The sequence below is a fragment of the Triturus cristatus genome, chromosome 3_2, assembly GCF_964204655.1.
Source record: "Triturus cristatus chromosome 3_2, aTriCri1.1, whole genome shotgun sequence".
Lineage (NCBI taxonomy): Eukaryota > Metazoa > Chordata > Amphibia > Caudata > Salamandridae > Triturus > Triturus cristatus.
In genome coordinates this window covers 64,809,242-64,881,330 of record NC_140584.1, presented here as the reverse complement: position 1 = coordinate 64,881,330, position 72,089 = coordinate 64,809,242, and positions in this window count along the sequence as shown.

Genomic DNA, 72,089 nt, shown 5'->3' with positions numbered 1-72,089 from the left:
CCCATGGCTAGCGCTCTGATAGCTTCACTGATTTTGAAGAGCATGATAGGCTCATACAGTTCTGAGCGCTGCTCAATTGTGATGTTGGGTAGGTGGATCGTGGTTTAGAAGGCTTCAAGATGATCTGGGCTGGTGTTAGCAACCGGCTCATATAGTATGGTGCAGTGTTTCGTCAGTTCCTCATGTATTTCATGTTGAGTGTGTAGAAGGCACCCTGCTGAGGAGTGGGAAAAAAGATAGGATGCTGAGGTTGATCCCGACATATTAGCAATGCTAGTAGGCGGCCGGCCCAGTCCGCCGCCACGTGAGTGCGGTTAGAGTTTGCAGTGTAGTTCAGGTATCCTAGTCTTTCCAACAGTGAAGTGTGTTTGCTGCATCCCTCTGCCAGATGTCGGGAGTATGTCAAGTTAGTCACTGAACCTGTCTCCAGTTCAGGAGCATGTGTACAGTGCGTGTGAAGTCACCATCCAGTTATTTACGAATGTTCCAGCTCAGCCCCAACCAATGTCCCCTAATAGTCACATTAAAGGCATCCCATTCAAGCCGCTTGTCAGTGGCAGTGTTTTTTAAAACCTTTATTTTTGGTTTGAACAACTATCACAGCAATCATAGGAGTACAGATGTTGGAGGCATGTGACCATTCACACTGGGTAGTTCTGTCTCTTACAATTACATTACCAATAGCGATGAAACAGTTATCAATAATGCATTTGTAAGCAAGGGTATACATCTGCCTCTCACCCATACCATGTCTCTGTTCACTCTTCCCTCCCCTTCAGGCGTCCCCCCGCTAGTATCTGATTTGTGGTGGTCATTCCCACTGGATCTAAGGTCAGGACAGCATTACACAGTCCAAGCCATTCACTAAGGTCTTCCTGCAGTTTGTCAGCCCTACGGTTTAGCTTCATGTGTTCTTCTTCTGCCAAGGTTCATTCATGGATGTCTCTATGCCATGCTTTTTCGATATCCGTTCTGATATCCAGGCCACTCAGTCCCATCCAAGTTACAGCCACCCTGCGCTTATCTAGCACCAACAACAATTGTAGCAGCTTGTATGCCATTTTGCGCTTCCTGGGTTTTTTGATGTGGCCCAACAAGCCTTGTAATGGCACTTCCTCAAAATGAAAGCTTCATCACATCTAGGACACATGCCGGCACTGGTCAGGGTAATGAAGCATAGCCTCACCAGTGTTATGTTGGTGCCTTGCAAACATCTGTAGTGTATCACTTTAAATTGCGCATTACAGTACACTGTGTGAGTAAGCACACGCCTGGCTGCTCATGTCTTGTGATCCAGGGTCCCGGCTCAGTCTGCATCCCAGGCCACTCTTGCATGAGGAGGAGGGCCAGTTGAGTCCATTCTCATAGCTTTGTATAGGAGGGAAATCAGCCTGCGCCCAGAGCCACAGGTGAGCAAAATATCTAGGGTGTGAGTTGCCTGTGGTGTATCAGGGTACGTGGGCCAGGTTGCCTTTGCAATTTCCGTCAGGCTGGTGTAGTATAGATAATGCCCCTTAACCAGTGCAAAGTCCCCAGATGCCTGCTCATATGTGACAAACGTTAAACTCGGGTAGAGATCAGCTAAGACTTCGCATCCCCCTTCCCTCCACGCCTGAAATGACTTATGTGAGCTCATTTACCGCACTGGAGCAAGTATCTATATAGGAAGCTCTGCCGTATCCACATATTGTTGCCAGACACTAGCAGTGTGAGGAACTATGTAGGGCATATCGTTGGATACCCCCCTACCCTGCATCAATGCCACCAGGAGTTTCCCGGGCGAACTCGCCTGCCAGCAGTCTTTTCTCTCAATTGCCTCTATCATCTAAGCATGCTGTAGTGCACCGTGCAATAGTATAGGTCCATTCTAGGCACCTCCAAGCCCCCTTCCTCCTAACGACATGTCAATGTACCCAACACCACCCTGCTGCAACATTCTACCTACAGTAATGTTACAAGCACAGAGTTCAGTAGCTTGAAGATCCGATTGGGCACTGGGCACAGTGAGTTTTGAAGCACATACAGGCAGCGCCACAATTTTTAACACCGCCAGTCTGCCCATCAATGAGAGTGGCAAGGAATTCCAAAAGGTCACCAAACCTCGCAGCTTATCTATGACCCTATCCACATTAAGGTGCATCAGCTGGGTATCTTCAAGTGCCATCTGCATGCCCAAGAATCTACAATGTGCCCGTTCACATCATATCCCAAGATCAGGAAGACTCTCCAGAGGAAGGGTGGCCATGCGTGCCAGAGTGAAGAACAAGGATTTGTGCCGATTGAGACGCAGCCCAAAGTATTCCCCAAAGTCCTCCAGGTACTGCAGCAGCATGGGCAATGCCACGTGAGAAGAGGCTATGTAAAAAAGGGCGTCATCCGCATACAAAGTGATTACATTCAATGTTTTGCCTATCCAGATGCCCCAATGTTCTAGGTCTCTCTGCACTCACACCGCCAGCGACTCGATGGCAAGGGCAAAGAGCAGCAGTGAGAGCGGGCACTCCTGATGCATTCCCCGCTCCAATGACCACTCCTCCAAACGAGTTTGACTCACTCAGAGCTGCGCATGCGGCTCTGTATACAGTTGTCTAACCCATTGGCAAAACTGTGGCCCAAAGCCCACTGTCCTCAGAACTTCCATCAGGTACCCCCAATCAACCGTGTCAAAGGTCTTTGCAAGGTCTATAGACACCAAGGCTAGCTTCTCATCTCTACGTTTCACCTCATGCATTATATCTGTTAACCATTGTAGATTCATGCCAGTATGACTACCGGGTATAAAACCACAAGGACGTGGTGCCAACAGTTTACATAGTATTTTAGCATCTGTGTTGATCATAGTGAATGGGCAGTAAGAGGCCAGATCCAGTCTATCCCCTCCCCGCTTTAAGATCATACATATCTCTCCCTCTCTCATTGCGGGGGGTTAAGATTCCACAGTCAAAGGACTCCCTATAAGCCTGCAATAGGGCCTTTGCCACCGTGGCCGAGTACGCTTGGTAAAACTCTAACTGGAACCAATCTCCTCCAGGGGCCCAAGCCCCTAGAAGCTTCAGTAGAGCCTCCCGAATTCCCCCCTAGGAACAACTGCTTGTCCAATTTTTCAGAGGCCAGTGGGAGGAGGCATGTAGGACCAAATTCTGCAAAAAGGGTATGTATCAGTCCTCCCGGACCGCCGGGTAAACTGCATAGACTTTCTGCAGGTGTTGTTGCAACAACTCCAGGATTGTAGCCCTGGAGTACACCTTCTTGCCCATCGTGTGTGCAAGTAGGTTGTCAAGGGCGGGGACTGTTCCCGCCGAAGAATCCAGGCCTAAAGGCACCCAGGCCTATCCCCCTCCCTATGCAGTTGCTGCCGCTACTGAGGGAGATTGTGCTTATCTAATCTATCCCATATGTCACAGATGCATTTACGTATGGCCCACTCCCGATCAACAATGGCTGGGCAAGTCTGATCTTGCGTCTGAGCCTCCGCTAATGCTACCTCCTCCGCCCTGAGGTCACGTTGTAATTGCTTGAGAACCCTGCATGTCAGTCGCATGCAAACCCCCCACAGTACCACCTGCAGTGCCTTCCATTCCATTGCCCTACTAGTAGTTGTCCCCTCCCATTTGATTGTCATGTAGTCAGCCATAGCCTGAGATAGGGCCTCCTTCCCAACAGGGTCCTCTAGGATATTTACCAGGATTCGCCACGGTCTGGGTGCCTGTGCGGGGGCATTCCAGTGGACCCCGCAACTAATCAGGTGTGATCGGACATAAATCAGGCCAGGTGCATTACTTCTATGTCTGGGAAGGTGTCCATCCCTGCCACCAATACTCTATCCTGTCTGCTGTGTGTATTGTGTGTAGATGAATAGCAGGTGTACAATGTCTGTGTCAGGTGCCCATCTCTCCAGATGTCTCTTATGCCCAGGTCCCGCCTTACCTCCCGAAGCCTCTTGGGCATCTATGGCTTAGTGCCCTGCATGGGTGGATGCCTGTCCAGGTTGGGGTCCAACACGCACTTACAATCCGCCACCCACAGGAGAGGAACGTCCAGGTCTAGGTCCAGCAGATCCTGTATGGACTGATAAAACCCGGGGTCATCCACATTTGGGGCATATATGTTTAACATAGTAACATCGCATCCGTCAAGTGTCACCCTTAGCAGCACGAAGTGACAGTTAACATCTGCCTCCATATACTTCAAAGCAAACGGCGTACCAGGAGCCACCCATATCAGCACACCTCTTGCATAAGTTGTCAGGATCGGTCCACGGACCGCCGCCCGGACAACGGGTCCCAGAATCCCATGGGCCTGAAGGGGAGGAGCCATGGGCATAAAACGCCCGGATCGCGCACATCACGTGTGCGTAATTGATGTATTTCCGGATTTGGCGGGCGGAGTCCCGTAATCTTCGTTCCCGCGGCTTTCGTGAGAGGCGAGGGGAGAGCTGCACCTTTTGGCCGACCGAGTTCGGCATCAGAGTCTCTAGGATAGGAGACTCCGAGTTAACGTCCTGTTTCCCTTGGTACTGGGGTTTCCCTGCGGCGTTTACGACGTGTTGGGAGGCAAGCCCCGGCATCGGAGTCGTCTTCCGGACTTATCCCAGGAGAGAGGCGAGATCCTCGACTTCACGCTATATCCACGGCGGAGTTCCGGTCTACGCCGACAAACAGCAAGTATCTGAAGGGGTAAAATGCCCTAGAAAGGAAGAGCGTGTACCACGGACGGGTTCACAGGGCCGGATGGCCATTTGGCCAAGTCTGCATTGATATGTAAAGACCCTCGTAAAGGTCTGGCGTAAGACCTAGGGATACTGATATTTGAAAACATTTAGACCTCCGTTTCATAGCACAGAGGATTATTCTGTACCGAGTTAGGTGGGGGCCATTCATACTTCAGGTCGGAGCCCGAGCTCCAGAGTATTTGGCAGATGTCTTGATATAACTTTCACAGCTCACCGACATCATAAACTTCCAAAGAAATACCGAAGGGTAAGAGTCCCAGTTCTACTCGGTGCTGCTTCCTTGAGTGGAGCAACAACCAGGTGTCAAGATAGACGCCACATGTTACTTTCTTAATCTTTAGTCCAATACTAAAAAACGGCAGAAAAGGAGACTGCCAATCTTCTTTAGTTTTCCTCCAGTTCAGGGGTACAAGATTACAACCCAGACTTGTGGGTTCTTTATTGTTTACTAGTTTGCAAGTTGTGTATGGTTACGTCACAGAGTGGTGGTATGGTTGTGATGCAGAAAGTAGACGCTCCTTACCATATCGGTGTCCAGTAGCGAGAATTACTGAGAGTAGGAGTTTGGATAGCAACTTGTATTATTTTTGTTTAAAACCCGCTATGGGTTGTTCGAGTATCTGGTAATGCTGTTCGGGTTGTGTAACGCCCCGGCGGCATTCCAGTACTTCTTGAATGACGTTCTTAAAGATTTCGTGGATAGAACAGTGGTCGTCTATATAGACCACATATTGATTTATTCTGAGTCGGTCAACCGTCACCATGAACATGTGTCACAGGTTTTAAAGGAGTTGAGAAAACATAGACTGTATTGCAAACTAAGCAAGTGTGAGTTTGGGGTGACGGAAGTGGAATTCTTGGGAGTGATACTCCGTCTGGATGGTATGAGTATGTCAGAGCGAAAGGTTCAGGCGGTACAGGAGTGGCCGGTTCCCCAAAATGTGAGGGATGTACAGTGCTTCCTGGGGTTTTCCAATTACTATCGGAGATTTATACAAGGATTCTCCCAACGGGCTATTCCTATTACACGGCTTCTCAGAAAGGGCGTGTCATTTGCCTGGAACACCGAAGCTAACCAAGCCTTTGAGTACCTGAAGGAGGTGTTTACCTCTGCACCGGTCTTGAGGCACCCACAATTGGATGTGCCTTTCATAGTTGAGGCGGATGCGTCCAATGAAGCGATCGGGGCCATCCTTTCACAAAGAGACAAACACACAGGGCAGCTTCACCCGGTGGCCTATCTTTCACAGAAACTGTTACCGGCCGAGAGAAATTATAACATTGCGGAAAAAGAACTCCTCTCTATTAAAAAGGCGTTTCAGGAATGGTGCCCGTATCTATGGGGGGCCAGGTTCCCGGTAACAGTGTATTCCGATCATCGGAATCTACAGTATCTCCGAACCGCCAGGCGTCTGTCACCCAGACAGATGAGGTGGATGCTTTTCTTTGAAGAGTATAACTTCGTCATCACCTTCCGCCCCGGGGTCGATAACCGAAAGGCTGACTCTCTATCCCGAGTACTGGCGGTTGAAGGAAACGAGGAAGACATAAAAGAGGCGATAATACCGCCGTCAAAGGTGATATGTGCCATACGCGCTGAAGAATATCTGGACAGCATCAGAAACAACAGGAGTCAGGAGGCTTGGAGCAGTTGGGCGACAAAGGCCCGGAACGCAAGATCCAGGCTGGGCTGCCATTTCAAAACAAGACCTTGTTCCTACCTACACCAGCCCTTAGAAGACGAGCCTTTGAATGGTGTCACAATTCTCCTCTGGCAGGGCATCCGGGTATTCTAAAGACCACACGGTTGATGCAAAGATATTTTATATGGAAATCACTAGTCAGGGATGTAAAGGAGTGGGTGTTGCGGTGTGAGGAGTGCGCAAGGGGGAAGACGGACACCTCCACCCGCAGAGGCCAACTGGTTCCCTTACCAACACCACAGGCCCCCTGGCAAAACATCAGCCTGGACTTTATCACAGGCCTCCCGGTGGATCAAGGGCATTCGGCCATCTTGGTAGTCATTGACAGCCTCACCAAGATGGGCCACTTTATTCCGTGCAAGACACTACCTACCGCTGGTCAAACAGCGCAGCTGTTATTACAAAACATAGTGAAGCTGCATGGAATTCCGCAAGTTATTGTGTCCGACAGAGGCCCTCAGTTTGTGGCACGCTTTTGGCAAGGGTGGTGTAAGGCTCTGCAGATCGAATCGGCAATGTCCTCCAGTTTTCACCCACAAACTGACGGACAAACCGAAAGGTTAAACCAAACGGTGAAGAAATATCTGAGATGTTATGCTGAAAGTGCACACGAATCCTGGGTGGCTTTGTTATGGATGGCGGAGTTGGCGTATAACAACGCATCCCACAGCTCCATTGGGGTATCCCCTTTCAGGGCCAACTTCGGGTATGACGCTAGGATTTTGCCGATAGTCATGCCAGGTAGGGTCCTGAATCAGCCTTTGCTACAAGCTCATATGAGAGAGGTTCGTCAAGGGCACTCCAGAGTGCAGAGACACTTGGTGGAGGCAAAAATTCGATATAAAAACTGGGCGGATAAACACAGAGTTGAGGGCCCACGGTACAAACCAGGGGACAGGGTGTGGTTGTCCACGAAGAACATCCACTTTAAGCTGCGAAGTGTTTTCCACCCCAGATACATCTGGCCTTATCGGGTAGTGAAACAAGTGAATCCTGTGGCATATAAATTACGGCTTCCGGGCTCCTTGCGTATTCACCCAGTGTTCCACTGTAGCCTGCTGAAGCCAGCTAAAGGTGGAGTGCGCAAACCTCCCCCTGCGATTTCCACAGATATAGGTCAGGAGTATGAAGTACGGAGTGTGTTGGATTCCAAGTACAGAGGGGGGAACTTGTGGTACCTGATCTCCTGGAAGGGGTACTCGGCTGAGGAGGATTCGTGGGTGCCCAGTGGCAATGTGCATGCGCCTGCAAAACTCAAGGTGTTCTATAAGAGGATCCCTGATAAACCTGGTTCTAGGAGGCGCCTGGCGGGGGACCTACTGTCAGGATCGGTCCACGGAGCGCCGCCCGGACTACGGGTCCCAGAATCCCAAGGGCCTGAAGGGGAGGAGCCATGGGCATAAAACGCCCGGATCGCGCACATCAGGTGTGCGTAATTGATGTATTTCCGGATTTGGCGGGCGGAGTCCCGTAATCTTCGTTCCCGCGGCTTTCGTGAGAGGCGAGGGGAGAGCTGCACCTTTTGGCCGACCGAGTTCGGCATCAGAGTCTCTAGGATAGGAGACTCCGAGTTAACGTCCTGTTTCCCTTGGTACTGGGGTTTCCCTGCGGCGTTTACGACGTGTTGGGAGGCAAGCCCCGGCATCGGAGTCGTCTTCCGGACTTATCCCAGGAGAGAGGCGAGATCCTCGACTTCACGCTATATCCACGGCGGAGTTCCGGTCTACGCCGACAAACAGCAAGTATCTGAAGGGGTAAAATGCCCTAGAAAGGAAGAGCGTGTACCACGGACAGGTTCACAGGGCCGGATGGCCATTTGGCCAAGTCTGCCTTGATATGTAAAGACCCTCGTAAAGGTCTGGCGTAAGACCTAGGGATACTGATATTTGAAAACATTTAGACCTCCGTTTCATAGCACAGAGGATTATTCTGTACCGAGTTAGGTGGGGGCCATTCATACTTCAGGTCGGAGCCCGAGCTCCAGAGTATTTGGCAGATGTCTTGATATAACTTTCACAGCTCACCGACATCATAAACTTCCAAAGAAATACCGAAGGGTAAGAGTCCCAGTTCTACTCGGTGCTGCTTCCTTGAGTGGAGCAACAACCAGGTGTCAAGATAGACGCCACATGTTACTTTCTTAATCTTTAGTCCAATACTAAAAAACGGCAGAAAAGGAGACTGCCAATCTTCTTTAGTTTTCCTCCAGTTCAGGGGTACAAGATTACAACCCAGACTTGTGGGTTCTTTATTGTTTACTAGTTTGCAAGTTGTGTATGGTTACGTCACAGAGTGGTGGTATGGTTGTGATGCAGAAAGTAGACGCTCCTTACCATATCGGTGTCCAGTAGCGAGAATTACTGAGAGTAGGAGTTTGGATAGCAACTTGTATTATTTTTGTTTGTGTATTAACTTTACTTTACAGGTTCTACTCCCCGCTGTTCCCATCCTTCCCTTCCCTCGCTTGACTGCTCCAGTCTTTCGTGCCTTTAGTGCAGGAAGTTGGTGACGTCGAGAGGTGGACCCCAAATAGCGTCGCCCGAATCCTGAGGAGTGTTGGACCTGGGACGGATTCTTGACATAAGTAGAGTAGGAGGAGTGGAATATCTGGCCCCTCCACTTTTTTGCTAATCTTTTGGCCCCTATGGCGTCTAGGTGAGTTTCTTGTAGGCAGGCCACAGATATATGGTGCCTCTTAAGGAATGAGAGTACTCTGTAGCAGTTGGTGCATGTACCCAAACCCCTTACATTCCAGCCAAGGAACCTAACATCCTTCGCCATGGCAATGAATCGTGTAGTGTTGTCTTAGCCCTCATCTGAGCATTCAACCTGTTGTCAACAGTTGCTACATGTCTTCACAACTAGCAAGAAAAATAAACTGTAACAAGTGCCCCCCACCCACGGACAAATAACGTGCAACTGCGATATCGTCAATGCCCTTTCTGTGCTCGCGCCAGGACGTGCACAGCTCCCCCTGCAGCCAGGGGCCACTGAACTTCATATACCAATCAGCCTCCTGGCCAAGCCCGCCCCACCCATATCCACAAAATGCCCGTTGAGAGGCATTTAATAAAAAAGCGTTACCAGTAGGGTTGTAGCATGCTCAAAGTTCAACACTAATTGTCACTTCCCCAGTCACTTCATCAGGTGCCACAGCATTCCCAGGCAGTCCGCACTCAGTCCACTCACATCTCCACCGCTGCTTTGTTAAATGTGCGGTCCTAATACGACTCACACTCGCTCCACTTGAACATTAATCCAATCAACAGTCCAGCGACTACATGAGAGTCCACCTTCATATGGCACCTGTCGCAAGGGATGCTTCCAACATGGTCTCTGGGACAATTTTCGTCGTCTGACTCAATGTCGCCAGAATATCTTCTGCTTCCGGCCTGGATTCAGTAGTCGGAGATGCAGTCCCAAGCCACATGGTGCCATCTTCGCCCACAGTGATTCTCCGTTCCTCCAGTTGAGCCTTGTCCGAGTCCTGACTTAGGTGTTTATTATGCTGTGTCCCTTCCCAGGCCGCTTGCCCATTGCCGCGTTTTGCTATGATTCTCTCGCGGGGGAGGGCATCGATTCGGAATTCCAGCCATTCCCCCCATCCTGCAGCATCTTGAAGAAATTGGCCCTACCGTGCACGAGTACCTTCAGTTTGGCTGGATACAGCAGCATGTACTGCATTTGCAAATCACGGAGCTTACATTTTACTCCCAGAAAGGTTTCAGCTGTTCCTGAATCTGCTTGGTATAGTGTGATGTCGGGGGCCCTGGGCCCACATGCTAGCGAATAACTGACGCAGACACCGTGGGTATCATTGTGCAACTGGCCATGAGCACGTGCACTCGGGCCCCATTATTAGCCGGGTCACGTCACTCATGACGCCGGTGATGGATGGGTGTGGGGCGTGTGTGTCCACTCCCATAGGGGAGTGGCTACTAACTCTGTGCCTGTCGAGACACTAGAACGTGTCTCGCAGGACACAACATCCCTCCCAAATTTTAATAAAAACAAAAGTTCCCTAGTGCAACCTGTAGGGATAAATAACAATAAAACATACACCACAGGGTCCATCAGTTTCTCAGGTCAGGCATCCAGAAGACAACAGACCAGGACTGGTGACTCCAACGGTAGCAGGACGATCTCGGCGGGCCTTCATCATTTAACCTGTGTGATTCAGGACACGAATGCTTGCTTGAAGATGTCTGCGGCACTCTAGTAACATGTCTGTGGAATCGTGCCCTTTGGTCCCAGATGACTTCCTTTCACTGACCTTGAGGATGCTATGTGGTGATTAACAACTGTTCATTAACTGGGTGCGTCAAGATCATGGTTGGAGTCCATGGTGAAAGTTCACTGGATTATTTCTGTATAGCCAGAAGTCTCTATGAGGCTGTCTTGGTGTGTCCGGTGACCTGTCAGTGGGACAATGTCTCTTCTAGCTCTCCTGCCTGGGGAGGCCCTTCTTCGGGCTTGCCACGGGACTGCTGATAGGCTGCGATTGGGGCTGCGTATGTGCCATTTGGGGGCAGCTGCAAACCACTGAGGAGCCAGTAGCCAGTCTCTCGCACAAACCTCAAGGGTGGATGGATCTTGGTCAGGACATGCTCTCGCTGCCGCAGTTCAGGTGCAAACCGGGTTAGCAGGTAGCCTCTGAGTTTTCTTGTTGGCTAGTTTGGCAATAGCGTAGGACTCCACTCCATGCATCTTTGATATTGTGTCGGTTGATGCACTTGATGAGGACTGGCAAGGTGGCGTTGCCAGCCGGGTGGTGAATCTGGACAACGGCGGGTGACGACTTGCCTTGATGGATGCAGGCATCTAGTCGGGAGTCGATCACCTGAGGCAGGGAGTAGCCAGGTACCTCCATGTTCTCTGGGGAGGCATTGGCATTTGTGAACTTGTGCTTCTTCGGCTGTTGGGACTTTGATGACGGAGGAGTGATGAACACGTTGAGGAACGTAAGGCTTGAGACTCGGTTCGCACAGGCTGTGCGGCTTACTCTCGGACTCCCGCTGTGCGGTTGCCAGTTCCTTCTTGGGCTATCATCCTCTTCCCTTGCTGTCACTGTGTCAGGACTCACTCCTGTTGTAGCTTGGGTTCTCTTCATCGTCCGGCCCAGCCACTCATGACTTCCCCTTCTGGCCTCAGTTGGTTGTCCGATTCTTGGTGCGGACCCTCCGGTCACACTTCCACGTTTTCTTGCTGAGTGCGGTGTCATGCGCATGGCACTGATGACATAGCTGCCATGGGGACTGGACGACAGGTGGTGGCGATTAACTAGGAGATTAAGTTTCTGGAGGAAAGTCGTAGCCACATGATTGCTTCTTCTGTATCTTCTCTTGCACCTCTGGCATTTGCGGTCAGGAGCAGGGATGCCACTCAACTCCAACTGCCGACACTCTGGGCTAGACGGTCTCACTGTGAAGCGATGGGAGCAACGCGGTTTGCGCTTGCTGCGGCTTACGCGTGGTTCTCCCTTGGTGCTGTCGCCAGGGCCGTCGGTCCGCCTTGGTGGCTGTCTGGTGTCTTTGGAGGTGTTCTTGGCTTGTGGTGCTACGAGTCCTCGTGCTTCTCCTCTTATTGTCTTTGACGCACCTGCGTGTGCCCAGCTCTTCTAGGTGACACGATCTTCACTCTTCTTCTTCTTCTTCTCCGGGTGCAGTGACATGCACCGTGTTCTAACAAGGCCAACGGGCCTATTAACTTCAATGGTCTCCTGACCATGCAGGTGAACCTTCTGTCGCTCTTGTCTGCTGCGTGGCGAACAGCTACTCATCTTGGGTGCTCCTTCTTCCGGCAACTTCTTGACACTCCACCTCCGGGTGTTCCCTCTCCAGGGAATGGCTTCCACGGGCAGTAGTGATCTGTTCACTCGTAGTGTGCGACTCTCCTCTCTTCAGACTTGGGTCACTGACGATGCCTGCTTGAAATAGTGTGAGGGAGGATACTGTGCTGCGTTTGGTCCCTTCCGTGCTTCATTGCTGTTTCTGCGGTGGAGGTGTATGGGATCTCCTTGATGATTCCAGCAGTGCTTCTTTTCTGTTCTCTGGGGAGGTCTCTTTCCTTCTTTGGCATTTACTCGTGCTGGCGCGCTCTTCTCACTTCTAGTGGTGATGGGCCTCCGCTGGAGGCGCGCTCTCTGCACCAGTCATTCTTGCTTGCTGCGCATTTGTGTTTGCCTTGGTTTGTTTAAGCTTCTCCTTCCACACAATGCACAGGGCTTTCTCGACTTCCTCTCTTGCACATGGCAGTTCATCATCATAATGTCCCAGGGCTCTTTGCTGCTAGTTTTGGCCACTGCGATGCTGTGGTTGCAGTAACTCCGTGAGTACTCTTTGTACTGGTGCGTCACTCCGCTCTCTGACTTGTGGTGGCGTCAGCCAGCCACTGGGGTTAGAGTGCTCTGCTCACGTCTATGTCCTTTACTTGGTGATTGTGCTCTTTTCCTTGGCACTTCCCCCTTTTAATGGTGCCTGGGAGACAGGTGGCAGGTCAGTACATCCATGGGCCGGCGTCTGCACAGCTCTCCTTTTGCTGCAGACCAGCTTTCTGTGTTGCAGGGATAGCGGTGTACACTAGGAGACACCAGGGTGCGCAGTCTGCCCGCACAGTGGGTTGTGAGTTTGCTATCTTGTGATTCCACTACCTTGTGTGCAGCTGGACTCTGGCTATTCTGCACTGTCAGTGGCAATTCTAGTGTTCCTATCAGGTAATGGCATGCTCTCGTGGACATGAGTCTCTGTCTTGCTGACACATTCAACTGCTGATGGCCACCATTGTCCAGTACATCACCGCCTGTTGCTTGTAGAAGGCACTCTCTCATGGCTCCATGGCTTTATGCCTCTTCATCCCTCTACCTGGGATCATTGTCACTCTTGAACATGCCGACTATTTACCTTTTGCAGTGGCCTTGCACATGTGTGCACACCTTGTTGGCCGGGCAGCCTTTATGTTTCTCAAGACTAGTGCCTCACGGGTTTTCTTGGCATCTTTTTAGCTATCTCTTTCCCTTCCCTGTTAGTCACTAAGGGACAGTCTCCCCACGGCCTGTGGTTGGGCTGCGCTCAGGGGGTGTGGGCCCCAGCAGGTTGCTTGATTTGGGTCAGTGTTCATGTATGCAGTGCTGTGTTACTTCTAGCGGGCATGCCTTGCCCCAATCCACTTCAGTGGTACAGGAGCGGGCTGTCTTTTCCTTGAGGGTGATGACTTTCCGGGGCGTTCCGGTGCTGGCCCTCAGGGTCTTTCCTGTGCTTGATTTTGCCTGCAATGTAGTTTCATCAGTGGCCACTAGGTGGCAGTGCCTCGTTTGGGCGTGCGGCAAACTCCGGTGCTCTTTCCTGAAGTTACTTGCTCTGGCCGCTCCACGCACGGAGAAAAGGAGAACACCTTCATTGCAGTTTGCCTCCAAGGTGCGCGGGAGTATTGCAGGCCCTCGGCGCTGCTTGGGGCAGAGCTGGCCGGGGTGTCACAAGGATCACTGTGCTGAAACCCCTTTGCCTTTTTCCAGCACCTTTCTGGGGGCTTTGATGCATGCACCGAGTCCGCGGGACGATCCGTGTCAGTCTTTGTGCCGCTCCCCCTGGGGCGCTGCAGCATTCCTGGGCGACCGCCAGGTGGTGCTGCACGCCGCTCCGCCAACCGCTGTGGCCGCCTCTCCGATCACAATCGTGATGTTGGAGTCAGCCGCACGTCTTCATTTGTGGGCCGCATTTGGGTGCGGAGGCAGAGACAAGCATCGGGCCACTTTGCTGCACGGGGTCAGAGCCCTCCACTGCGATGTGGCTTCGCTGGGCAGCCGGCGACAGGCACGACGGACCACCCACGCCTCAGCAGGTAGGGGGTGGGCACGGACCCATTCTCTGCATGCCTGCTCTATTGTCGCTTCCTCCCCGGTGCGCACAGAGCAGTTGCTGTATAGGGTTGCAGCGTGTCCTCACATGGCAATGTCAGTCCTACCTCAGATGCCGCAGCTGCTCTGGTGTGCCGCCATCGGCTGTCACTTCTCTTGCGGCCGGGCTCACCAATACCTGGACTCTGCAGGGGCATCGTAGGGGGGCCTGCTCTCCCCACCAGCAAGGGTGTTTCAGGAGGTGTCCCGCTGCGCCACGGTGCATCGCCTGCCGGCCGATGCTGCAGCGGGCCGCTGCTTCCCTCGTGGTTGATGCAATTATCGCAGTGTGGACGCAGACCTATCACCCCCACACCGTAGCTGGGCCTCATCTGTTTCTCCCCCTTTTACCCAAACGAAGTTGGATGGGAAATGGCCAGTTTTCACACCGTGACGATGCAAAGCTCCTTCCACGGGCCATGGGAAACTCACATCTTGGGCCCGCTCCCTCCTCTCAAGGGCCAAGGAAGCGCCGAGACGGAGGCACGCGGGGTCAGACCCGCCTCGTCGCCAATGTGATGTCGGGGGCCCTGGGCCCACATGCTAGCGAATACCTGACGCAGACACCGTGGGTATCATTGTGCAACTGGCCACGAGCACGTGCACTCGGGCCCCTTTATTAGCCGGGTCACATCACTCCTGACGCCGGTGATGGATGGGTGTGGGGCGTGTGTGTCCACTCCCATAGGGGAGTGGCTACTAACTCTGTGCCTGTCGAGACACTAGAACGTGTCTCGCAGGACACAACAGTATAGTTCAGGTATATAGTGGTTTTACTGTTTTCATAGCAGATGTTCTGATTCTCCTTAGTGGCTCGGAGGATACAGTTCCTGTCTTGACAGTTTAGTGTTTTGGTGATAATGGCCCACGGCTGAGCCCCAGGGGGAGGCAGCAAAACCAAGGCCTTGTGTGCTCTTTCCCCTGCAAAGAGTTCTGATAGGCCCGCGGATGCAACTGGGTGCGTATCCACTGCTCCAGGAATTGCTCCGCTGACCCTCCTCAACACGTTTGAGGAAACACAGGACTCTTATATTGCTGCATCTCGCATGCCCTTCCACACCCTCGGCATGACTTTCAAGTGCCCTCGTGGGCGTGGTCATCAGAGCAACCTGCTGTTTGAGATTCACCACTTCTCCCTTTAACACCACTATCTCTCCCTCTGCTGTTGACACTTTGTCAGCAACTTTACATAAGTCTGCTCTCAGCAGGTTCACGTTGATAGACACTGTCTCGATTTGGTTTTCCAGGGTCTTCCTAGAGCCTTGGATGGTTGCCAGGAGTTCTGCACGGGTTGGCTTTTCACTTGCACCATCTTCTCTCTCTTCCTTAGCATCTGTTTGTCTCATTATATGCTGGAGCAGGTGACGTGGGGAGGTATACTGCAAGATCGTTTTTGCCCATCCTGAGAGCGTCAAGCCCCCCCGTGCACTTGCCCCAATTGGAGCGGCCCGCCCCACCATCAGTTGGGACCTCCTGCATCTTCTCAAACCGCTCAATGTAGGTTCACATTCCTGTGCATGCAGGGAAGGAAAGGAGACAGTCCTGTATTGACTCCCCTGCCTCCAATCCCCCCCTCGGTGGCCTGCAGGTATAGTATTAAATTGCATTTGGAGTGCTACTCATCTAGCAGAGTCAGCCAGTTTGCAAGCACTGGTATTTCTGCACTGGGCTTCGCTCACCCACGTGCTGTGCCCAAAGAAGGATACACACCCCAAGCCCCACAGGAGACTCCCCGCACAACTCAGTCCAGGAATTAAAGGCAGCCCAGATCGCCGCTCATACCCAGGGGGCCGGAGAGAACCAACAATGGTGGAGCCTCTTCTCCCACGCCGTCTCGCCAGGATCAGGACCAAACAGGGCAGAGAGAACAAAGGCCGTCTGCCGCTCCAGTTTCAAGAACCCAGCTAACAGATCTAGGCGCCTGTGCGCCGTTTACATTCACTACCAACGCAGGTCCTCAAACATTCAGGTCCCAGTCTTCCAAGGGCACCCGTCTACAGACAGTCTAGAGCAGGCATTCCAAGGAACTCTCAGGTGGATCGCGCTCTCTCCACTCAGAGCCCGCGGACCACCCCCACCACCGTCCTCCACTTATGGGCCGCCAGTCTCAGCCGCTTCCAGTCTTCTCAAACGGTGTAGGTAAGGGGGGAGAGAGAGCAACAGGGCTTGTGGATATTCTCCCCCTCTCCTGGCTTCCTACATACCTCCCAGGTTGTTGCCGTGCCCACAAGGGCTCCAGTCCAGGACCGGATGCCGCGATGATCCTCCGTGCCCCCAAGTGTTCATGGTGACAGCGCTGCAGTCACACCAGCGAAGACCCCGGGAAATCGATCACGGCGACCGCGGAGACCCACAGCCAACAGGACCAGCAGCCTCAGTCGACACAGGATGAGGGGAGTTACATGACTGCCAGGATAACAACTGCCTCCTCTACCCCTTTACTCAGGGCCCCACTTCTCCAGGCCACCGGCACAACCTATGCCACTGCAGTAGGCCGCCCCAGCTCCCTGCACCACACTGTACCGTTTCCACCACCAGGTCCATAGTTGGTGTCACGCCAGGGAAAGCTCTCCAGTGAGTGGTGCATGCCACCAGTCAGAACAGCAGGGGCTTCGGCCGCGAACCACCACCACCTCCGCCCATGAGGCAAGCTGCTCCTCTGCTACCGGGTCACTTGGGCCTCAGTCAGGTAAATTGTCCCTTTCAGATGGCCGCGATGGCTTCACTATGTCTCTACTCGAGCCCCGCAGTTGGCACGCACCGCAGGATAGGTTATGGCGTCGGTTTCAGTCGATTAGCTGCAGTATCAGGCAAGGTTATTGGGCAGGCCGTCCGTGAGTTCAAGGGCTCACGTCGTGTTGGCCATGTTGCTTGGGCATGCCCCCCCATCTGTGGCAGTATTAATTCCGAAATAGACTGCTGTAGAGGCACCTAAGCATATGAAAAATGGCAGGTCTTCAAATGCTGTGGGTTGTAGGTGCGATGTGGGTAATACAGGTGTGTTATTGTCCCATGCTAGTTGCAAGAATTGAGGGTTGTGATCGGAATGTGTACACACCAGATAATCAGTTTGCTGGACCATGGGGAGTAGACCATCCGACCCCATTATTCTATCAAGTTTGACATGTAAGGTATGTGGCTATGAGTAGAAGGAGTATACTTGTGTTGTTGCATTGTGGGCACGCCAGATATCTACGAGTGGCCAAAGAAGAAGCCACTTGCTGAACGTTTGGGCGTTGGATGTGGCTAAGATTTGAGGCAGGAGAGGGAAGGATCAGTCTAGGGCTGTGTTAAGTACTGATTTTAAATCCCCACTAGGAGCCATGGAATACCACTCCAATGGGACAGCTTGCCTGATAATGTGTGCAGGAGCGATGTTTGATCTGTGTTAGGTGCATATATTGCCCCGAGCAGCAGGCTGCGGCCATCAAGTGGGCTGTGAATCAACACATATCGACCATCTGCACCAGTCTCAACCTCCTTCGCTATGAAGGGGACCCCTGGTGCCCCCCTGGCATAAGAGGAGTAGTCATTGGTGAATACCTGTCCACACCACCACCGCTGGAGTTTGCGGGCTTCAGTCTGTGTCAGGTGTGTCTCCTATAACAGTGGGATGTTTGCTGACCTGAGCTTAAAATAAGAGTATAGAGCATGTCGGCACAAGTGTATGCATACCCTCACGTTCCAGGTGATAATGTAATTGTGTGATATGTAAGGGTTGGGTCTAGGCCAAGTTCATGGCTGTGCAGTGTGGGCTGTGGGCATGTGTGGTGCTCAAAGATAATCATGGGCAAGGGGGGTGGGACCTCCCAGGTAGCTTGATGTAACTGAACAGGAACATTATGAGAGCAGAGGAACAAAAGGTATCTGCCCAAAGCACCAAACGATATGTGGCAAATATAAGCCACTGAGGCCAGTTAAATAAAGTGCTGGGCGGTGCAGGAGCTGGCGTTGTAGTACGACATGTGGCGGTGTAGGGAAATGCCAGTTATCATAAATGATGTGCATTAGTCGGCAATGTAAGGAAATATAATGTCCCCCTGGGTGATGAAGTGGCTAGCGTGCCCCAATGACCTGGCTAGCATTGGCTTCAAAATAAAAAAGATTAGTACTAGCAGCGGCAATACATAGCACCGATTAAAAAAAGGAGAAAATTTTGAGGTGTGCAGACAGCATTCAACGTATGCTTATATTAGATTGTCAGCAGTTTGGGGAGGTCACATCTGGCGGCGCCATTGAATCAGCTCTGGAGGGCCACAATGTGGCGGAGGAGCCATCATCATGATAGATTTCACAGAGGTTGCATCCAGATCTGGACTCTGAATATGTTCTCGCATTTTGACTGCCATCTGTAGGGCCTGCCCTCATTCCAGTATGACTTGATACAGATCTGGGACAGAACCTGGCTGCAAGAGACAATGGCCCAGCCCGAGCCACTTCTTGCAGTTGCTCCCATCCACACTCTAAGCCCACGCAGGTTCTGCGTGCACGGGGCGCAATACCGCTAGTTCGTTGGACTCCATCCAATCCCAGGTGTCCTCTGCATAGTCAAAGAATTGCATGGCCCCATCCACCATAACTCGGAGTCGGGCAGTGAATAGTAAGGAGTATAGAATGTCCAGTTTGCAGAGGCGGCACTAAACCTTGAGGAAAGAGCCCTTCTGTTGCTGTACTGCCATAGTGTAGTCAGGGAAGAGCATGACAGAAGAGTTACCCATTTTTAGCTCACAGTTTGCGCACTTCTCGTAGGATATAGTCACAATCCCTATAGTTAAGCAAGCGAAACAAAAAAGGTCTAGGGTTGGAGTCGGGTGGCAAACAGTGGGCCGGCATGTGGTGGGCTCTTATGATAGTGAAGAATGAGGAGAGCACCGAACCAGGGAGCAGACCGCAAATCCACGTCTCAGTGTAGGTCATTGTATGCGAGCCCTCCACACACTCCGGAAGGCCCCCCACACATTTGCTGTTCCACCTGGAATGATCCCCTGCATCCTTCACCCTAAACTCGAGTGCGTGCACACGATCTACCAGGGACTGTATTAGTGTTGATGATTCGTGTGTTTGGTTAAAGCTCAGCCACCGTGTTTTCAACACTTTGTCTGCTAATTTGCAATGGTCAGGATGTAGTAGTGTAAAGTCTGCTGTTACTTTGTCAATTCTGCCTTCAAGTAATGTGTGTGTTTGCTCCAGGGTGGTTCCTATCTTTTCCACATCTTGGAGTACGGTGTCAAGTTTAGCGGCAAAGGAACTGGCTGAGACCAGTTGTCCTGCCATTGTGTGGTCTCCAGCCCACGGCTCCATGATTGATGGATGTCCTGGTGTCACCTGTTGATTTCCCGAGCATAGGCGGTCCATAGTTGTGTGTTTTATTAAGTGTCAGGGGGTCCCATCCAGACAGAACATACAGAGAGAGTCCTGCTGTTACTTAGCTAGGAGGCTCTCACAGATTTATATGTGTTGATCTCCTGGAGCCAGGTCCAGTGCCGGTAAGGGTTACCCTACCACCTTCACCCAGGTTGCGAAGTGTTGATGGCTTTGTCTCATTTAGGCGGCCGAGTATTAGTTTATTGTCTCCCTCGGCAAATTCCATTGCAGCGCGGCCCCCACCACAGATGGTCCACGATGTAGGTTCCCTCCCGACAAGAAGGCAAGGGCAGCATGTGTCGCAGGCACCTGGGTGAAGCCAGCCCTGTATCGTATGGCAGCACAGCCGGACTACAGATGCAGCAAGAGTTTCAGCCCCAGCTCCAAAGGAGAAATGCCCGGTTGTTGTGTGATCGGTCTTACAGGAGGGGTCAGTTATGGATAACAGTCACGGGTTCGGTTAGAGCTCAGAGGGTGATAACAGGAGGGAGTGTCGTTGCGCTGGCGATCTGGCCCCTTTTGGTGACATGGTTAGTAATGTCCAGGGAAATATGACCAGTGCAGGTTTCGTGCTTATTTGTTTATAGTTGGGGCAGTCAAGCTCAGGAGGGCAGTGCAGGTGGGCTTCAATGCCTGTTCCTGTGTGGGAGCGTGCAGACCAGTGTTTCAGCGCCTTTGAAGCTGGGTCCGATCTTTTCCCTGGGCAACTGGGATCACCCAGTGCCACTGCACCATCCGGTACAGCAGCAGGCACGCAAGCGAAATAGTCGCCAAGGGCCGGTGCAGACCCTGGGTGAGGTGTCAGATATTGTCATTCTGCTGTCATCGAAGGCTGGGGTGGCTAGTCCCACCTCGTCCCCCAGCCGTACCTCTCCAGTCACCTGTGACAGAGGGTGAAGGTCCAGAGCGGTTTCAAGAATTCGAAGAGGGGGCAGTGCGCCAGATGTGTCATCACAGATGCAGGCCCAGCAATGGCTGCACCAAAGGTCCGGCAGTTACAGTGTCTCAATTAGGAGCCCAGGCGGAACAGCAATGCGGGGGACAGACCAGGCACAATGACACACTGAAGGGCTGCCGTCTTCACCACCCCCCAGTGGAGCCTAGGCCCGATACAGCCTGCGGGCTCACCAGTGGCACTGCAGCCGGGGGGAAGACAGGAGGGCAGCAGCACCGGCACTCCCTGACACACATGTCAACGCCGGTCTCTCCAGCCCGCAGTTCGTCTTGATCGGGCACTCGGTACAGGCGATTTCTGAAGCAGCCACTACCACCGACACGCCATCAGGTAAGCAGGGAGCGTTCCAAACTGCCGGTCAGTTCACTTTAGGTTTCTCTGTGAGCTCCGCAACCACAGTCACCAGCGGCCTGTCGCCATGCGGTTGTAGACCTCTGCTGTGTGCTCATCTCATGAACCGCTTCCGTGAGGCAATCCACACGTAGATTATATGCACCGACAGGGAAAAGCTGTGGGAGGCAAATGGAGCAGTTCTAGGTAGTGGGTGGTTTAGATTGGCCACAATTAAAGGCGAATAATGGGGTAAGTGTGCATCCGCCATCTTGGCACTGTTAGCCATGCCCCTTTTCATTCACTAGAATTTATATGAATTGAAGCATAGTTGGTACGCAATCTAAAGTCATCATAAGCTGCAGCTCAATTGTTGGCTCTGGTTATCTGGCTAATCAATAAAAACTGTTTCCACATGCACTCTTAAACCTATACACCTAGTCAATCAACCATTCACACATCTATGCATAGAGTTACACACACCCCATCCAACCACACACAAACTCAGTGTCCCATACAAATACTCACCCAACTAATCAATAACTAATATACACACTCATGTAGTTAGTGACCAACTGATGCAGCATGTTATACAACAACAGAGCCAGTGATGCACACTTTCACATAGTTTAGTTACTAATCCATGTATTAAGTGAGACACTTTCAATTACTCACTTAGACAGTCAGACAGCTACTAAATCCTCCATCCAGACAGTTATATATCCACTCAATCTTCAATACAGATTGGTATATATATATATATATATTCACTTAAAAAACCATAGGTTTCACACATGTTATAGTTAGCTGGACATTTCACTCGTAAAAAACCTATGAAATTCCCCCGTCATAATTACTGTAGGCAACTATAACTCACGCGACCGCAATCCTCTGCTGATGACGTCAGATATTACATCACTGTATTTAGACACTTATTTACCCATGTCTTCTTCCATTAATCTTTAGCTATACATATATTACAAATATTTATTTTTCATAAAGACACATATGTCATCAGTGATGTAATGTCTGACGTCATCAGCAGAGGATTGTGGTCGCGTGAGTTATAGTTGCCTACAGTAACTATAACGGGGGAATTTCATAGGTTTTTTACGAGTGAAATGTCCAGCTAACTATAACATGTGTGAAACCTATGGTTTTTTAAGTGAATTTGCAAAGTTTTTTAAATGCTAATTCGTAACTATAACGTGTGTGAAACCTATGGTTTTTTCAGTGAATTTGTACGGTTTTTTAAATGCTAAGTTATGTATTATTTTTTTTTTTTCCGTTTTTTTTTTTAAATCGCGAGGTGCGCGCACATATATAAAATATATATATATATATATATATATATATATATATATACATATATATATATATATATATAAGTTTAGGTGACTGAGTGTATTTATTTGTGTGTTGGTGAGTGAATATATGTTTTAGTTGTACATCTACAACAAAGTAAAAAATAAAAGGCATTGTATGTGAGAGTTGGTGTATATAAATAAGTATGTGTAAGAGTCAGTGATTGTGAGAGTAACTATAAGAATGAGTGTATAATTGTAATGGTTATTTTTTAACATATTAACTATGAGTTACTATGTGATTGAATAAATGAGTTGTTGTTGGATAATTGTGTAAGTGAGTAAATGTAAGTGTGATTAATTGTTTTCATTAGTGAGTAAGATGACTGCATAACCGACTAAGATGAATGCTGATGTTTCAATGTCTATATATGTGTATAAGTGCATTTGATAGTGTTCTATTAATTAGTGACTGCATGTATAAATTGTTCTATTGTTGAATGGGTAGTTGTGTGTGTAGACTTAGGAATCAGTGAGTGGGTATGTAGTAACTGGTATTGGTGTGTCAATGGTTTCAAATATGGTACTCTGTATTTTACAGTGAATGATGAAAGGTTATACTAATGTATGATGAGGTGTATCAGATTGTCACATGGATGATGTCATTAGTGATGTCATCAGTGATGTCATCAGTGATGTCATCAGTGATGTCACTGACCATGTCATAAATGATGCACTATGTGACATCATCAGCAGTGCATTGCGGGCGCGCAAGTTATAGTTAGCAGAACAAACTATAACGGAGGAATTTCTATGGTTTTGTACGAGTGAAATGGCCAGCTAACTGTAACACCCCTGAAACTTATGTTTTTTTCTGTGAATTTCTAAGGTTTTTTAAATTCTAATTTCTAACTATAACGTCTCTGAAACCTATGTTTTTTTCAGTGAATTTCAAAGGTTTTTTAAATGCAAATTTTTAAGTGTGATAATAGTTATACCTATTTTTTTGTACTGATTTTGTACAGTTTTTTAACTGTTCATATATAAATATTGTATTCATTAAATAACATTATATATTTGTCTGAAAATTGCAAAAAAAAAAAAAAAAATTCTTTTAATATATTTATATTAATTTCTTTAAAAAAATGTTTTTTCCATTTTTTTTTCGGAGTTGCGCACTCAAAGGGTACACATCACGGTGGGTGCGCAGATTCTAGCCGCTATTTTAGAAAAGTCGTGAAGGATCCGCGTATGGTGTGCGACGGCTGCGTGTCTTTCAGTTACATCATATAAATGTAATATTACGCGATGTGCGCGATTGGTATGCGACCAGTCCGTGACACCTGCTCCTGCGCATTCATGACACATGCGCATTACGGTACGAGATGCTTGCGTGGTGGCGGGTCCCGCGTGATGTCATATACGTGCTGGGGCACGCAACTCCCGCAAAAAAATGTTATGTTAAAAAATTATATGTATGTGGCTCTGCTGACAGACCTGCTGACCTGGTTCTCTGCCTCTAGAGCAGCTCTGCTGACCTGGTTCTCTAGCTCTAAAGCAGTTCTGCTGACCTGGTTCTCTCCCTCTAAAGCAGCTCTGCTGACCTGGTTTCTCTGGCTTTACAGCAGCTCTGCTGACTTGGTTCTCGGCCTCTAGAGCAGCTCTGCTGACCTGGGTCTCTGGCTCTAGAACAGATCTGCTGACCTGAGTCTCTGGTTCTAGAGCAGCTCTACTGACCTGCTTCTTAGGCTTTAGAGCAGCTCTGCTGACCTGGTTCTCTGGCTCTACAACAGCTCTGCTGACCTTGTTTCTCTGGCTCTACAGCAGCTCTGCTGACCTGGTTCTCTGCGCTCACGATGCACGCACCCGACTTGGCAAAAATATATTTAAAAATATTATAAATTTATTATAAGTACAAATATATTATTTTTATGAATATCTTAGATAATCTCTTGCCCTAATATGTATATTAAAGACAAATACATATAATTTTGGAACATAAAAAGTTTTTGCAGGAGTCGCGCACCCAGCGCGCCCCATCATGTATATGACGTCACGAGGGACCCGCCACCACACAAGCATCTCGTACCATAATGCGCATGTGTCACGAATGCGTGGGAGCAGGAGTCACAGACTGGTCGCATACCAATCACGCAAACACGCAACACGTGATGTCATCAGTGATGTCATTTGAGATGTCATCAGTGATGTCATCAGTGATGTCACTGACCATGATATGAATGTTGTAATATGTGACATCATCAGCAGTGGATTGTGGGCGCGCGAGTTATAGTTAGTAGAACTAACTATAACAGAGGACTTTCTATGGTTTTGTACGAGTGAAATGGCCAGCTAACTATAACACCCCTGAAACCTATGGTTTTTTCTGTGAATTTCTAAGGTTTTTTAAATGCTAATTTCTAACTATAACGCCTCTGAAACCAATGGTTTTTTTCAGTGAATATATATATATATATATATATATATATATATATATATATTCAATGAAAAAACCAAAGGTTTCACACATGTTATAGTTAGCTGGACATTTCACTCGTAAAAAACCAATGAAATTTCCCCGTTATAGTTAGTTCAGCTAACTATAACTCGCGCGCCCGCAATGCACTACTGATGACGTCACATATTACATCACTCATGACATGGTCACTGACATCACTCATGACATCACTCATGACATCTCAAATGACATCACTGATGACATCACTGATGACATCATCCTTGTGATTGTGTGTTTTTCTGAAAATTAAATATGTTTTATATTTATGTATATCTCAAGGTCAATGGAAGAATAAATTGGTATATAAGTGTCTAAATGGATGCTTTTTTTTGAAAAAAATTTAGTGTAACTGACTGATTAAGTGTATCATAGTGAATACATGGCTTACTGAGTAATCTTTAAATATGAAAATATCTGTTTCATTTTCTTACTTTGTGTATAAGTGGCTGCATGGGTTGGTGAGTAGCTACATGAGTGTCTATATAGGTTATTAGTTGGTTTTTTGTCAGTATGAGTGTCTGAGTGTCTGTATGGTTCGGTGGGGGGTATTACGTAGTGCATAGGTGCATGAATGAGTGACTCACTGTTTGTATGTGTTGAAGACAGCATGTGTGCAGGACTGTATGGGTGGATGAGTGTGTGCATGGGTGTGTTAGTGAGTGAATGACTGTCTCAATAGTGTCTCAAAGAGTAACTACATATGTTTTATACTAGTATATGTGACTATTGGTGTATAAAAGTGAGTATATGTGAGAGTGAGAGATTGAAAGAGTTCCTGTATGAATAAGTATGTGTTTCTATAAGTGATTGTTTAAAAGACTAAGTATGTGTAAGTTTCTGTAGAAGTAGGTGTGGTGGTGTGTGTATAACTGTATATGCAAGTAAATGGATGTTTGATTCTTTATTAGCATGAGTGACTATGTGTGTGAGTAACTCTATGGATGAGTGGCGTTGTGTAACAGGATGTATAGGTGTATGAATACATATGATGAGTGAGTACATGTATGAGTGACTGTAGAGGACTGTTGGTGAATGAGTGGATGTGTATGTGGTTCTTAGAATTACTGAATAGGTTGTTGTAACTGATATTGATATGTTCATTATTTTGAACATTTTAGTTTCTATTTTTGAATGTGTGTATTAAAGGTTATATTAGGGGAAGAAGAGGTCTGCTACTCTTTCACAAGGATGATGTCATCAGTGATGTCATCAGTGATGTCATTTGAGATGTCATCAGTGATGTCATGAGTGATGTCAGTGACCATGTCATGAGTGATGTAATATGTGACGTCATCAGTAGTGCATTGCGGGCGCGCGAGTTATAGTTAGCTGAACTAACTATAACGGGGAAATTTCATTGGTTTTTTACGAGTGAAATGTCCAGCTAACTATAACATGTGTGAAACCTTTGGTTTTTTCATTGAATTTCTAAGGTTTTTTAAATGCTAATTCCTAACTATAACGTGTGTGAAACCTATGGTTTTTTCAGTGAATTTGCAAGGTTTTTTAAATGCTAATCCCTAACTATAACATGTGTGAAACCTATGGTTTTTTCAGTGAATTTGCAAGGTTTTTAAAATGCTAATTTCTAACTATAACGTGTGTGAAACCCATGGTTTTTTCAGTGAATTTGTACGGTTTTTTAAATGCAAATTTTTTTTTGTCATTTTTTGTAAGCCTTTGTATAAAATAATATATGTACTATATCCTGCATTATGGAAAGGTTTTTTTTTTTTTATGCATTTTTTTTCGTGCGCGTACGGTAAGCGCTTCGTACGGCATAAGTACGGTGCGCGTACGTAATAGGATACGCGTACGGTAAGCTGACGCTACGCGCTCTGGATGTCATTAGTACAGCGCGCCTACGCGATACGTGCGTGGCGTACGCGTACACCCGGAAGCAACGTCGCGGTTACGCAGGGGCGTGTAATGCGCATGCGCGAGTGTGACGTACGCGCTTCGTAAGCGCACCGTAAGCGTCACGTGCGCGCACGGTAGGTCATGTGACTTACAAAGAACACTTTTTATTGGTTGAAATTACTTTCACTTCCAGAAACTTCCCACACCACACCCATTCCCCTCATTACTGCTTGAAAGAACACTTTTCATTGGTTGTAACTACTTTCAGTTCCAGATTCTTCCCACACCACACCCATTCCCCTCATTTCTGCTTGTGATTCTCTAGGAGCAGGAGCTGGATTGACATTGGGATACAATGGCAGAACAGCAGACCTCTTCTGAGAGTGAGGCCAGCAGCACCACCATGATCCAGAGAAGGAGGAAACAAAAGACTTCTTTTGTATGGGAGTATTTTTCTTTTCCAGAGGGGGAGAAAAAGGTGAATGCTCAATTGGTCACTTGCATACTTTGTGGTCGTGTTTTATCAAGAGGAAATCCAAGGAAGAAATATTCCTTTGGAAATCACTCTATGAAGAGACACCTCCAGGATAGACACCCAAGGACCTTTGCTCGACATGCTGGAGAAAACTCTTCAGTAAGTCACCAGAGCCCAGCCTCAGATGCTCAGCCGAGTACATCATCGGCAGCTCAGCTGAGCCCTTCCTCTGATGTGGGAGCATCACCTTCTTCTTTTCCTGTGGACACCAACCCTCGATTTGGGAGGGTTGAAATGAGGTGTACAAGATGTGGTGGTCTTATTGTTTTTGGGGAGATCAGTCTTCCCCTTATTAACAATAAGATAGACCAGCATGTTTGTAGACGCTCATAATACTCCCATTCTTTCTTTCCTCCATCCCTGTATGAACCCAACGGCTCTTATAAGAGCCAACCTTACCTCTCAACTTTGTTTTATTTTTTCTTTGAAACTTTTTTTTTTTTTTTTTGTACCGTACGCGCACGGTAAGCGTATTTTTTTTTTTTTTGTAAAAAAAAAACACTAAAAATCACTTACCACATCTCAAGATCCTTGAGAAAAAAATTAACTAATTTTTTAAAATCTTTTTGAGATAAAGTGGAAGAAAGAGACCTTCTAATTTCTCATGTTTTCACATTAGTCACAAAACGAAATTTCTTTGCCATTTTGAAAGCACACTTACTACTCTTTTTTTTGGCAAGTGATAAACAATTTTACAGACTGACACATTTTGAATCCACTTTTCAGATTCTTAAAACAGCACATGTCCAAACTGCTTTTTCAGACTAGCACCATGTGTAACCTGGCTGACTGCCTACACTCCAGCAAGGGCAACCAGCCTTACTGATGCTGTATGTATTTGCATTACTGAGTCCAACCTCAAACCCTTAAAGTATTCTTTATTTTTACCAGTACACCTTAATTTATCTTGAAAACATAGTCCATATTATTTTACATGTTCCTCACATTTAAATTTCTCCCAAAACAGAAAATAATAAACACAACTTCAACAAAAGGAATTCCATTTCTATTATTCATTTCTTAATTTATCATATACATCCCCTCTCAAACTCTAAACTCACCTTTAAAATTAGTTAGCTGTGAAAGAAATGTGGCACTCAAACAGCAGATTATCAGAGCCAGGATCTCTGTTCTTTACACCTCTCTCCTCTCAGCAGAACCAGATAATGGCAAACTTTCCCTCTCTTTTTCCACACATATACATGTTAATTTCAAATCTCAGTGCTTCCCCCTTTTTTTCAAATGTAATCACACATTTCTATTGATTGAAAACCAACCCTTTTCCAAAAGTGCCCTTCCCCCAACTTGACTTCTGCCTGCTACCATAGCAACAGCTCATGGAACACTGCTGTGTGGAGTTAGGTCAGAAGTTCACCAAACAATGTTTCAATTCCACAGAGCAAGAGTGCTTGACTTTTCAAACCTAACAGCAAATCCATAGTACTGTTCTTTGGTAACACATTTTTCTGTACCAATACAAAACATGCTTCTATTAATTTACACATGCAGCCTAGTTTTTATTCTAGAATGGTATGAAACAGCCAATCAGTTCTTTTTTTTTATGAAAAAAATATGTATGCCTCCATTTCCAAACTGTCTTTCATTTCTTTTTACCATTCTACTGAATTACACCTCCTGAGTGCATCCAGATCTCCTTGGAAGATGTTCACAGTGTGGATTGTAGGGCACAGCTATGTTTTCTGGAGTGAAAAGTTTGCAGAGAAAACAGGTATGGTGAGAGACCTTGCTTTGCCAAATGTAGACATTAAATGGATTGGTCAGAGAGGGTTAAAGTGGCACCAATTGATGCCATTGGTGAAATCCTTCATGCAAATCCAACACCCTGACCTCATAATAGTGCACTGTGGTGGCAATGACCTAGGCACTTTGACTGGGGTAGGTCTGGAAATGCTTATGAAGGACACCTTTGCACAACTGTTTTCACTTTTCCCTAAAACTGCCTTTGTGTTTTCTAACATATGCCAAAGGCAAAAATGGAACTGGTCCAATCATTTCTGTCCGCAGATTGACAAAGCAAGAAAGCACGTCAACAAATCCGTTTCTGCTTTCCTCCGTGACTATGGTATGGGTTCCATTTACCACAACAACTTGCGTTACGACATGCAAGACATTTATAGAGGAGATGGTGTGCACTTCAATGATGAAGGGAACAGAGTCTTCCTCTTGAACCTTAGACTCTGCATCGGTACTTACTTGTAGGTACCACAAAAAAATCACTTCATAAACACAATGGCTCTTTTTAGAGCCCCCTAATATCTAAACTCTTAAATCTGAATTTTATTTCTTTTTTTATTTTTTTTTCTACCGTACGCGTACGGTAAGCTTACCGTAAGCTTACCGTACGCGTACCCCGCAATTTTTTTTTAAAAATAATAAATGTTTTCTTTGAACTTTTCTGTCCTTCTTTGACCCCCTTACAAATGTCAGGGGGTCTGTAACTCTCCTCCTTGCCCCCTTTTCAAGATATCACTCTTTTTTTTCTGAGTGAAACACACGAAATGGCGGCCGCCGCTTCCTGGTTTCGACAGATTTGAATGTGTACTAAGATCTAACAGCCAATCAGAATCGCGCTCGCGCACGCCACCGTACGCGCACGGTAAGCGCACCGTAAACGCACGGTAAGCTGCCACAGATATATATATTGATTTAAAGGCTATTTTCTCAGATTCTACTGAACAGATTTACACCAAACCTACAAAAGGCACTTCCTTGACCTGGGGACTACCTCTCTGCCAAATTTCATTAAATTCTGTTCAGCCGTTCGGGCTGTAGCCCTGTCTAAAGGTCCTATGGAAAATTGCATGGGAAAAACGCGTTTTGGGACCCCCCTTTTATCTCAGCCCCCGCTTGACGAATCCCCCCGAGACTTTCAGGGTAGGAGCGTAGCGTAGCGCCCCACCTATTTTGAAAAATTCGCGAGGATTCATCGACTGGCGCCAAAGTTATTCAAAATAGAATGTTGCGGATTTCCTATGGAAACGTGGTCCTAACTATAACTACCTACTGGCGACCGCCAGTAGGTAATATATATATATATATATATATATATATTAGAAAGCACTCTCCTTTCTCGTATTTTACCCAACTGAAGCTGAGTAAAAATAGCACGGACCACAGGATTCTTGTTCAATATCCGTTTGGCTTATTCACCGAATCTCACAGACAAACGGCAGCCATTACGCGTTTCATCCCTCCAGGGGGACTTGATCACATGACGCAGTTCTACCAATGGCCATTGATTTTAAAGGGTTACATTTTTTTCTTTTTCTATTTTTCATTGTGATTGGGCAAAATTTACCACATGATTCTTAGTGCAAACTATATTGTATTTCAAATCACTTTTAAAGATACTGTTCAACATTCATACATTTCAGTCATAGTGACTCATAGTGTTGGGATAAATCCCACGGCAACTAGGTCAAAAAAGCTTGTTAAAATCATGTAAATATGCCGTTTGATAAGAATCAAAAACAAACGAGCTTTGTTTTTCTTATCGACACCATAATTGACTAACCTGGTACTGAATGATGTACAGATGGAGTTCTTACTGTGCATAAATAACCATAAATACATATACTCATCTCCAGATATATAAATAAATAAATATATAAATAGAAATCCAAATATAATATATTAGATTAGATAATATTAAATATTGGGTATTAAAATATCCATAAAATCACCATTAATATTTCATTGACCAAACATATAAATAAATGGAATCATACACTGTAAACATATTTTTTCTTCCTTCTCTGCACGTTTGTTTTTTCAGTTTGTACTCAATTATTTGTTGTGCCTTATGTTGTAATTAATTCAGTTGATTATATCCGGCATTTTTGTCCTCCTTAATCCTGACTGACTATGTGTGGAACAGTATTTGTGCCCTAACACCTAAATTGGAAAGGGAAGGAAAGGAAACGGGGAAGTGGGGAGAGGAATTCATATAGAAAAAAATGTGCAAATTGTGCCTAATTAAAAACTATGGTAGTTAAAAAATAAAGAGATTTAAGGGAGAAGTTTTTTGTTCTTAATATGCTGTATAAATACTAGTTGGCGGATTAATGTTGTTTTTTAAACTTATTGTGCAACTATGTGCGATGTTGGCTAGAATTGTCATCTTCCTAATTTATGAGAGTTTGTTTTTAGTTTATTGTTATTTGTTTCTCTTTCAATTACTAATAGATAAATCTAGATTGGCTGCTTTTGCATAAGGGCATTTCTAATAGTTTTTATAGACTTGCATGAAGTTCCTCTGAACTGTTGAGTCCATTAGGATGTTTGCTGTCTAAATTCAGGATATAGTGCATCTCCAATAATCTAAGGGATCTTTCCCTATCACCCCCTCTTTTGTTCCTTGGAACAGAGTCGATGAAGAAATATTTGAGATCTTTGGGATTGCCATCATGTTTATCATGAAAGTGACGCGCTACTGGGTACGCCTGATCATTATTTTTGATGGCCCGTAGGTGTTGGAGCACCCGTTTATGACCTGGTAGAATAGTACTTCTGATGTATCTTAGTTTACACGGGCACTCAACATGTACACCACATATTCTGTTTTACAATATATAGCTTTGGTGATTTCTTTGTTAGGACCGCCAAAGGGAGTAGAGTAATTGGTTGTAGAAACCCCATGTTGACAAGCTTTGCAGGTCTTGCATTTATAAAATCCTTGTCTCTGCGCCAACCAAGATCCCTTGGCTGGCATGCCACATGGGTCATTGTCAATTAGCGAGTCTCTCATTCATGTTCCCCTCCTATAAGTTATAATCTTTTTTTTGGGTACCGATTTACCAATAATGGGGTCCTGTTTTATGAGGTACCGATTCTTAATGATAATTTTTCTTACTGCTAATTGCTGTCGATTGAAGTCTAAAATGAATCTAAAGTTGCTTGAGGTATCATTAGGGATAATTTGCTGTGATTTCTTTTCCAATGTCTTTTCCCTATCAATTAGATTACTTTTTGTAAGAGCCTTTTCTAGACATTTATTGCTGTATCCACGGGCTCTAAATCTACTGATGCATTCCTGTTGTGCTAACTTTAAAGCTTCCTCGTTACTACATATGTGTTTTATGCACAGTAGCTCGCCATTCGGGAATGCTTTGTATTAAATGATTAGGGTGTGCACTATTTGCATGTAGGATTGCATTTCCCGCCGTGGGCTTTCTGTGTAATCTAGTCTCCACAATTCCCTGTTCTACATATATCTCGACGTCCAAGAATACTATATTGGTTTTGCTTATATTGGATGTGAAATACAGATTTAAATCATTCTTGTTTATGGAATCAATAAACTCTATTGCTTCCCTGTCTGTACCATGCCACACCAAGAACAGATCGTCAATAAACCTCCACCAACATTTTATATGGTTTGTTAATGTTTCGGTGTATTTGCTCATGAGGACCTGCTCCTCCCACCAGCCCATGTGTAAACACGCGTAACTAGGGGAGAAGCTGGCCCCCATCACCACACCTCGCAGTTGTTGGTACATTGCATTTTGGAACATGAAGATGTTATTCATTAAACATAGTTCAACCATATTGACGATCATTTTGTAATGTTCTACATATTGGGTTCCTTTCTTTGCCAAATAGTATTTCAAGGCTCGAGGTCCATCATTGTATAGAGTGACGTTACATCTAAGGTAATCAAATAATAGTCATCTTTACATTGGAAATTTTTGATTTTTGTCAAAAAGTCTCCTGTGTCTTTAATGTAGGAAGCTAGATTTTGAACATGTTCTTGTAAAAAGAAGTCTACATATTTGGAAGTGTTTTCACATATACTGTTTTTGACTGATATAATAGGCCTTCCTGGTGGATTAGTTTTATCCTTGTGTACTTTTGGTATGAAGTACAATATTGGAATTGTTGGGTTTGCTGTCCACAAATATTTGTATTCCTCCGTTGTTAGCAGGCCCTTTTCCCGCCACGCCATTAAATTTACTCGGAATGATGATTGTATGCATTCCAGGTTGCTCTGTTGCTATTTCCATAGCACGATTTATCCTCTAAATGACTCATTGCTTCCTTAATGTAGTTTTCTCTTTTCCACAGTACCACGTTCCCGCCTTTAACGGCGCTTCTCACAACTATTTCTTTGTTGTTTTTGATTTTGGTCATTAATTGATGGTATTGAAGTTCTTGTATATTCTTTTTTGACATTTTTTACCCCTTTGTATGTCATTTTATTCAAGCTTTTTAAATCAGTGATGACTCGATCTTGAAACATGTCAATAGTGTCTTTTATCATCAATGGGTAGAAAGAGGATGGTGGTTTAAAGGGCGTTTTACATATTGTGCCTGATGTTGTTGAAATGCCTGCCGGACATTCATCCATGGTTCCACTTGCATGGTTGCCCTCTTGTGATAAATCATAGAGGACATTAATCAAATCCTGTGACTCATGATTATTTTTGGAATCCATTTCTATTTCTTGTGTTGATGGATTACTTGTTATGGGGGATATTCCAATATCTACTGCTTTTTTCGATTGTGTTTGGAATTTTCTGAGTTTTAATTTCCTAACACTTTTGTAGATATCAACCCTGGATTTTGAGTAGTTGAATGAGATTTCAGGGCAAAAAGAGAGTCCTAAGGCCAGTAGTTGTTTTTCGGCCATGTTGAGGGTCATATCAGTCAAATTGATCACTGTCATTTCATTGGTTCCATCTGGATAGATATGATCTACTTTTTCCAGTATCTCCTCTGCTGTTTCTTTTGATATTTTTTGTTTGTCCCTTCTTCCTTTGGCTTTTCTTCTCTCTCTCCATTTTTCCTTGCCCTCGATTTCCGCCGGCCTGTTGTTTTCTCGGCCTGAGTGATTGTAGGAGATCCATGCATAAAAAATCCACTACTTCTGTTAGAGAGTGTCTGCGAGATGTGGTTTGTTTTGCTTTGTTGTGGGTCTCTACCTCTGACCCGCTTTCCACTGCAGACTTCCCTCCGATGCGAACGTTAGTTCTGGGTGTTGATTTACACCTTCTGCATCTTTTTTTCTCGTTTCCTTATTGTCGGCTTTTAGTGAATCGAATTTCCGGGCAAAGGTGAATATTCTGCCATGTTCATAGTCACATCGATCTCTGTGGAACTTATAGGCTTTGCGCTCCCTTATCACATCTTCTTCTTTTTTTAGACGTTTTTTCATATCTACTTTCAATTTCTCAATTTCCTCTTGTTGGTCCATTTTTTCCAATTCTTTGGTTATTACATCAATTTCCTCCGATAGTTTAATGCAGTCTTTCTCTGCATATTTTACAAGGATGAAAAGCAGTTTTCGTGAGGATTCAAGGTTCGTTTCTGCCCATTCGCATCATTTCGCGATCGGGTGCCTTATAGCTTGGAGCAATAAGTATTCTTAACCCGCGGGGAACCCTCCCCACGTCTATATAGCGTTGCAGCGATTTAGCTTCCCACCATCGCTTCTGCTCCGTTCTCATTAGTTTTTCTAACTGCTTACATTTGTCCTTTATCGCTGCGTTTTTGCCCATTATTGGTGGATTCTGGGTAATGTAGCCTTTAGGAGGTATACTCTCATCACTGAACATTGCCGCCGCTGCTTCCTCCCTTTCTCTCAATGCATCTGCTGCCATCCTATTGCCTGTGATTTTCACTTTGATCCTAATACCTGTAGATGATTGCTGGCGTTTTTTGGCTGCATAGAGTAATCCCCTGACACCTCTCTGTCAATTTTCCGCCACGCTCGAATCACTCCACACCCAACTCGGAACTGTAAATATCTGAGCAAGTCTTTACCCCTTAGAAACACGGGTCCTGCGTTAGTTGCGTCCTCCGACGCAGCCCTCGCTTACCTGTGCTTTTGCTGGGTGTCCGACTTTTCGCTCTCACGCTTCCGTTGGGGGGTCTCTGTTGCTGACAATCCTTCAGGATTCCGTTTCGACGCTCGTTGCCGGGCGACAGCTCCTTTGCAGCAGTTGAGCCCGTATCGTAGAGGGGTCCGTGTGAAAGACAGGAGGAGTCAAACCTGTCTTCTAATATTAGAAAGTACTCTCCTTTCTCGTATTTTACCCAACTGGAGCCGAGTAAAAAAAGAGCACGGACCACAGGATTCTTGTTCAATATCCGTTTGGTTTATTCACCGAATCTCACAGACAAACGGCAGCCATTACGCGTTTCATCCCTCCAGGGGGACTTGATCACATGACGCAGTTCTACCAATGGCCATTGATTTTAAAGGGTTACATTTTTTTCTTTTTGTAATTTTCATTGTGATTGGGCAAAATTTACCACATGATTCTTAGTGCAAACTATATTGTATTTCAGATCACTTTTAAAGATACTGTTCAACATTCATACATTTCAGTCATAGTGTCTCAGAGTGCGGGTATAAAACTCATGGCAACTAGGTCAAACAAGTTGTTAAAATCATGTAAATATGCCGTTTGATAGGAATCAAAAACAATCGAGCTTTGTTTTTCTTATCGACACCATAATTGTCTAACCTGGTACTGAATGATGTTCAGATGGAGTTCTTACTGTGCATAAATAACCATAAATACATATACTCATCTCCAGATTTATAAATGAATAAATATATAAATAGAAATCCAAATATAATATATTAGATTAGATAATAATAAATATTGCGTTTTAAAATTACCATAAAATCACCATAAATATTTCATTGACCAAAAATATAAATAAATTGAATCATACACTCTAAACATATTTTTTTCTTCCTTCTCTGCACGTTTGTTTTTTCAGTTTGTAGTCAACTATTTTTTGTGCCTTATGTTGTAATTAATTCAGTTGATTATATCCGGCATTTTTGTCCTCCTTAATCCTGACTGACTATGTGTGGAACAGTATTTGTGCCCTAACACCTAAATTGGAAAGGGAAGGAAAGGAAACAGGGAAGTGGGGAGATGAATTCATATAGAAAAAAATGTGCAAATTGTGCCTAATTAAAAACTATGGTAGTTAAAAAATAAAGAGATTTAAGGGAGAAGTTTTTTGTTCTTAATATGCTGTATAAATACTAGTTGGCGGATTAATGTTGTTTTTTAAACTTATTGTGCAACTATGTGCGATGTTGGCTAGAATTGTCATCTTCCTAATTTATGAGAGCTTGTTTTTATTTTATTGTTATTTGTTTCTCTTACAATTACTAATAGATAAATCTAGATTGGCTGCTTTTGCATTAGGGCATTTCTAATAGTTTGTATAGACTTGCATGAAGTTCCTCTGAACTGTTGAGTCCATTAGGATGTTTGCTGTCTAAATTCAGGATATAGTGCATCTCCAATAATCTAAGGGATTTTTCCCTATCACCCCCTCCTAATTCCTTGGAACAGAGTCGATGAAGAAATATTTGAGATCTTTGGGATTGCCATCATGTTTATCATGAAAGTGACGCGCTACTGGGTACGCCTGATCATTATTTTTGATGGCCCGTAGGTGTTGGAGCACCCGTTTATGACCTGGTAGAATAGTACTTCCGATGTATCTTAGTTTACACGGGCACTCCAACATGTACACCACATATTCTGTTTTACAATTTAGAGCTTTAGTGATTTCTTTGTTAGGACCGCCAAAGGGAGTAGAGTAATTGGTCGTAGAAACCCCATGTTGACAAGCTTTGCAGGTCTTGCATTTATAAAATCCTTGTCTCTGCGCCAACCAAGATCACTTGGCTGGCATGCCACATGGGTCATTGTCAATTAGCGAGTCTCTCATTGATGTTCCCCTCCTATAAGTTACATATAGATAGATATATAGATACATTGAGAAAAACACAGGTTTCAGGGACGTTATAGTTAGTTGGACATTTCACTCGTACAAAACCAGAGAAATTCAGCCATTATAGTTAGTTGAGCTAAACCCTGCATTGCACTGCTGATGACATCACATATTAAATCATTCATGACATGGTCAGTGACATCACTGATTACATCATTGATGACATCTCAAATGACATCACTGATGACATCACTGATAACATCATCCAGTGACTGTGTTTCTGTAAAGTTTAAATATGTTTTATATATATATATGCCAAGATGTATTGAGGAATGAATGGGTGTATAAGTGTCTGAATGGATGATTTAGTAGGTGTGTGACTGACTATATAAGTGAGTGATTAAACGTGTCTTACTGGATGCATGGGTTAGTGCGTAAACTGTGTGTATGTCTGTATCAGTCTGTCAGTTGGTGTGTAAGTGGCTGCATGGGTTGGTGAGTAGCTATATGAGTGTTTATATGGGTTATTGATTGGCTGTCTGAGTATCTGTATGAGTGCCCAAGTGTCTGTGTGGGTGGGGTTGTGACTGTGCATAGATGTGTGAGTGGGTGATTCACTGGGTGTATGGGTTCAAGAGTACATCCGTGAAGGGCTGTATGGGTTGGTGGGCTTGTGTATGGAGGTTTTGGTGAGTGAATGGATGTTGCAGTGGTACATGTGTGAGTAACTAGATATGTGAAAGGCAGTATATGTGAGTGTTGGAGTATATAAATGACTATATGTGAGAGTGAGTGATTGTGAGAGTGGATGTATGGATGAGTGTGTGCTTGTATCAGTGATTGATAAGAGAGTGAGTATGTGTTAGTATCTGTATGAGCAAGTGAGGTGGTGTGTGTATGACTGTATAGGTGAGTAAATGGGAGTGGGATCGATTCTTTGCATGACGGACTAGGTGTGTGAGTAACTCAATGGATGAGTGGTGATGTGTGTGTGTCTGTATAGGTGTATGAGTGCATATGATAGTGCTGTATTGATGAGTGACTGCATGTATAAGTGACTGTATGGGTGAATGAGTGGATGTGTGTGTAGACCTAGGAATCGGTGAGTGGATATGTAGTAACTGGTATTGGTGTATCTATGGTTTTGAAAATGGTAGTCTGTATTTTAGAGTGGGTGTATCAAAGTTTATATTAGGGTGTGAGGAGGTGCATCAGATTATCAAATGGATGATGCCATCAGTGATTTCATCAGTGATGTCATTTGAGATGTCATCAGTGATGGCACTGATCATGTCATGAATGATGTGCTGTCATCAGCAGTGCATTGTGGAGGCGCGAGTTATAGTTAGCTCAACTAACAGATAACAGACGAATTTCTCTGGTTTTGTACGAGTGAAATGTTCAACTAACTATAACGTCCCTGAAACCTGTGGTTTTTTCAGTGAATTTCAAAGGTTTTTTAAATGCTAATTTCTAACTATAACGTCCCTGAAGCCTATGTGGAAATCATTGGGCATAGTGTTTGTGGTAACTGTGGTAAGAGTTAGTAGGGTTTCCCTGGAATGGTTTTATACAAGTGGCAAGCATAGGTGGGTGAAAAGCACACAGTGTAAGGGTAGTTGTGAAGTGCTTTGGGCAGGTCTGCTGTACCTCCGCGAGGTGAGGTGGCTAGGCAGAGGTGTTGTACTGGCTGGCAGAGGTAATGCGTGGAGTTGACTGTGAGGTGAGTTTGGAGAGGAGTTCTGGTACCTGTTCATTGTGAGGTGGTTTTAGATAGAGGTTCTGGTAGGCGAAGTGGTTTTGGAGAAGGGCCCTGGTAACTGGTGGTTGGGAGGTGATTAGGAAGAGCCTGGTAGCGGTGAGTGGTTTAGAGAGAGGCCCTCTGATGCTCGGTGGGGGTGAACAGCGTTGTGGGTCTTCTGCTGACACATGGGGGTGAAAGGTTTAAGGAGGGGCCCCATGGAAGCTTCTGGTGGTGAAGTGGTCAGGAAGGGATATTCTGGTGGCGATTGCCTACCACGCACTACCCTAGTAATTGGTGATAATTAGCAGTTACAGCATGGTATTCAGCGGTATGCAAGGGAACTGGGTTACCGGTCGCCAGTGACCAGTGGCAGCAGGGTTAGCATGGCTCGGCAGCGGAGCTAATACGTTCTCTGTCCCTCCCCTGGAGGGAAGGCAGCACCCATGGCGGTGGCCATTGCCAGCGGGTTGATCCGGCAGAAGCAGCAGGTGCGGGAGCAACACCTGGACTGGACCTCAGCGAGCAAGAGGAAGAGCAGCTCCAGCAATAACCGCAGCCTGTGCAATGGCAACCTGGAGGACATCTTCTCCAAGGTGTGCATCTTCGGGCTCCGCACAAGGAGGCTGCGAAGGCAAGGTCAGGCTCCCTCCATACTCCCCTGTCTGTCTATGTCAGCCAATTCTGGAGATGTGCTGGGCTGGGAGCAGCGCAGTGGCTTCATTCTGTGTTGATGTCTTTGAGCAGCATTTTACAATTGGAGGGCTACGCGCAGCAACAGGGAGCATTGAGCACGGCTCTTTGGCTGTGTGCTTGTGTCTGCGGGCGCACACTCTGAACTCACAAGAGTCCCTGAAAGCAAGCATACACAACCTGTTGCCTGCCTGCCTGCCTATATACCTGGCTGTCTACCTGCCTGCCTATATAGCTCTCTGTCTACCTGTCTGTCTATTTATCTCATTTACAGACTCTGCTACATCTTTACTCAGTCAATGACATTCTAAGCACTGTAGTTGGTGACCAGACCACAAAGAGGTAAGTGATCATATTAGCTGGAAAACGCGGTATCAAATCCTGACACTATAAAATAACAGTGGTCCATCTAATACTCACAAACCTTGTATTGTAACTGCATTTATATAGCGCTTACTACCTATCTATGTCCTTTAAGAATATTTATCTGTCTATCCTCAGCCACACTTTGTAGGAGCACTGTAGGTAGAACTAGACAAGACAACAATCACTTGAACCCTGGCATAGAAATCCTAAGCAACGAATGAGTGATTTGTCAAATTTCAATACAATCCGAGTGACCTCGATGTATTTTTTAACAGTACACGTTGGCCCCCATTTTTTGAACAAGAGAAAGTGACCAATATCAAAGGTAGAATGCCACAGACACACATAAACACATGCACAACACCTTCACATACATACATACATACACATACGTGTCATATACACATTGATGATCGAACGTTCAAACCATTATATGGAGAATTAGGTTAATATGGCTAAGAGCCGAACTTGTCAGTGAAAGAGCAACACCTGCGTGTTAATCTCTGTGAATGGAAGGATGACCCCAATTTGAAGAAATGCAACAATGATGAACTGTTATTCCTGTGTCCGTTCTCTGTTTCTATCATTTCCATTTCACCTCGTTCATTCTTGTATTTCCTTATTTTCGTCATAATGCTTCTTTCTTTCTTTTAATTCATCCAGTTTTCATTATTTACCTTCCACCTCATATTTCCTGTCTTCTCTCTCTTCTCTCTCTTCTCTCTTTCTTTCCATTTCCTTCGCCTTCCTTTTTTCTTTTCTTTTTCCGTTTCTTTCCTCCCTTTTTCTGTTCCTTTCCTTTCATTCATTTCCTTCTTCTTCTCGTCTTTATTCTTTCCTTTCTTATTTTCCCTCTTCTGCTTCCTGCTTCATCTTCTTTGCTTGCCTTAACCTCTACTTTAAATTCCTTTTCACTTCCTACCTCTCCCCCTCAAAGCCCCTCTCGCTCTCCTCTGCTCAGCGTCCCCGCTTGTCCTGCTCGTGCGACGTGCTCGTGGATAGAAGACGCTTGAGTTCAGGGCGTGCGTTGTAAGCCCTCTCAGGGAAGGAGTTTCCGTTGGCGCAACAGGTGCAGTGGCACTGGGGCACAGCGGCCCGAGGGCCCTCCTGAACCCTGATCATTTCTGTATTTCACAATTCAAACAGTGCTCACTAGGCCCGTTGTCATCCTTGCACCTGGGTCCAGGACACACTGGTTCCGCCTCTGAAGCCCACCCCATGAACGCTGTCTTTGGAACAAACCCACCCAAAGCAACGCACGCCTTTGCAGTCAGCAGTGTCACCGATGGCTTGTTTGGTGGTTTAAAACCAAGCACATGAAAGTGCAATGGCAAAATTGAACGTGTAGACCTCCACGTCCCCAACAGCCCGCCCCAAATCACAAACCGGAGTGGCACCCTTCACAAATGCACCTCATACCTGTCATATGCCTCTCAGGCTCACCAATGAGTGGTATTTTCTGCAGTTCCTAATACTAGTTGTGATCAGCCAGTTGACAAATGCTTCCAATTTTGGACAATCTGGTGCAGTTATCTTCTCCCAAAGTCACTCGTTGAAGTGGAGCGTGGAAGCCTGGATAAGACCAGAGGGACACGGTCTTCCACCTAGTGAGCTATCACAGGTGGCGTTGTGTAGTTTCCCTTATACAAGTGGAACGTCCTGTGGTATCTGGGGGCACAGGTGGGTGGATGCGCCCTCCTCACACCCCATCTCGCACACGCAGATCACGTACCCTAGAGGGGTCTTGGTGGTGTAACTCTCAGACGCCAGTGGGATATCAATACACACCACCTCCAATTCCCACCTAGAAACAGCGAGCGCTGGTTTATAATAACTTCTAGGAGCTAGTCGTTTCGGCTTTCTTGTGTCTTCAGAGAATTCAGAAACCCGCCCTCATCTTTTTCTTAAGAAACCGGTCCGATAGCTGGGCGGGTTAATGCGGAGGTATTCCAACCATGAAGAGACTGCAGACGCATTGCACACATGCAGCAGCTATATATCTGTGTAAAACACAAGGCCAGGCTCGACTTGACTGTCCCAGCCTCTCATCTTCTGAAGTCGATAAAATCAGCACCGCTGACTTGGTTAAAGGCCAGCTGCTCCTCACTTGGCCATGGCAGCAGCAGGATGTGCGCTTTAATAAATCTTCTGCAAACGCGGACAAAGTGTGAGTGATGAGACCTTTCATAGGCTGGAGGGCAGCCTCACCTGTGACATGCAAAGACAGCACCAGCTGGGAGGGTAAGAAGACCGTGTTCTATCTGCTTAAGGATCCGAGAGCACATCAGTCAAATAAAATAAAGATCACAGAGCCTCCCTCTTATATTTTATATTGTACAAACAGGGTCTGAGGGCATTAGACGCTTTATGTGGCTACCAGATTTTATGCCCTAATAATTTATTGCACATTGCCCCAGGGACATGACCCACCCGGGGGCTTATAGAAAACAAAGCGTGGGAGCCCACGCTTCATTTTAAAAAATGTTCTCATCCAGATCTGCGCGCACAGCGTGAATTCGGCTGATTTTGTTTTTTTTAAAACAAAAAGCTTTTTTGAGCCCTGGGGGTCCTTGTGGGACCCCCTTAGCAGGCCTAGGGGGTCAGGGTGTTTCTACCCTGCCCCATTTTCTTGTTTTTTAAATCTTTTTACTACTGTCTTGTGACTCAGTTTTACGGAGTCATAAGATGGCTATCAACACTTCCTGGTTTGGAGTGTTGGCAGCCAATCAGAATGAAGCTTGTGCTCGGGAGGGTTTGTGAATCCTCCTTGGTGCTCAGATATCGATATTTTTATTTTTTTAATTTTTTCAGCATCTACTGAACGGATTTACACCATTTAAAAAAAAGGGCGCTTTCTGAAGCAAGACCTACCTTTCTGCCAAATTTGGTGTAATTCCGTTCAGCAGTTCAGGCTGTAGCCTGTTACAAACTTTGTATGGAAATTAACAGGGGGAAAAAAGCGTGTGGAGACCCCCCTTTTTCTCAGCCTCCGCTTGACGATTCACCCCCAAACTTTCAAGACAGGAGCTGACCTGAGCTGGTCATTAGTTCTGAAAATTTTGCAAAGATTTGTCAAATACGCCAAAGAAATTGGCAAAAGAAAAAACCCTTTTTGAATAGATACAAGGTCCTAACCATAACTACCTATTGGCGACCGCCAGTAAATTATCTACTGGCGGTCGCCAGTAGATAGTTATAGTTAGGACCGTGTTTCCATAGGAAATCTGCAACATTCTATTTGGAATAACTTTTGCGTCGATTGACGAATCCTCGCGAAATTTTCAAAATAGGTGGGGCGCTCCGCTCCGCTCCTTCCCTGAAAGTCTCGGGTGAATTCGTCAAGCGGGGGCTGAGAAAAAGGGGCGGTCCCAAAACACGTTTTCCCCATGCATTTTCCCATAGGACCTTTAGTCCGCGCTACAGCCCGAACGGCTGAACAGAAAACCTTGAAATTTGGCAGAGAGGTAGTCCTCAGGTCAGGGATGTGCCTTTTGCAGGTCTGGTGTAAATCTGTTCAGTATTTTCTGAGAAAATAGCATTTAAAAGCATATATATATCTATAGGCGCGCACCGTGCGCGTACGGTAAGCGCACCCTGCCGTGCGCGAGCACAATTCTGATTGGTTGTTAGATCTTAGAAAACATTCGAATCGGTCGAAACCAGGAAGTGTCGGCCGCCATTTTGTCTCTCGCAGTCCGAGGGAGGTGAAAAATAAAGGTGGAGAACATGAAAAGGGGGCAGGGTGGACAGTTCCTGACCCCCTAGCCATTGTCATGGGGTCCCCAAAGGACCCCCAAGGGCCATAAATGTTTTTAATATTTTTACGAAAAATCGCGGAGTGTGCTTACCGTGCGCGCACGGTGAAAACAGGAAAATTACGCGAACGGCGTATCGTGGGCGCACGGTGCGCGAAACGCACCGTGCGCCCACAGAGCGCGCACGTTGCGTGAAGCGCACCGTGCGCGCACGGTACGTGAAGCGCACCGTGCGCGCACGGTGAAAAACCTTTAAAAAATAAATAAATAAATAATAAATACATAACTTAGCATTTAAAAAAACGTACAAATTCACTGAAAAAACCATAGGTTTCACACATGTTATAGTTAGGAATTAGCATTTAAAAAACCTTGCAAATTCACTTAAAAAACCATAGGTTTCACACATGTTATAGTTAGCTGGACATTTCCCTCGTAAAAAACCAATGAAATTCCCCCGTTATAGTTAGTAAAGGGAACTATAACTCACGCGACCGCAATCCACTGCTGATGACGTCAGATATTACATCACTGATGACATATGTGTCTTTCTGTAAAATAAATATTTATTAAATATGTATAGCTAAAGGTTAAAGGAAAGAAAAATGGGTAAATAAGTGAATAAATACAGTGATGTAATATCTGACGTCATCAGCAGTGGATTGCGGTCGCGTGAGTTATAGTTCCCTTTACTAACTATAACGGGGGAATTTCATTGTTTTTTTACGAGGGAAATGTCCAGCTAACTATAACATGTGTGAAACCTATGGTTTTTTAAGTGAATATATATATATATCACCTACAAAAACAAATGTTACAGGGACATTATAGTTAGGAAATGGACAATAAAAATACCTTCGAAATTCACTGAACAAATCAAAGGTTACAGGGAGGTTATAGTTAGGTTCAGGTTTCACTCGTACAACACCAGTGAAATTCAGAGCTAACTATAACTCGTGCCCCCACAATGCACTGCTTATGACCTCACATATTACATCACTCATGGCATGGTCAGTGAAATCACTGATGACATCTCAAATGACATCACTGATGACATCATCCAGCAACTGTGAGTGTTTTTAAAAAGGTTTATGAGTGTTAAATACATATACCAAGGTGTATTGGTGATTCAGTGTGTGCATGAGTGCCTGATTGGATGATTCAGTGGGTGCATGACTAACTGTATAAGTGAGTGATTAGGTATCTCAGTGGATGTATGGATGAGTGCCTGGTTGTGTGAATGTCTGTCTCTGTCTGTCATTTGATGTCTAAGTGGTTGTATGGGTGTATGACTGGGTACATGAGTTTCTGTATGGGTGAGTGATTGGTTGTCTGAGTACCTCTATGGGTATCTGTGTGGGTGGGTGAGGGTGTGTGTGACTACTTGTGTGGATAAAAGAATGGGTGAGTCAGTGGCTCTATGTGTTAGTAAGTGTGTGTGAGGGGCTGTATGGGACAGTGAGTGTGTGCATGGCTGTGTTGGTGAGTGAGTGGAGGTGTCAGTAGTATATGGGTGAGTTACTGGATATGTAAAAGGCAGTATAGTTGAGTGATGGGGTATGTGAGTGACTGTATGGGTGACCGAGTGAATGTGGCAGAGGCTGTATGGGTGAGTGTGTGCTTGTGTCAGTGACTGTATAGGTGAGTGAGTACGTGTTAGTATCTGTATAAGTAAGTGAGTGGGTGTGTGTGTGTGCAACTGTAGGGGTAGGTAAGTGGCTGTGTGATTGACTGTATGGGTGAGTAGGAGTGTGGGTAGCTCTATGGGTGACTGACTCAGTGTGTAAGTGGCTGTGGGTGGATATATCAGTGTTTGCATTAGTGAGTGACTGTGTGTGATTGGCTGTATGGGTGAGTGGATGTGTGAAGTGATCTATGAATCTGTGAGTCGATGTGTAAGTACTGGTATGGTTGTGCAAATGGATTTGAGAATGGTAGTGTGGAAGTTGGAGTGGGTGTATGAAAGGTTATAGTGGTGTAAGTGGGTGCAGCAGAGATGCTGTGGATGATGTCATCAGTGATGTAATTTGAGATGTCATCAGTAATGTCATTAGTGATGTTACTGACCATGTCATGATTGATGTAATATGTGAGGTCAGAAGCAGTGCATTGCGGGGCCGTGAGTTATAGTTAGCTCAGCTAATTATAACTGCAGAATTTCAGTGGTTTTGACCGAGTGAAACCTGAGCCTAACTATCATGTCCCTGTAACCTTCATTTTTTAAGTGAATTTCTAAGAGTTTTTTTATTCCATTTCCTAATCATAACGTTCTTGTAACCTTTGTTTTTTTCAGTGTATTTATAAGGTGTTTTAAATGCTAATTCCTAACTATAACCTCGCTGTCACCTTTGTTTTTTCAGTGAATTTTTATGTTTTTAAGTAATAATGGCATTTGCAGATTGGTGGAAAAAGGGGGTTGGACCTCTGACCAGCTCTCAGGAATCTCACTTTTTAGGAGTTACAGAAAATACCAGGAGGGCCTCTTGCCCCAAGGTCCCTCAGCATCCAAGAGTACTTCATGACCCAACCAGTAGTGCGCCAGGATACACGTTTGCAGAGTGGTGGACTAAGGGGGCATGGGCTCCGAAGACCTCTAAGCAATCACGCTGTGTGGGACTTACTCAAGGTAACAGGAGTAGTTGTTGGGCCCCAAGGACGTCCTTGTGGGACAACTACCCCTCCTGTTACCTTCAGTAAGTCCCGAACTGCGAGATTGCTGAGAGGTCTTCATGGCCTGCTCTCTTTCTCTATCACTCTGTGTTAGACTTGACTAGATTGCTTAGAGGTTGTTGGAGGCCATGCCCCCCCTTTGTCCACCACTCTGCAAACACACCTCCTGGCGCACTACAGGTTGGGGGAAGAAGTTCACTTTAGTCCTGAGGCACTCAGGAGGCAAGGGGACATCATCGCCCCACCAGCAGTGCACAGAGAGGTGCGTTTGCAGAGTGGTGGAGAGAGTGGCTTCTAATCACCTCTCAGCAATCCCTCTGTGTGGGACTTACTGGAGGTAATAGGAGGTCTTTTTGGCCCCTATGGACTCTCATCAGCCAAGAGGACTTCACCCCCTAAGCAGCAGCGCACCAGGAGGCATGATTGCAGAGGGCAGCAGACAGGGGGCAGGGCCTCCTGCATCGTGCCAGTACCATTTTTCTTTTTTTTTATTATAAAGAAGGGGGCCATGTGGCCCCCTTCCCTGGGCCATATTTGGCCTGGGGACCCCATCCCCTGGTGCCAAGCATTTTTGGAATGAGGAAGGGGGCCACATAGCCCTCCTACCAGGGCAAATTACGGCCCCAGGGACCCCATCCCCAGGGCCTGGCATTTATTATTTTTTACATTATTCTATTCTTAATTAAAGGAAGGTAGGCCACATGCCCCCCCTTTCCCTGGTCCAATTTTACCCCGGGGATCCCATTCTCCATGGCCTGTCCTTTATTTTATATATTTTTTTAAACAAGGAAAGGGGCTGCATGGCCCCATCCTGGGCTGATTTTGGCTCCAGGGACCCAATATTCCGGTGCCTGGCTTCTCCGCTGGGGACCATTGGGGGAGCCTCAAGGCCACCATGGACCCTGCCAGATTCCTGCCTCCTGAGGGAGCCGTTATAGCTTTGAGACCCAGGGAGCTGCTAAGATGACCCTCCCTGGATCTCAAAGCAATTTCTCTGTTTCCCGGTTCGCTTGACAGCGGGCAGGGAAACCAACATGCTCTGCTTTCAGCAAGCAAGAGCATTTTCTGCTCTCACTTGCTGAAAGCAGAGCTGAGTTTGCTATGACTTGGCAGGAGCAAGCCATAGCAACCTGTAATGTCCCGGGGGGGGACACCCTGGGACATTGCTTTAGCCAGCCCTGGGGTGTGGCGGTCCCCGGGGGCATCTAGGGCTCCAGGAGGGGGGCGGCACAGCCCCCCTCCAATATTGATTTTAGCCCAGGTAAGATGGTGGTCCCCGGGGCAGTGGTTTTGCAACTGAACCACTTCATTGTTGTGATTGTGTACCGGGGAGGAGGTATACCCTGGGGCTCTGGGAGGGGTCTGGGTGGGCCCCCTGCATTCCTATTAAGTGCCCAGGGGAGGTGGCAGTCCCCGGGCCACAGGAAAGGCCATAGGTCCTCCCCCATTTTTGTTTAATACTATATGTGCCCTGGGGAGTTGGCCATCCTCTGAGCAGCTGGGAGACCTTAGGGCCTTAACAAAACAGTGTGCCACAGTCAGGTGGCAGTCGCCAAGGCAATGGGGGGGCCAAGCGAGCCCCCAGCATTTACAGTGTTCATTGCCACAGAGAGGTGGTGGTCCCGGGGCTTTTTATAAGCCTAACAGGGGGCCCCTTGAGCCCTCCTCCTTCATGCTCCTGAGATTTGTCCCATCCAGGGGCTTTAAAATAATTTTTGGTGTCTTTTTAATAAAACAAAATGCTGCTGCGGATTCGCGGATCCACCTGAGAGTATGCGGGGCAAAATTTCGAGCAAAAATGCTTTTTACTTCTGGCTTGGTCCCTGAGGGACCATCCCCTCCATATTTGGGAGGTCAGACTATTCCTACCCTGCACCCTTTTCTTTATTTCCTACTTTTTTTGTGGTACACAGCTTCAAGCCGAGTCCCAATATAGCTGCCAACACTTCCTGCTTGAAGTGTTGGAAACCAATGAAATTTTAGTAGGATATGCAAGTCCACTGCAAAGACTCGCGTCCCCAGATAGCTATATTTTTTTAAGTTGGATATCTGAAAAACTACTGAATGGATTTACATCAAATCACAAAAAGCACACTTTCTGTACTAACATCTAGCTTTCTGCCAAATATGGTGTAATTCATTCAGCGGTTCGGGCTGTAGACATGTTCAAGAAATGAAAAATCCCCATAGACATCACATGGGGAAAACACAATTTGGGACCCTCCTTTTCTCTCTGACTTTTTTCTCGGCCCCCGCTTGACGTATCACCCCAAAACTTACAACACAGCAGCTGAAACAAAAATGGGATGTTTTGTGAAAATTACATGGAGATTCGCCAAGCAGCGCCAAAGGTATTGGCAAAACAATATACACTTTTCCTATTGAAACTTTGGTCCTAGCTATAACTACCTACTGGGGACCGCCAGTAGGATATAATTGTGTGTATAGGAAATGTATGACAGAAGTAAATTATATTACTTCTGCAGTTTTCTCAGCCACAAGCATGGAAATATCTGTAATAGTAAACCTTACACAACAGGATGGGGAGTTGGTGGATCAAGATGTGGCTTGCCTTGTAAATCTGTGAAAAGCTTACAAATCAATCAGTTTCTGAGCATGCACATACCCAGATCTAACCCTTTACTACTCTCAAAATAGTAAAGGGTTTACTCATGCAAAGGTCTACAGTAACTCTAATTACAGCATTGCAAGAAGTGTAAGGTTTGGGGGTTTCTCCATCTAAACTCATTTGCCTTACAGTAGTTATGACATTTCATATGGGAAGATGTACATGCTAAAATTTCAGTTCTCCAAATATGGCACCAACTGAAATGCGTGACACTTAGTTTAAAGCATAAAACACATAACAAAATAAATATAACATATTTCAAAAACCATAATGGTACATGACAGAAATCAATTTACCATGCAGCAAAACAAATAAGAATGAATGCTTTACCTAGTGAATGACAAGAATAACACATATGCTAAATTGAAGAAAACATATACTAAAATATATGTGAACTAAACTGAAAAGAATATGATCTCACTGAAAAGTCTAATGCAAACACTGAAATGAATATAATTTGCATTAAAAAGAATAGAATAGGGGTCCGAGATGTGGGGTAAGATGGCGGCTGAGTAGTCGAACAAATAGCCTCTCCCCCCGAGGCTGTCTTTGGACTTGTGGTCGGAGCGAAATTATCTGGGGTGCGTATAGTCATTTACTCACACTGTATATTCAGCAGTCTTGGTATTCATTTTTGTTGGGTCGACTCACCTGGAGTCTCTCTCGCTCTGTGGTGCTGACTTCGGCAGGAAGGAGTGTCTCCAGACAGGAAGCTGCAATGCTGCCAAAAGCCGCGAGAGGGACCAAGAAGAGCCACTCTGTGAACTTTGTGATCCCAGTGAACTCTGCAGCCACACAGAGAAAAGAGAGCGGCTCCCAGGGCCCGGTGGTACATTCTGCCAAATCATCCATGAGCAGCCCTGAGAACCTTCCTGCTGGGGGCACTAAAAAACTGAATCCAGCACCCATCTTTGGGAGAAAAGGCACCAGCAAAAGAATAACTTTACCAGAGACTGACTCCAGATTGCCTCTCCTGCCTGTGGAAGTAGCTGTGGGCACTTTTCCAGAGACACATATATAGGTGAACGGCTTACAAGGGGACATTGTTAACCAAGGCAGTGGGCTCACTGGGGCTGAGGGAAGTGTTCATACCACACCAAACGAAGGAAGGCCACTTCCCCTCTTGGAACCCTCTCCAGCTGTTAAAGCTGCTAGTATTGAAAGGGAAGAGCAAAGGCATTGCAGATTCACTATGGGCTAAGTCAGCAGGTTCAGGCTGAATTGGTTGATACTGTAAAAGAGAATCAGGTTGACTCAGGGGATAAATTCTTCTAGTTATCTAACCCCTCTAATTCATCTGGTGACGAGGAACTCCACATTCACAAGCTAAGTCTGGAGAGCAATTCGCCTGCAAGCGGATGGAGAAATTCGAGCAGCCTGTATTTGGAGCAGGAACAGACATCGGTTCTGGGACCTGTTTCTCGCATGATCCGTGAGAAACCTCAACCAGATGCAAGGGAGCTGAAGGAAGGTGCTCTATTGTGGGACTACTAATTTTCTCTGGTGCTTGATGTGTCTGGAGAGTGCCTCCTGAAGTCGACTCAGGCCAATTTAGCTGCTCAAGTATCACTTAATGCTGTATATCCAAGTATAATGGAGCATCATGAAGAGACAAGATCTGTAAGTCAAAGAAACCAATCTGCCTGTTGTAAAATGCAAAACACCATCTGCTGGGTTGCTAAATCTTGCTCAGAATTTGCTGAACCGATTGGGAGGCAGAAAACTGCATGTCCACACTCAGAGAACACTGACTGATCAGCTCAGTTCCCAGAAGGAGGATACCCAATGGAAGCTCTCCGAGTTGGAAAACCATCAGCGACGTAACAATCTCAGGATACTTGGAATCCCGGAGGGTGATGAAGACACAGATGTTCGCAAATTTGTTGTTGAACCTTTCTAGGAGGCTTTTCCGGAGCTAACTCAATGGGTCTGGGATCGTGAAGCGCACAGGGCTCATCGCTTTCCATTTAAAATTCATGCTCAACCTGGACAAGACGGTGTCAAACCTAGGGCCCTGCTAATTTCTTTGAATCATTTCTTAGCGCTTCAGGTTCTATACAATCTTACAAGGCCAGGCAGAAAAGGGTCTGGAAAGGGGCATGAGTTTTTTGTTCGGCCGGACTATTGTCAGGCTACTGTGGAGAAACAGTGGCAACTTAGACAGTTAATTTCAACATTTCAGAATAAGGGGACCCAGGTGTTTTTATTAAATCCTGTTATGCTCAAGCTCATTTTTAGGGGTGGGCGGGATTTGCATAGTTCCACGAAACGGCGAAAAATCTCCGCGAGCACGCAGAATTCCACGAGCTTCGAGAATACATTTTTGTGACAGGAGCATCGTGCCAGAATGAATCCTGCCCAGCATATATTTATCCAAGAAGATGCCACCGTTTTGTGCAATACCTCTACTCAACTGAAGTACTACTGGCTAATCAGTAAGTGCTACGTCGTTGGGTAAATGTATAGTGCCATTCCTACACTACAGCTGCGAACCCGAAGAGTTGTCTCCAGTGACCATGTGTGTCTGTAACTTTGCCACTGCGCCGAAAGGCACCAGGGTCCCTTGAGTGAGCTGTCCACCATAGTGGGTAAAGGGCAGGAAGACGTTGCATACCGCTAGTGTGTGTGGGGCGGGGCTTCTATGCGAGTTCACATGCCTCTTGTTTATAAAAGGTCACAGACCGATCAGAGCAGCAGATGAGGAGAGAGAACCTCCTGTTCACAGGAACTGCGCGGGGATTGCGCTTGAGAAAGTCATGGATGCAAAGACCTCCATCAAGCATCATGGCTAATTTTTGACGGCAGAAGATATGGAGAAAATTCACAACTGCCCAGCCTCCACCGAGTTCACGATTTTTTGGGGCTGAGTAATGCGTTACCGAATTTGAGCTTTAACATGGGCACCTGCTTTATATCTGTAAGTGCATCCTGTTGAGGTTTAATTTTTGTGACAGGAGCATCGTGCCAGACTGAATCCTGCCTGGCATGTTTATCCAAGAAGATGCCACCGTTTTTAACTCAGGCACCTGCTTTATATCTGTAAATGCTTCCTGTTGAGGTTTAATTTTTGTGACAGGAGCATCATGCCAGAATGAATCCTGCCCAGCATATTTATCCAAGAAGATGCCACCGTTTTGTGCAATAACTTTACTCACCAATGCTCACGAATTCCGCTACATTGAGGAGTTTTTATCAATTCCGCGTTCCGCGCAGAATTGCCGAAATTTCGCAAATTCCGAAAGCGGAATGGAATTTCCCACCCATCCTTACTCATTTTTCAGGTTAAAATCCATTTCTTTTTCTCTGAAACTACGGCCAACAAGTTTCTGAAGACCCTGGAGTCCTAAGCATTATGTTTGGTAGGAGTATCCTAAATGGGGAACGGGATAATGCATACATTTACCTCATTTTTTGTTTCTTTACTTTTCTAGGTTGATTTTGGAGTATAATTTCTGATACTTTGTGACTGGCCGGAGGGATTAGTGATCTCCATCACCCTGCGCCTAAGTGGTCTGGAAGTCTCTACGGTTGGGCAAAGGGGCCTGGGGAGGGGGGGGTAGAGGGTTGGAACAGAGGGTTTCGGGCAGGGTTAAAATAGGCCATTTTATTATAAGGAGCAAGCTGGAGAATGATATACTGATGTGCAATCTTGAAATGTTTTGTGATGATGTCTTTTTTTTGGGAGGGGAAGTTGCTTTAAGGTGGGGAGGAATGGGACTCTGTCTGTTGACGTTTAATTGATGATTATGGATGGAATCCGTATTTGTGGGCTCAATGATAGAACTTAAAGATACAGAGTAGTGCTGGAACTAGGATCAATTGAGTCGGATATCGTCTGAATACAAGAAACTCATATCCCATGGGGAAAGTGTAGGGTTTTAACTGAACTAGGATAAATTCTGTTAGCCTTTACATCCCAGAGCACCGTCCTCGACTCGACGGTGGCCATTCTTTCTAGACACTTGATCTGCACTGCGGTCAGGGTCTTAGCAGATAGGTATGGTCGTGGCTGATTGCTGAATGCTGTATCGGCGTACTTAAATTTACACTTTGCTAGTTATATTGTTCAAATGTCTACAAAGGGCAAGTTTTGGATTTTCTTAACATGGAGCTTGCATCCAGGCAAGCCCCCTTGATCTTGTGTGGGGACTTGAATATTCATCTAGAAGTGTCACACACTCAGATGATAAGACAAAGTTACACTGGTAGGAAACCCAAGATCTATAGGGCACTGCAGAGTTTAGTTCTAGACCATGGCGTAATAGGTGTTTGGACGAAATACAGGCACCCTGATCCTGGGTTCACTTTCTATTCTTTTCCTTATAATAAATTGTATAGATTGGAGTATTTTTTTATGTCCTCTACCCATGTGACTGGGGCCAATATAAACTTCTTTCCAAGAGTTTTTTCAGATCATAAACCTTTGATAATTGACATTTTGCTGGCCGGATTCATTATACCTCGTGGCTCTTTCAGCTTTCACAGAAAGTTGCTATTTGATATAACTTTTGTCAGCCACTTTAAGAGTGATTAACAAGTTTTTTACAACTGAATCGTAATACAGCTGTTAGTCCGATTGTCTGGAATGCTTTAAAAGCTGTATGCAGGGGGGAAGTTCTTAGTTTCGGGCTGTTCGAACGGAAGCAGAAAAAGAGAGTTATTTAGGGTCAAGTTGAGGATCTTGTTCAGGCTGAACTCAGGCTCACTAAGGGACTACAAAATAATCAGGATATCCCTGAGGCACAGGATCTGGTTATTGTTTGTAAGGCTAAAATCAGCCAGCACTGGAGTTTGGAGGTTGCTAGTAAATATTCTTTGTAAAAATTAGAATGTTTTGAATATGGTGAGACCACTGGTAAATTACTAGCCATATGGATCATGCAAAAAGAGGTGGTGAGGAGTATAGCTGCCATTAAGGACGTCTGCGGCAGACTAGTGGAAACACCATTGGAGATTCCGTCTATTTTCAAGGATTTCTATAAAGAATTTTAAACTGAAGGATCGGTAAGCTCTAGAGAGAGGTATGAGGAACTGTTTTGTGATCTAAACAGCAGTGAGCTTACTGAGGAAGACCAAGCTCTCCTAGACGCCCCTATATTGCTGGAGTTTTGGGAAGCCATCTGTTCACTGGCGCAGGGCAAGTCTGCTGGCCCTGATTAGATAAGTTTTATAAAGTCTTCTTCTTGGAACTACGCTATGACATGTTGAGTACCTTTTTAGCTGCTCAGCAGGGCCTGGCCCCTCTTTCCTGGGATCTGGCAAATATTGTTATTGTTAGAAAGAGGGACAAACCATCCACATTGCCAGGCTCATACAGACCTATATCTTTGCTGAATTGAGATGGTAAGACTTATGCAAAGATCTTGGCCAGTCACCTAGCCAAGGACATCACTCCCTTAGTTTCACACAGACAACATGGCTTTATCCCGGGACGAGGCACAGTCAATTACATAAGATGGGCGGTGACACTATTTGACCTGGCTAACACACAGCGAGTCCAGTGGGCCTGATCTTATTGGACGCCGAGAAGTCATTTGACTGTGTCTCCTGGGACTTTCTTTGGGCAGTGATGCACTGGCAAGGGTTCGGCGATGGGTTTATAATGGCTGTGAGGGCTATGTATAGAACACCCAACGGAAAAAACTTTGCAATGGGTTTTCAATCGGACTCAATCTCTATTTTTAGAGGTACAAGACAAGGCTTCTCCCCTTTTCTTTTTGCTTTATATACCGACCCTTTTTAGGTCTCGCGAGCCAAAGGCTCGAAGAGACATGTTATATCTGGGCTTTACAAAGTGCTGCCGTGGCCTAAAGCTACAGTGCATGTGCGCGGGCGCGCGCGCCGCGCTTACTTTCACTTTCGCGGCCGCACGGCCGCTTTGATCACGATCACTTTCATTTTCGCGGCCGCACGGCCGCTTTGCTGCGCAGACCCAGCCTCCTCTGCCAGCACACCCACAACTGGCAACATTACTAGCGCTTGTCTATATTTTTGCTCTTACTATCCCTCTCCTGCTGTCTCGTGACTGGCAACATTACTAGCGCTTGTCTATATTTTTGCTCTTACTATCCCTCTCCTGCTGTCTCGTGACTGGCAACATTACTAGCGCTTGTCTATATTTTTGCTCTTACTATCCCTCTCCTGCTGTCTCGTGATGCTTTTGCTCTCTTTCTCTTTTTAATGTTTATCTCTCATTTATTTCCTTTGATATTTTGTTAAAGTGAACTATTGCTTGCTCTTTACGCTGCCTTCATATCCCTGTCACACGTTTCCTCCTTTCCTCTTTCTCTCCCTCGAATCTTTCTTTGTCTGTCTTTTTGCTTGTTCATCTCACACTCATTTTGCCATCTTTCTTACACCCTCTGTTCTCTGAGCCTCGCGTTCAATTATTTGTACGCACCCTTTCCTGATTACAAACTTTCCACTTTAGTTCGCCTCTTTTCCTGGACACTTAACTTAGCTTCCATCCGTCGCTTCTCTTTTCTTTTCCCTCTCGTTCTCTGCAGTTTATTTCTTTATTCTTTGTTTCTATTGGTTTAGCTAACGTTTGGTTTAGTACTTCACTTCCTGTCAGTCCTGACTCTTTTAGTTGTCCTTTCACCGCTCCGTCAGAAGAGTAGCTCCACTCCTTTCATTGACTCACACCGAACCGTGGTTAACGCAGCAGGGCCTGTGTTATCTAAACCACGGCCGCCCACGTTTTATGCCGGGACAGGATCCCATTTAGAACGGCCCCGCCCCCTCCTTCCTGCCTTAGCTCCTCGGGAACGCTAGCGCTGCCTGCATCCTTCAGATTTCCGAGTTATCAGAGCGCGCGGTCGGTGGCAGAAAATACGTTTGCAATAGTAGTCCTGCAGCATCCAGGCTGGAGCCTGCCCCTCACAAGTCGCACATGGGGACTGTGCAGTGAATCCTCGGGACTAATGTGAAATATACAGCTGTGGTGAAGGCTGAACACATCACTTACGTGGGTTATTTTACCCCTGTTCAAAAGAGCACCGAGTTGCAGCATTACCCCATTCATTTATGTACCCTATTTCAACAAGCATTGGCATAGCCAATAGGTCTCGCTTTGGAAACCTTATAAGTATTTAGTTATGCAGCACAATATCCTTGGTGCAAGATCATCAACTGTTGCATGGCTAAACACTTATAAGGTCCCAAAGGCGAGACCTATTGGCAATGCCAATGCTTGTTTAACATTACTGGAACGCAATACGATTATCAAGTCTATTTTTCATAGACATGAAGAGTTTCAAGTGTTTGCAAATGCTGATGACATAGCCATTGTTACTCCAGAACCTGTGATGGCACTAGTTGAAATTGAGAGGGCGGCCAAACAGTTTGGGTTGCTATCTGGATATAAGCTAAATGCAACTATAACACAGATACTGTACAAGCCTCTATGGTGGACCCAAGGGTGGTTATTGAGGAATTATACTTAGGGATCAAAATCATGTCTCGATAAATTGGCAGAGGTAAACTGGCTGCCTCTTCTTAGGAAAATTAAAAGGGAGCTCTATTACTGGACCTCTCTTTTACAGAATAATTTGATAACGGGGGAGGACACTATAGATGAAGCTGAGGCCCAATCCATTTATCAAGTGTTGCTGGAGGCAAGAATCAAAGGGATGCCTTTTGAAGAATGTGGAGCCTAGTTACTATAAAAAGACTAGGTTTAAGGTCCTGATAGCCGCCTAGAAAGTTTGGAAGCGAGTTAGACAATCTCTTCAGTTGGGGTCAGTCTGTTACTACAATCCAACGTCAGTTTCTTTACTATTGCCCTCTATTTTTTGGGCTACAGTGATGGGAAGATGGAGGTCCAAAGGGATAAGTAGACCAGGCGACTTTTTTACTGACCCCCAAATCAGCTCCTTCTTAGAATCACAAAATCACTTGAGGGTTTCACGATCTGATTTTTTAAAGGTTTTTACAAGTTTGGGATTTTTTAATTAGAAAGAAGAATTTACTGGGCAAGATGATAAAGACTCCTCTAATTGAAGTGATTTGGAGGAAGAACAGAATCAGAATGTTATATGACTGGCTTTTAGAGGCTGAATTAAATGGTTTGGAGATTCCAGAATCAAAAATGGAATGTAAGACTTAGTATCATAGGAAGTATCACTGCAGGACTTGATTGACATGGCTGACCAGATTTTACTTTCATCGAATCTTTGGGCGCAGCACTGTAAAATTATTTTTAACTTGTACTATACCCCAGCAATGATAGCCAAATGGGGTGGGCAGGCTGATTGTAAATGCAAACGCTGTGGGAGTGTACAGGCAGAGATTCTTCATGTGTTTTTTATGTGCCCTAAACTGGGACAGTTAATTGAGGGGATAGAGCACTTACTGACTGATATTTTCAGCACATCTGTTATCTTTGCACTCTCATTGAATCTGCTTGGTATACAGTGGCGGTTCCTCCGCTAAGGAGGAGGAGAGTCGCCCTCTCGAGTTTTTCACTAGTATAAGAAAAAATAAACTGATAATAACTAAGTTATTATCATTTTATTTTTTTCGGTGCGTGTCAGCTTTGTGAGACAAGGAGGGGTAGGGCTGACAGAGCAGTTGAGAAGGGGGTTTGCCCCCACTCCCAAGCGCGCAATGACTGTTTGGCCGGCCCTCTCGGGCCTCCCAAACCAGTCATGTGCACTTTCCCTCTTCTACACCCAGGCTGCATTACAGCCTGGGTGGAGAACATGCCCAGGCCCCCATGCCCTGTCTGAGCGCCGAGTCATGGCACTCAGACCAATCACAACGCTGCACTGCAGCATTGTGATTGGCTCAGGGTAGCCTGGGTGTCTCCAGGCTGCTTCCTCTGCCAGCCTGTGGGAGGATGAGAGACGCCACCAGGAGGAGCGGTAAGGAGGACGCGGCAATCAGGTAAGTTAAATAATTTTTTATTTAAACTTCCCCCCCACCGCCCATGCTGCTTCCCCCCTCCGCCTCCGCTCCATTCCCGATTGGTGCGGGCTGCTGCTGTTGGTATAATAGATGACAGGCAGTCCAATCAACTGTTAAGGGGAGGGCGTAGCTATTTGTAGCAGCTGCTGCAGCCCGACTCTGTATTGCTACTAATTGGGTTAATAGAGAGCCCCAGTCTTTTGAAATGTGGAGAGCCAGATTTTGGCAATTTATAATTTGGAGTTTAGTCTTTATATCTTTAAAGGATATAGGAAACAGCAGTTAGGTGAAAATGTTTGGGGGAAACTGGATGAACGATTGAATCTGTAGGAAATGTGATATCCGCCATGAACTGCTAGTGGTTTATTTTTCTCTCAGATCCCATGCATAACAGTGAATGAAAGTGCTTTCTTTTTAGCCATATATTTTCCCCCACTGCGTTCTGATTACATCTTTCCCTTGTAGACCTTTTTTTCTATATGTTAATTCTTGTGATGCTTGCTCCTAATATTTTATGTTTCATTGTTCTTCTTATTTTTTCTGTGTAATGGCTTAGTACAAAAATAAAAAAAGAATAGAACATTTTCTGAAGTAAATGACGTGTTAAGAGAAATATGATATATGCTGACACAAATATGATGCTATGAAATGAATATTACTTTCGATAAAATTAGTATGATACATGTTTACATAAATATATTATATTTTGAAAAGAATATAATGCAAGTTGAAAAGTATATGAAAGACTTTCAAATAAACATTACACCTATTGCAATTAACATGGCTTGCGTTGAAATGAATACAAAGCATGTTGACATGAATATGATTCATATTGAAATTAATATGGCATACTTTAAAATGATTATTACACATGTGATCATTCATACAAGACATTTTGAAATTAATATAATCCACTTTAAAATAAATATGAACCTTTCAAATGAATATGAAATTATATTAAATCAGTCTAACAAGTAGTAAAAAGATGGCGGCCCACACTAAAATGAATGAGATATACATTTAAATCAGTATGGAATACATTTAGAGGAAAATGACCCACTTTGAGATTAATATGGTGTGTGTCGAAATCAACATGAGATGATTTGAAATTATATTAAACACTTTAAAATATATATGATAATTGCTAAAATCAGTATGATCTATACTTAAATGACTATCAGATATGCTGAAATGAATATGACCCAAAGTGAAATACATCTGACATGCATTGAATTGATTGTAATATATATTGAAATGAACAGGACCCATCTTCAAAGGATTATGACATAAATAAAATAAAGATGGCTTATACTTACTAATATGGATATAACATGTGGTGATATACATATGGCATTTATTGAAAGTAATAGGACCTCCATTCAAAAGAAGTTTACTCTCCTTAAGATTAATAGGATCTACCTGAAAATAATATATGCAATTTGCTGAAATGAATATGGCATACACTGAAAATAATATGACCCATTTTTTAGGAGAGAATGTGACATACATTGAAATGAATATGACAAGAGTTAAAATTAATATCACAAGGGTTGAAAATAATGTGACAAGAGTTAAAATGAAAATCACACCTGTTGAAATTAATATGGCCCTTGTCAAAATGAAACAAATGTGCATTTAAATGAATAAGACAATCCTGTAAGATAAATGTGGCATGCAATGAAAATAATAAGGCGCATATTGAAATAAATATAATTCATATTGAAATAGATGTGGCATGTGATGAAATATTGCATATATATTGCATCTGTTAAAAGAGATATGACATGTCCTGTTATTAAAATAACATGTATTGAAAAGAGAATAAATCCTTCTAAAATGTAGAATATGGACATGCAGCAGGAGGAGGTTGTGGTACATGGACATGCAGTATGGAAAGTTTGGGGCACAAAGACCGAGATAGACTATTGTCTTCCTTACAAACTGTGCAGAACATTATTACAGCATGGTTGTGTAAGGTAATGCCACTTTGAAATAAATGTGATGTGTTGAAATGTACATTACCTGCAATAAAATGGATAGGCATACCCTGAAAGCAAGATAAAATGCACTGAAAAGAGAGTAAAACTTTTAAAATGCAGCATGTGGCCATGTCAATGAAGAGATTGTGGTAGAAGGAAATGCAGTACAAGGAGTTTGGAACACTAAGACAGAGAAAGGCTATTGCTCTCATTACAAGCTATGTGGAAAAGTATTACCACTTAGTTTTGTGAGGTAATACTACTGAGCCCAATTAGAAGTAATGCTGGGACCAATTTAAAAGTCTCATTACAAGCTGCTGATGAAGGTGCCCAAAAATATTACCAGTGAAATATTTTACTTGCTCAGGGCACACTAATTTGCACATACTGAGCTACATTGACATGAAGAAACAACACCACAGAACAGGGCAGCTGGGTGAGAACCTCGCAAACCCAGCCTCATTCAATAGAGCCTATACGTGTAATATTGTCTTTTTCAGAAATGTATGAACATATAGTCTTGCATTTAAAAAAACCTTCACAACAACCCAAGAAACAAATAACTAATAACTAAAATATCTATGCCACTGGCAGACCCAATCTACCTCTCGCTCTGGCGCCAACTATCCAATTTAAAGACATCACAATGCTAACATTATGTATGCCCCCACCAAGTTATGGAAAAATAAAACTTCTAAGTACACAGTGTGTACTCCTAGCTAGCTCATTTTTTACTGCCACCCTAACTACAACTATCTAACAACCCAAGGGTAGAATGAGGATTACTTTCTTGATATCTTGGCCTTGGTCTGACCAGCCCCAGTAAGCTCTGTAATTCCTGAAATCAGAAGGACCTGAGGATATCCATCCAAAGTCTTCTTCCACGTCAGAGCAGCTGGTAAACTGGGCAAATCACTGCAAGAACATTGTCTTTCACCCAGAAATTGTGACAGCACCTAAACATGACACATATAGTAAATGTTAACATTTGAATTCATGTGCCACACAAACATTAATCTTGCACCCATTCAAAAAGGAACTGCATGAACACCAGGCAGCCACAATGTACAGGTTAATACCTACACCTGGTCCTCATGCCTCTATGGCAGACCATTCGTCTTGTATTTGCACATTATTTTTCTCCGAGCCTTCCTCTTCCTCCATGATAACACTAGCTGCAGGTTGTGAAATAGGAACAGGTGAGATGATGGCAACAGCAAGTGCAGCTGGGTCCATGGCAGGAGCAGATATATTTTAGAACCCTGAAGGTGTGGTCAACACCAAGGCACTGAAGTGTATAAACACTTTGAACCTGATGCATATTGGAACAACACTTAGAGGCACAGAGGCTAGAAGAAAGGCTAAGATTTGGGTGGTTCAATATTAATATCAAACACATTTTATGTGGCTTTTACAAAAAACATAAAAGTTCAATTATACAATAAATGTGCAACATTAAAAATATATGAAATGATACATAAGCCGCACCTCAGTATCAATGCAATACAATTAATACCAGGATGGCAAAAACTATTTGGAAAGTTCCGAAAAATACATAAATACAAAACAAAATAATAATAATCTCTCAGTGACACAATCAACCATAACTAACCCTCATCATCTTCTAATCATAACTGGATCTAAGCCTAGCATTTGGGTGGATGTTGCAGGGAGTTGCAGCTGGAGTGCCAGGTGATGCAGAGAGGAGAGTCAGTGATTATTGAATGGCACTAGTAACTCAGGGCATGATACAATTGTAACATTATGGCATGAGCAATGTCTAACTGTAAGCTATGTTGTTTCCCCGTAGGAGAGTAATGGAGGTAAATCCTCAAGAATATCCTCCTGTAAATCGACACACACACAAAACTACCTGAGAATGTTGGAGTCATAACTGTACAACTGGAGTTCGGACTCAAGTGAAAGGAGGGTCACTAAAAGATTTTTGAGAGGTTGTCTCACCCTTAACTTATCAAGGCATGCTTCATCATTTGCCGACCTCTCACACCGGTGTAGGAGCAATGCCACTGAAGCGGACTCGACCAAGGGATTCTATTATTAGCCCTGGGAGGTCTTAGAAATCTATTTTAAGGACACTGTCTTGAGTCCTGTTTGGTTTTTTTTGAAGATAGAATGGACAGAATTTACCTACGGGTATACTCAAATAATTATTTTAATAGCAAGTAGCCCTGGTATGGTTAAAACAAATTAACTGTTGGGCATAAGGTGACAGACAATGGATCACCTGATCTTACTCAAATATTGTAGTTACCAACATGTTTTTACCCTCTGATAGCCTCTAACAGTCTTGGGTCTTCGTCAAGGTTAAGAAAATAAAACTATAGACTGCAGTTGAACCATGCAGATAAGGTAACCTTTGTAACCCTACCAGTCCCTCATTCAAGTTGGGGAACCGTAGTCATATTATACTGCAGGCATCATGGCAAAGTGTGGGGGACGTCTCCTTTGGAGTCACACTTTTGTCAGAAGCACAAATCTGTCTCACTTAGCAGAGCCCACTTCACTGCCGTATGTTTGGGCTGAACTGCAATTGTACAGTTGTGACTCCAATATCCTCAAGAAGTTGTGCGTGTGTGTGTAACTATAAGCTACACCTGAGCAATGTTTGTTCTGTTACCATCTTGAGATGCAATGCTCAATATTTCATTGGACTGTCATCTACAAGCCCGCCCTCCCCTTTTCTTTTTGTCAAGGGCAACATCTTACACAGTTCACATTCTTACTACTATTATCTCAGTCACTCATGTAGATCCTCATTTTCTTTTGCTTTAGTCCCCCTGTATGCTCTCAGTACTGGTCAGGCTTTCCCCACTATCCCATTGTAAGCAAAACAATCCATCATCGTTACCAATCTACATGACTAATGTTCCTAAAGTAGACCCAAAATATACTAAGTACAAGAATGTTGATGCCTTAAAAAACAAAGCCATCCATTGGTTGAGACACATTAGGGGGTGTAGATCAGTAATTAGAGACAACATTGTATTTGCTACAAGGTGTGTCTCAAACCAGAGTACAGCTGATGCAACTGAGTTAAGACTAGCTTCTGAGCACCTGGTGCACAATCTAATTGCCCTAGAGGCCAGGTATTACCCAACCCCATTCACAAAAATTAGGCTAAGGTTAAACATCCCCTCAATGTCAGACCAAGCCGAAAATGCGCACTAGTCTCCTGGGGATTTTCCTATCTCATCTTTATCGCAGAATGACTGACTAACCCCAGTCCCCAATAAGGCCACCTTGAGCAGCTCTACCCTAGGTCCTGCGAACAACACTGACTGTGCAAACTCTTATCTTGATGAAACTTTTAGTGAGCGAGAGGGTATGTTACATTCCACACAGATGGCACAGGTCTCTGACCTATTCTTAGTGTTGAATGCTTGCACCCGGGCTAGTGGCCCGGATACAATCACTGATTGCCATGTATCGCCCAAATTGAACGTTCCAACTCCTCTTCCGGTTCTCACTTCTAAAGGCCATGGGCAAATGATGAGAATCATTTCTTGGAACGTGGCGGGCATAAGGGGGAAGCTTGATTGCCCGCATTGGTTGGAGCTCATCGCTCAAACTGAGATATGCATTCAGGGTTCATGACTTTCCATAGACCTTCAATACCATCCAAACATGGCCGGTCCTCAGGAAGGCTGCTCATATTCATAAGTCAAATTGCGATGTAAAAGAGTTGGTCACTAATAGCCCAGATATTCTTCGGATTAGGTTAACCAACGGCAAGGGCAAGACGGCCAATATATTTAATGTATATGCCAGGAGCACCAGAGGTGGTAGTTCACCAACCCTCCAGGACCTGGCTAATCTATTGGAAACCAGGCATGAAAGTCATCCACTAATAGTGGGTGGTGATTTCAATGTAACGTTTGAGCCACTCGATTGGGCAGAGGCCAATGATGTGAGTGAGGAGGACGAACTTGGGAGGTCCCTCCTTTGGAGCTCACTCCGATCAAAAAATGGTCACAAGCTGCACTTCAGCTGAATGCGATAACCCTAGAATATAGGTTAAGGGCTACCAACGGTAGAACCATTTCTGATAGAGGAGGAGGAATGACTTTCACTGGACCAAATGGGTCAAGAAGGACTGACTATTTATTAGTGGATTTGACACTCTGGCCCTTGGTACAGGGCATGGCTATAGCCCCGTCCTGTGACAGTGATCATAACCGCCTTATTCTGTCTATTGATAACCTTTGGGGTGACACTGGGAGTGAGCCTCCAACACCATTAAGTACAAAGATTTTAATCCCCTCAAACAATAAGCAACGACTTAAATGGCCTCTGGTTCTGGCGGATGAAACAAAGATCCAATCGATTAAGGACGCCTTAGCTAAGCATTTAATGTCCCTAATACCAGTCACCACGTTTTTGCCTAATCAGAGCAGCTGTAGTACCCTCCATAGGGAATTTTTTGATCGCCTGGCCTGCCTCTTCCATGTTCCTATAAACAAGACCAGATTATCTCAGGGAAGGCCTCTGGGAAGACATTCATGGTATAACAAAGAGTGTAGGGCCCTGAGAGGGAGACTGACTGTTGCTATCAAGAATAGAGAGCCAGTCAGTATTCGCAAAGCTAGGAAAGAATACAAACAGGCGCAGGGTAAAGCCAAAAAAGAATGGGATGAGAAGAGATGGGAAGAGCTAGGAGATGCCATCGGGCATCCTGACAGTCGGATGTTTTGGTCCCTTGTGTCTAAAAGTAACTTTGAATGCACACCTTCCTTGGCAAACAACATTCCGGCCGTAGAATGGCATAAACATTTTAGTGAGTTTTACTCTAGTGGAAACACCAATGACAGTTCCCATATGTTCCACGATATAGGTGTTCCTATATGTACCCTTACATTCACTAGGGAGGTGATAATGCGCTCCCTAGATGCCATTGTTCCTGCAAAAGCCCCCGGTCTCGATGGCATCCCTGGCGGCCTCTTTCGTGCTGATAGGGATAACTGGGCAACCTACTTCACAAAATTGGCCAATGATATTGCTGGTGGGGGGATCATCCCAGACACCTGGAAGGGGCAGAAGTAGTACCCATTTTCAAGAAAGGGGACAGGTTCGAAGCCCGCAAAATACCATCCAATTAGCCTGATAGATTGTGCCCAGAAGGTCTTCTGCCGTTCGCTCCTTGATAAAATCCAGACCTGGATGGACGAGAATGACATTATCTCTCCTCTCCAGGCGGGCCTTCGGCGGAAGACCGGCACCATCGATCAGGTGTTTCGCCTGGTTCTGCTGTAATGGAAGGTAGTTGTGCTGGGTAAAGGCAGTTTATATTTTGGCTTCATAGATCTCAAAACAGCTTTCGACATTGTTCCCAGGGATCTACTTTGGGGAGTCCTTCGGAACATGGGAATGCCCTTGGGAATCCTAGAACCACTAGTTAGGCTGCACAAGGACAATTTTGTGTGAGGTGGTGAAACCGGGGTCAATCCACCGAGCCATTCAATATCCGATGGGGGGTATGCCAAGGGTGTGTCCTGGCCCCACTCTCTTTTCCCTATATGTAAACCAGGTGGCCGATCGCTTGTGCTCCATTCCAGCCGACGCTCCCTCATTGCCAAACCACAAAATACCTGCATTATTGTTTGCAGGCGACACCCTTTTGGTGTCCAAAACTCCCATGGGCCTACAAAAACTTTTAAATCATTTTAAGGCCTTTTGTGATGTGAGGGGTTTGGTCATCAACACTACTAAAACCAAGTTAATAATGCTAAATCCCCACAAATCCTTCAAAGGTAACTTGGTTCTAGATAATGTTCCGCTCGAGCGAGTTGGTTCTTTTGACTACCTGGGAATCAAGCTGTCCGAGGGAATGGCCTGGAAGAAGCACCTAGAGAAGGCGTCCCTGAAATTTTCCCAGCTAACCGGTGCCTTGCGACGGGAGCACTGCCTTTTTTATACCAAGCCTGTAGCCCCTGCACTCAAGCTGTATAGTTGCATGGTAGTGAGTAGAGTGCTTTATGGGGCAGAACTGTGGGGATCCATAAATGTTAACATTCTTTCAATAGTGGAAAACAAGTTCCTTAGGAGCTTGGTATCACTCCCCCAAAGCACTCTTCTCCACTTTAAACTTGACCGGTGTGTTAAGTCGATTAATGACCAGGTGAGCTTACCCCCATTGCTCTTTTGGCATAGAATGGTCACAACCCATGACTTGTTTCTTCCTTGGATAGAAACCATAACATTGGGTGGATTAAACACATAGACACCATCCAGGCAGGCACAGGTGTGCCTAAGGAGCTAGATGGTCTCCCGCCCACATACTCCAGGGATCAGTTAAAATTTCAGTATTGGGCATGGGTAGAACAGAAGAATTTCATGAATATCCATCATGGCTGTTTAATTGATGTTTTCATTGATATAAAATCCATCAGCCGGCTAGAAAGCTATTTTGATTTTATTAAAGTGCCGGCAGACAGGAAATTGTACACCCAGTTCAGACATGGCTATCTACCCATTAATGCTTTCACTAATTTCTGTCTGGCAAACAAAACCTACCCAAAGCATGCCTGCATGAAACAATAGGCCATGTCTTTTTTGCCTGTGTTGCCTATGCCAGACCTAGAAGGAACTGGCTAACTCCAGTATGTAGACAATTTGGGACACGCAGCCACAAAGATACCCTACACATTTTAAAGTCAGATGCGGGACCACTCTATGCTTGTGCAACTGCAAAATTTCTGGGCCAGTTCTGGGCCATTAGAAGGAGGGTTATATCTACCTCCCCAACTGGTATGAATAAATCAAATTGAAATTATAAGGATGTATGTCGTTACAACGCACACTTTTACAACGCATGCACTTACAACGCATTTTTTACAACGCAACATCCACTACAACGCATTCCATTACATCGCAGGACACTACAACGCATTTTTAAAAACTACCTTTACAACGCATTCCATTACATCGCATACTACCTTTACAACGCATACCATTACAACGCATAATATTACATTGCATTTAAGATAAGTATTGGATAGTATAGGGGTAAAAATTACTAATCTTACTCCAGGGGGTGCAACAGTAGAGTAATTGTTGGATAATATAGGGGTAAAAATTACTATTCTTACTCCAGGGGGTGCAACAGTAGGGTAAGTGTTGGATAGTATAGGGGTAAAAATTACTATTCTTACTCCAGGGGGTGCAACAGTAGGGTAAGTGTTGGATAGTATAGGGGTAAAAATTACTATTCTAACTCCAGGGGGTGCAACAGTAGGGCAAGTGTTGGATAGTATAGGGGTAAAAATTACTATTCTAACTCCAGGGGGTGCAACAGTAGGGTAAGTGTTGGATAGTATAGGGGTAAAAATTACTATTCTAACTCCAGGGGGTGCAACAGTAGGGTAAGTGTTGGATAGTATAGGGGTAAAAATTACTATTGTAACTCCAGGGGGTGCAACAGTAGGGTAAGTGTTGGATAGTATAGGGGTAAAAATTACTATTCTAACTCCAGGGGGTGCAACAGTAGGGTAAGTGTTGGATAGTATAGGGGTAAAAATTACTATTCTAACTCCAGGGGGTGCAACAGTAGGGTAAGTGTTGGATAGTGTAGGGGTTTTAATGTAATATTATGCGTTGTAATGGTATGCGTTGTAAAGGTAGTATGCGATGTAATGGAATGCGTTGTAAAGGTAGTTTTTAAAAATGCGTTGTAGTGTCCTGCGATGTAATGGAATGCGTTGTAGTGGATGTTGCGTTGTAAAAAATGCGTTGTAAGTGTAGTGCGTTGTAAAAGTTGCGTTGTAAAGGTTGTATACCAAATTATAACGATCAGTCCAGTTGGGTGTGTACTCTGCAGTAGTATTTTGGCCTGTAAATAATTGGTTTTATGTCACTATTTTAATCTTTTTATCCTTGTTATTGCCCACTTGGGGCATGGATCTTAAAATGGCTGTTGTTGCATAATTGGACCGCATTCATTAGCAAAATGAGATATAAACAATATTTATCAATGCACTAGCACTTTAGCTTTGTCCCGATAGGCAAAATCATTTAAATATTGAAATCTGTTTAGCTTTGTTCTCTTATTGTGTTTGTACATTTGTATCATGAATTTGCCAATTTTTATTCCTCTCTTTTTATTTCTAAGAGTCTTTATAGGGAGCATTTCATAGTACCTTTTATCCTGAACACTGTCAACCAAGTTGCATGTGCTTGTTTCTTTTATGGTACTGTAAAACCGAAATAAAGACTTTGATGATGATGGCCAGGCTTATTAAATTGGGATTTTTGTGTTCCCCAAGGAAGTCAATTTTAACTCTGCCGCAGCTCCTACCTCAATTGCAAGGCTATCAGGTCTGCATTCTGAGAGTGGGTTCTGACACGAGATTCAATTTCTTAAAACATCTTGCAATCTCCCACTGTCAGGGTGTGTTAAGATGCTCCATTTTAAAAAGTGTCAGGAGACTCATTTACTTTCTGGATTAACTGCTGCCAGATCTTTCCTTTCACTGGGGTCATGGACTTTTGGAGTAAATGGCACATGAGCCAGGGCTCTTCTGCCATAACCTGTAGTCCAGTAAAAATAAACTTGAACTTTCTCATGCAGGCAGATGCCATTGGCAGATGGCTGGTTAGCAGGAAAAGGATTACTTGTTCCAGCAATGGATTGAAAATCCTTAAAATGGATACAAGGAGATATACTGTTAGAAGCTGACTTTAAGGAAGAATGGATGCATCAAGTATGGACTTATAAAGGATTCATGATTAATATTTGATGGTGCGTTAATGCTCATTTGCTCTCAGCTAGCATATAACATGGGAAGATATAATAGAGGACATAAAGTGGAGCCAGGGCCTGGAGGTGACAATCCATTGAAATATATTTGGCATTGCATCTCATGTGGGAGAAGAATAGACTTTGTTCAGGTGTAGTTTATAGCTAGACATCATTCATGGGATAATGTCATACTCATTTCATATTCTAAGTTGCTAGAGTTATGTGATGAAATAATCACTAAAAAAACTCAGCTCTGAACCACTTGCCATGCCTCCTGCAACTCCCTGCAACAACCACCCAAACCACAGCTAGCCTTCCTGCCTCTGTGCCTGTAAGCAGTACTCCAGAATGCATTAGGTTCACAGTAGTTGAAGACTTCTATGCCCTCATTCAACCACCACTTGTGTGTCATAAAATACATGTATTAGTATAGGTGCCTTAAATGCAGTCACTGATATCGCTTCACCTCACTTATGTCCCATTCCACAACTAGCATTTGATGTAATTGTGGTTGAAGGGGAGGAGTTGGATGTGCCAATAGAATATAGCACATTACAACGCAATGTATTACATTGCGTGCCTTTACAACGCGGTCGTTACAACTACTGCTTTATTAGTACGCAATACATTTACATTGCAAGTCATTAGAACGACTTGCTGTAGGGGGCGCGCTGGACTTGTATATTTATTATTCCTACTCCAGTTTGCACAACAGTAGGGAAGGTGTTGGAATTCATTTCCAATACCTCAGCGCCCCCTAAAGCAAGTTGTACTAATGAGTTGCGATGTAATGTATCGCATACTAACAAAGCGGTCGTTGTAACTACCGCGTTGTAGTAGTACTGCGATGTAACGACAGTGTTGTAAACACTGTTTCCTGTGCCAATAGTAGCTAACTGGGTAGCTATCGAGGCCTGAGGCCCACATGCTGGGATTAGGGAGTGCAGTGTGGTTGCTTGATGTTGATTCAGTACCTTGTTAATAGGTGCAAAATTGAAAGTTTGTGTGGTGCATGAATTTAAATGTTGACATTGACTGCGAGTGTCATGATTAGATGCGGTCACAATTTTTGGGTGCCTGACAGTGGTCCTGTAGTGGTTTACAAGGGCTCCTATCTGCTATGAGCAGTAGGGAAACTTTTGAAGGAAAGTCCTCAGGTCCTTCTAATTTCAGGAAATGCAGCAATATCTGGGGCTTCTCAGACTCCGGCAAGGACATCCAGAAAATAATTCTCAATCTCGACTTAGGTTGTAGATAGTTTGGGTTAGGGTGGCAGTTACAAATGAGCTAGCTATGGGTATAAATTGTGTACTTTTAAGTTTCTTTCTTTGACTTGGAGCAGTGTGTTGGTGGTGATAGTATGGTGCTGTCTTGAGATGGGATAGTTGGGGCTAGAGTGAGATGTAGATTGTGTCTGTCAGTGGCCTAGAAGCATTTCTTAATTTAATTTCCTGGGTTGTTGGCTGTATTTTTGTCTTAAAAGTAATACTCTATGTTCACTCATTTCTTAAGACATTTCACATATAGGTTATATTTTGTGAGGTCTGGGTTTATGATGTTCTAACCCAGGAGCCATGTTCTGTGATTGTCAGGAACCTAGTGAACGTCATTTCTGTAATGGAGAATCAGAATTGCAATCGTAGGGTTATTGTGAAGCCCTCTAGTTGCAATTGTTGGGTAAACGTCTAGGCGGAATTGACCCCTTTAAGATGGCCGCTCTATTTGCTAATTCTTCTGATGTACTTGTGCTAAGGCATGGATATCGCTTGATCCGAGATTTCATCCTCGGCGCGCGCGCATTCCATTGCGCACTTCAATTTGAGTCTTGACAGGAGTAGAAGTTTATTTTCGTGTCGCGCTACAGTTTTTGTCAAAACTGGTAGCGTCCCTCATAGTTAATGCACATTCTCTTCAGAAGAGTAGAGTAGCATTCAGACTAGTACGTCCTCATCACAGCTCCTCGTTTTGGGCAGTTGGTCAACTGTGCTGCCCCTTCTGCTGAGAAGTTCAAAGCTTCCCTCTGCTCGTCGAATTCCTGAGAAGCTCCCTACTGTTTCACGGCTCCGGTAGGCTACCGTCAAATACGAGGTGAGCCAGTGGAATACCGTTGTGACCAGAGACAAGTAAGAGCTAGACTTGTAAAGACTGCGTCGTGAACACAGCAAGTTACAACTCTGTGATAATAAATGCTCAGTCTCCTTTTTTCCCCCCCGCCTTTCATGCGTGCTTCCCTTTTCTTACCTCCACCCTTTTCTCCTACCTGGCTTCCTTTTTGCGCGTACAGTCCTAGGAGCTGAGCATAAGGAAATCTGCTTTCATTCCAAGGCTTCGCCTTCCCTCCCAGAGATTTGGAATGCAATGAGAAGTACTGACTATCGTTTCATCAAGAAGACTACGCAAACTGCTGTATGTTGTAAATCAGACTCCTCCATTGGGTAGTCGCAGAATTAGCGAGAAGGTAGGAAGAGAGGCCCATAGAAGAATTAGAGAAGTAGGTTAGGAAGGGAGTTTAACTGTTACTTTTCTCTCCCATGTGCACTAGGAAGTAGCTGTCCCTCAATCCCAGCTGCAATCTTCTGAATATACAGAAAAAGAAAGAAGAGAAGCAATACTCACGCAGAACCTGGTAGGATTCAAAAGAGAGAGAGAGAGAGAGAGAGCTCGATAAGGAGGAAGAAGTCAGAAGTAGGTACAAGTGTAGTATTGAAGTGTTGTCTCCCTCTGTGCATTAGGTGCTCCCGTATCATCTAAGAAAGGCGACGAAGGAGTTCAGGTCCAGCACGAGTGTCTCTTCTCTGTCCACTTCCCCTTTCCCCCGGCCTGGAGAAGCTGCTTAACGCAGTGAGCTCCGGGAGGCGGGCATTGGGAAAAAGCAACATTCTGCCTCCGTGGAGATTCCAGCGCACCTCTGACAGATTGAAGTGCCCACGAATTTCCTTCACCCAGGCAGAATGGCTGAGGGATTTAGTTTAAAGGCTTTAGGAGAAATGTTAGAGGGAATTCAGCGAGAAATGGGGACACTTAGTGAAGACAACAAAAATTTAAGGCAGGATATATTAGCTTCCCGTCAAGAGACTATGTTACTCTCTAGGAGGGTTAGTGAAATCACGACAGGAGTTCCCATGTCCCAGTCCTTGTCTAGTAACATTCCAGCTGACCAAGACCAACGCACAGTAGCACAGGTAGTGCATTCAGTTTCTCCATTCATTCCTTTGGCCCCCCCAGAAAGATTTAGTGGAGATCCACAAAAGGCCCAGCTTTTTCTCACGCAGTGCTCCTTACATTTTATGTGTCGTTCTACTCTTTTTCCTGATGCTCAGTCACGAGTAGCCTTTATATTATCCTACCTGAGTGGGGATGCTGCAAACTGGGCCATGCCTTTAGTTTCACGGGATGATCCTTTTTTGTATGACTTTGAACGTTTTAAGGCTGAATTTTTGAGGATCTTTGATAGACGCAGAATCTCCCAAGCTACAGATAATGAATTGTTAGAGTTGCTTCAGGGATCCAAAGACCTTATAACATATTTGACTCATTTTAATAAACTTTTAGTAGAAACAAACTGCCCTATTCTATCGGGGATTACGTGATGACATCAAAGATACATTGGCACAGATTCCGAATCGGCCTACAGAGTTTTCGGAACTGGTGGACCTGGTGTTGGAGATTGATTTCC